The sequence below is a fragment of the Pleuronectes platessa genome, chromosome 2 (assembly GCF_947347685.1).
Source record: "Pleuronectes platessa chromosome 2, fPlePla1.1, whole genome shotgun sequence".
Classification (NCBI taxonomy): Eukaryota; Metazoa; Chordata; class Actinopteri; order Pleuronectiformes; family Pleuronectidae; genus Pleuronectes; species Pleuronectes platessa.
The window spans coordinates 6,757,133-6,828,739 of record NC_070627.1 but is presented as its reverse complement, the minus strand read 5'-3'; the positions used below and the strand labels follow the sequence as shown (position 1 = coordinate 6,828,739).

General features: G+C 40.9%; 4 protein-coding genes across 5 annotated transcripts; 1 reads left to right on the top strand and 3 right to left on the bottom strand.

Moving 5' to 3' along the window:
• Window positions 1–19,205: 19,205 nt before the first annotated feature.
• On the top strand, window positions 19,206–27,277 carry LOC128425533 (synaptotagmin-2). Its single transcript, XM_053412168.1, has 8 exons — window positions 19,206–19,413; window positions 19,541–19,701; window positions 21,756–21,887; window positions 23,113–23,280; window positions 24,351–24,518; window positions 24,943–25,060; window positions 26,765–26,898; window positions 27,062–27,277. The coding sequence occupies exons 1-8, from the start codon at window positions 19,206–19,208 to the stop codon at window positions 27,275–27,277; spliced, it is 1,305 nt and encodes a 434-aa protein (XP_053268143.1).
• A 5,065-nt stretch (window positions 27,278–32,342) lies between these two features.
• On the bottom strand, window positions 32,343–39,292 carry LOC128425555 (protein phosphatase 1 regulatory subunit 12B). 2 transcript variants are annotated; one of them, XM_053412206.1, is made up of 7 exons: window positions 38,890–39,291; window positions 35,649–35,665; window positions 35,414–35,552; window positions 34,694–34,795; window positions 34,221–34,271; window positions 34,050–34,100; window positions 32,343–32,681 (listed from the first exon to the last, which is right to left on the bottom strand). In XM_053412206.1, the coding sequence occupies exons 1-7, from the start codon at window positions 38,989–38,991 to the stop codon at window positions 32,595–32,597; spliced, it is 549 nt and encodes a 182-aa protein (XP_053268181.1). In that variant the 5' UTR covers window positions 38,992–39,291; the 3' UTR covers window positions 32,343–32,594. The 2 variants fall into 2 exon arrangements, with proteins under 2 accessions (XP_053268181.1, XP_053268187.1); XM_053412212.1 differs by lacking the exon at window positions 34,050–34,100 and having other exon boundaries at window positions 38,890–39,292.
• Window positions 39,293–41,713: 2,421 nt separating this feature from the next.
• LOC128460117 (immunoglobulin-like and fibronectin type III domain-containing protein 1) lies at window positions 41,714–54,077 on the bottom strand. The gene is made up of 23 exons (XM_053445162.1): window positions 54,044–54,077; window positions 50,970–51,128; window positions 50,742–50,881; window positions 50,433–50,532; window positions 50,306–50,329; window positions 49,914–49,959; window positions 49,639–49,834; window positions 49,129–49,242; window positions 48,872–49,034; window positions 48,517–48,789; window positions 48,114–48,431; window positions 47,699–47,850; window positions 47,395–47,536; window positions 46,997–47,290; window positions 46,613–46,912; window positions 46,111–46,287; window positions 45,058–45,186; window positions 44,638–44,946; window positions 43,925–44,010; window positions 43,606–43,798; window positions 43,063–43,359; window positions 42,200–42,520; window positions 41,714–41,721 (listed from the first exon to the last, which is right to left on the bottom strand). The coding sequence occupies exons 1-23, from the start codon at window positions 54,075–54,077 to the stop codon at window positions 41,714–41,716; spliced, it is 3,975 nt and encodes a 1,324-aa protein (XP_053301137.1).
• Window positions 54,078–59,570: 5,493 nt separating this feature from the next.
• igfn1.4 (immunoglobulin like and fibronectin type III domain containing 1, tandem duplicate 4) lies at window positions 59,571–69,715 on the bottom strand. The gene is given in 21 exon segments (XM_053445151.1): window positions 59,571–59,575; window positions 59,665–59,972; window positions 60,083–60,386; window positions 60,645–60,837; window positions 61,040–61,119; window positions 61,240–61,368; window positions 61,463–61,642; window positions 61,912–62,214; window positions 62,309–62,602; window positions 62,693–62,834; window positions 63,090–63,259; window positions 65,240–65,488; window positions 65,627–65,899; window positions 66,022–66,190; window positions 66,345–66,458; window positions 66,592–66,784; window positions 66,880–66,961; window positions 67,140–67,239; window positions 67,573–67,712; window positions 68,024–68,146; window positions 69,670–69,715. Coding segments are annotated over 21 exon segments (3,597 nt in total).
• Window positions 69,716–71,607: the final 1,892 nt, after the last annotated feature.

The window sequence follows — 71,607 nt, the reverse complement described above, 5'->3', positions numbered from 1 at the left end:
TTGTGTTTGAGGCTCATTAGACTCCGAGCTTCACCTTTATGGAACCGTACAGCTGCCTCAGGCTCACACTCCGCCTCTCATCCCCATGAATGAATCACCTCGGCGTCTCTGCTCCGTCTATTATGATTTATTGCTGCGAAGTCCACAACAGGGTGATCATCACAAAATATCCTCCGGCTGAATAATTGGGTCCTATAAAAAGTAGTTCTCTCTGTTGCACCCTCCCCCCTGCAGGGGAACAGAACCGGATGGAACAGAACAGGGTGGAAAGTTCATTTATACAGAAACCTCAACGTGCTGTGGTGATGCAGCATCTCTGCCTCGTGGTGCTGGTGCTGCTTTAATCGTTGGTAATGCACTGAGTGTGATGTGGTGGCTGCTCCGTCAAGGGTAACGCCAAAGGTAATGAAATGGTGCGTCCTTCTCGAAGGGAGCTGAGGTTTTGGCAACGTTCCCTGGAGGTTTTAATAAGTGTAATGGTGGAACTGGCACTGTTGAGGCTTTTCATTAATGCAAATGTTGCACTGCTAAATCAGCTGGGTGGACGCTCTGAAGGCTCTTTTTCATTCGTTGCAAGTTACGGTGGAGATTGGGGCGTTTTTCTTGTGTTTTGTAACCATTCAGATGCTTTAGATATTTGTTAAATCTCACATATCCCACACATCCACCCTCACACTATGGTTCTGTGTGTTTCATGCTGCCTCACAGTGGCTGTATGGGATTCTCACAAAGCAACACAACCTGTGTGTGGATTTCCCAGGAGGAGCCTGCAGCAGCAGCAGCAGAGTGAGGCAGCTCTGCTCAGCTGCCCACTGGAGGAAGTCAGCTCCTCCATTGATTCCACAATGAGATGCTGGGAAGTCTATTTAATAAAAAATGAGGCACTGGATTAATGTGATGGTGGGAAAAGAACATGTGTGTCTAAAACTCTGCTCAGATAACATCTTTATTCTTCTCATGCATCATCGCACGTGAAGAATCCTTCAAAGAAACATGAGGTATCAACTCGCTGAACTGAATCCTCTCTCCGCTCCATTAAACACATTGCACATCTTACTACCGCACACAGTGACTCTTTGACTTTTACACCTCACGGTTAATTAGGTGACTTTATAATCTGCGTGTCCCCTGATGATGCAGGAGCAGTGATCCGAGTCGCTCCTGCAGCTCCTCTTTTAGATCATTCACCACTCACACGTTTAAAGAGAGGAACGGGTGCTAGTTTCTTTCTTTTTGTGTTGGTTGATACTGTTGAGTCGGCTGCCGGAGCTTGACATATTACTGCTGCTGGAGAAAAGCACCGACAACTTCCCATCTGCTTTCTGCCTGCTCCTGTACTGCAGCAAAACCAGCCCGAGCAGACCAGTACCAACCCTCCTCTGCTCTCCTCTCCTCTCCTCTCCTCTTCCTCCTCCTCCTCCTATCCTCCTATCCTCCTATCTTCTCTGGTCCTTACACCTCATTGCACTCAGGTCCCTGCACAGCTCCCTGCAGCAGACGAGAGGCACAGGGACCTCAAATCTAAAAAATCTGTGAGAGCTGCTGCAGCCTGCTTGTTGCCATCTGTACCTTTTCCTCTCACCACTCATCGATTCCCCCCCCCCCTCCCCTTCCCCTTGCACTTCTCTCCATCCCCTCACTCCCTCTCTCTTTTTTCCTCCCTTTCCTTTCCTCCTGCGTCTCTTTCTCAAAGCTCAGCACTCCCTGCATGTGTGCCGGTGCTGGGGGTGAAAAACTGATGGAGCAAAGAAGAGGAGAGGAGGAGCAGCGTTGTTAGTGCGCCACAGAAAACCTACCCCCCCCCCCCCCCCCCCCCCCCACACACTCCTCCTCCTCCTCTGCCCAATTGATGACAAGGAGGGTTTTTATTGAGCTGCTCCTCAGCCAATAAGGGAACAGTGCCGGGAAATACAGCAGTGGAAGTGCACTGGCTCTGATGCTTGTGCTGATTTCAGTGGCAGAACAATGTTAATCTGTGTGAGTGTGTCTTGATTTCTCGTCCGTGCCCGGTGTGAATGCACCTCAGCCGCAGCCTGATCCCAGAGCAGCCCTGTGTGTGAGTGTCAGAGGAGGGGAGGGGGCCTCACGGACAGAAACAGACCCACAGGAGGGAGTTTTGCGATGTCTTTTGAGAGTGGGATCAACCAAAGTGCAGCTTGTTGAGATTCTCCCTTTGCTCGTTCCTCCTGTCAAGAATCTCTCCTGCCCCCTGTCCTCTGCTTCCAGGGCAGGCAGCTCATCTCTGTTCAAGGTAAGATGCATCCTTTTTCTTTCTCCTCCTCTCTCCTCCTCCTCTTCTTTTCCAGAACAGCTCCATCAGTAACTCAGGCGTTGCTGTGTGCCAGGTTGTCACAGAGGCACCTAGCCTCATTACACACATGCTGCTCTGCAGAAAGCTCTGCAGAGAAAGAGAGAGAGGGAGAGAGAGAGAGAGAGAGAGAGAGAGAGAGAGAGAGAGAGAGAGAGAGAGAGAGAGAGAGAGAGAGAGAATAAATGGCTCAGGGGTTAATTAGAGCAGACGCTGTGTGAGCGTTCTGCCAGTCGCCTTCTCATTTTAATGCAGAGAGTGGAACTTTTACATCATGCCGGTAAGTCCTCATGCTGCGTAGCATCATGTAGTGCTGCAGTATCATGTTACATAATAAAACAAACGTGTGTGTGTTTGTGTGTGTGTGTGTGTGTGTGTAGGTAGAACTTAAAACTGGCAATTTATTAGTAAAACTATTTCCATTGGTTTATTAAGGGTGATTACATGTTCCGATCTTTTTCTTCTAACATAGAGCTAAATGTGTTCATGAATAGAAAAATAAACTAAGATGGAAGATAAGCTCCCTGATATTGGCACGTTATCATTTTTCTTCCAGTCTTTCTTTACTGTTCCCTCTCCAGTGTGTCAGTGTGCAGATGGATGAGGAGAGTGGGCTCACCGCTCCACACTAACAGCTCTGAGGGAGTGTGTTGCAAACTAAAAATGTGCTGAGCCAGCGGGAGTGAAGGGCCCACGTTAAAGATCCTGCAGAGCTCGCTGTGCTCTCATTGGTCTGTGATGTCTCATCAGCAGTTAACCGCTCGATTAATGCTGGTTCCTTATCTCTAAATGCTTTGAGAGCAAATATTCCTGTAGTTCACCACGATGGAAGATGTTTGCAGAGGGCTTTTAATAACGTGCATGGAGATTTGGCGCATTACGGCCTCTGATGGACACTGATTACCTACTTGGTCTTTGTCGTGTTTGAAAAGCACGTCGTCCTCGTCTCCTTCTGTTTTGTCCTGTTGATGAAGAAATGTTACCACAGATACAGATGTGCATGTTGGTACATGAGGTTACCGGGCTGATTATGATGCAGTGGTGAGAAGAGATCAGGTGATGCAGTGGTTTCCTGTCCCTGGGGATGTAATGAGTACATGCCTGGGATACTCCTAACTGTGTGGGTGCGTGAGTGCGTGCGTGTGTGTGCGTGCGTGCGTGCGTGCGTGTGTGTGTGTGCGAGTGCATGCACCAAATGAGGACTTCCTTTTGGCTTCAGCAGAGGTGAAACAAGGCATGTGTGTGTGTGTGTGTGTTGCTGCATTATGCCTCACACACTCCTCTTTGCTGTAACGTGTGCACTTGCCTTGGTGCATTTTTTTATGCTGCAGTATATGTTTGTTTTTTTTCAGGTTAAAAGTGAGACACCTTCAAATAGCAGATAGTACAGTGAATATAAAGTGAACGTGTGACCTAGTAATGTAATGCGAGTGCAGGGTAAGGTGCATTAATCAATATGCTCTATAAATGTCAATTCTTTAATCACTTACCTCTTTTATTAAGTGTTAAGTAAGTCTGCTACTGATATGGCCAATCAAAAAAGACAGTGCAAGATATTAATTGCAAGAGTTCGAAGCAAAATCCCAGAGTGCAAAGAGTCAGATAGAGTATTTTTAAACTGTCTTTCTTATCGATATACATCAATATAAAGGGTAAATGTCATTTTGCATATTTCTTTGTGTTTTTCTGCCGAATTCTATCAATGAGACAGGATCTGATCAGTTTTACCGGCTGCGCCTCTGGAGTCACACAGAGCACAAGTCTTTTAATGCTTGCTGACGTCTGTGGAGATGTTGGTTTATTACCAGAGGCTGATATTCCCATTGGCCCCGGTCTCACTTACTGATCAGCAAAATGGTGGCCAGCTTATCAACAGAAATCAAAGTTCCTGGAAACATGACAGAAAAGTCACGAGTCTCACCGCTCCTCCTTTCTCTCAAACCCTTTTTCTTTTATTGTTGAACTAGGTGAATGTTAGCCTGAATGCTAACATCAGCATGTAAGCATTTCCATTGTAGGCTAAGGATGTTGACGTCAGCATTTAGCTTGATGCACCACTGTAGTTTACCGTAGACTGTAAATAAACATGGATGCCGTCACTGGCGTCTTGCTCCAGTGACGTCATTCAGAGCTCGTTCCTCTCATTTCCTGACAATACACCCACTCGATCAATCGGGAGTCAGTCTCAGCTGTCAATCATGACGCTTCAACCATTAAAACCAACCAAGAACACAATTTACTAGAAAAACTTGAACATGCATCATTATGATAGGAACTACCTAAAATTACAAAGATCATCCCAAAGAAAATTCTATTTGACCTCTTCTACTTTGACATTTTAAGTTGGCCCGTGTCTCTTTAATTAACATATAGAAAGCTGGGTTTATAACCTGTACTGCAGCCAGCCACCAGGGGGCAATCGAGATGCTTTGGCTTCACTTTTGGGGAGCTGTCATGTCGTCCATCTTTACATACAGCGTACAGAACTTTATCAAGTTATTGATCCAATTTTTAATTGCTAAAATCTTTATTTTATTACTTTTTTTGCCCACTAATCTACACTCAATAACCAGTAGTGGCAAAGTGAACACATGTTTGTAGATTCTTAATTTTGTATTCTTATTTATTGAAATGAGTGTGTTCAGACCCTCTTTATATCTCAAAACGAGATCAGGTGCATTTGATCCTTTTACAAATAAATGTACAAGTAATGAAATGGAAAAGCAAAGGGCTGAACCCTTTCTGAAGCCAGAGTGGTCTATCGTGTCAATTTATTATATTTGTCATTCAGTCAAATGTATTAGTTTCTTTATATCAGCACACGACACGTCCATGTTGGATAAAATACATGTTTGTTTGGTAACATCCTCCTAAACCCTCCAGGGTCCACATCGGTCCATTCACTGTACATACTGTATCCCTGATCGTCCCAGTCTGTTCACCGAATCTGCATCAATAATGTTTTCCCCGCTGTTGTCGGTTGTTGCAGTCGTCAGGACGCCTCGCTCCAGCCCCTTTGAGTTTCCACATTACAGCTGATGAGAGGTGTGCCCCCCCCCCCCCCCCCCCCCCCCGAGCTCTTCTGATGCTCGATGGCTCATGAAATGGGATTCAGCAACTGCAGCCTATAATCCTGTTCATTCACTGGCCGTCAGGTGCATCATCATACACGATGCATGCTGAAGTTGTTTTTCATTCAGACTGTACACACGACGTCCGGATCATCACTGGTAGTACTACAGTGGGATGAATGGGATTTTGTTTTTGTGATGGGAGACATTGTGGCTGGCTGTGATGTTATAGGAGAGTAATATGGAGTTTAATAGGCCGAGCGAGTTGCTGGACCGATATATTGTGCTAGTGCTGCAGTGCATTTTCTATCCGTTGAACGCCATTAGCACAGCACCTCTCCGCCCGAGGGTCCGGTGGAACAGAGGCGATTTGAGGCTCGACCTTCGGTGAAAAGAGAAGCGTATCCACCTCTGTCCCTCTCGGTGTAACTTGCATTCAGACTGAGGTTTTTGTGGTGAGCCAGTGTCTCAAAAAGCTGATGAATGAGTGGAGAAGATGCAGCAGGACACATCCAACAACAGAGAGAGAGAGAGAGGGTGGTAACACAAGGGACAGAATCAGTTTGACTTATATAAACTGTTGAGGTAAAATATATGAGCAGTCAAAGATGAGGAGAGAAAGACTGGAGATATAGAGGGACATGGAGAAAAGCTTTTTGAATTGAAGCTGCACTATAACAATATTTTGGATCATGTCCTCTCGTTTTACGTCTTCGGGTTCATTGTTTTGTTTGCACAGCTCACATATTTATCTTCTTACACACTGTATTTAAAGATGGACAATGTGATGGCTCCCCAACAGTGAAGCCAAAACATCTCAAACGCCATCTGGTGGCTGCATATAAAATGTTGTCATTATCCCTGCGTCTGCAAAATTAGTGGATGGGACCTGAACTAAAAAGTCAAAATACATGTGTGATACATTCTTAGTAATTCTTGTTCAACTGATGTATGTTCAAGTTTTCAGGTTAGTTCAGCATTAATAAAAAGAAATGTGTTGAAACGTCATGATTGACAGCTGACATTGTCTTAGTACCTCGGCTCCACCCCCTGATCGCCACTGTACAGGCTCAAGATGGCAGCTTTTGTATCTAGACTATTTAAGCTAATTCCTGGGTTGTTGGAGGAGGTGGAGACACAGTGTTGGCAAAAAAAACTCTGAAAAACTTATTGTTAACAATTTAAAGTTTGCAGCTAGCTGGTGAAGAATATTAATTTTCCATTATATTGAGAAAAAGATAAATGATTACATAAATTTCCACAATTTCAAAATCCAATATTATATGACATAGTACCTTTTGTACATTGGTTTGTCTTCCGCTTAATTTACTTAATATGTTTCCAGTTGCCTCGGTGGAGACGATGCTTGTGTCTCTGGTGCCTTTTTCAGTCCAACCACTGCAGAGGTTGATCAATACTCCTCAGCAGATCAATGCTGAGTGCTTCAGGGGCAAATTAATATTTTTAAGTACTATTTCCACCAGAGAGTGAGTCTGTATGTAAAAGGTTGAAGCTTAGGCAACAGTGTTTTAAGAAAAATATCAATATTATAACAATTTCATAGTACTCTATAGTTACGGAGTGATAAAAGTACATTGTTATTGCCAACAAATCTACTTAAATGATCAAAAGTAATATTACTACAAGTAATTTTTGACAGCACTATCTAGATTCTATGTGTCGCTGTAAATTAAAGGGTTTATGAACAGTGCTCCCTACTGGTCATTACGAGTCCTGCACTCTGAGCTGTCTGAATTCAGAGGCTTGTTGACCGGGGAATTATAACAACATTAAAGTAACATAATCTCCATGTACTTGTGAAATAGACAAAATTCTAAATAAAGTTTCTTATCAATTATAACAACAGCAAGAAAAAAATGACACAGCCAGCTCTTGTATTCACGCAAAGTAATAAGAAAATGAAGATAACCAATTAATTAACAAAAGTCTTGTAATAAAACCTGATTGGAAAAGCGTCCAATCTCACAAGAGAAGAAGAGGAAATGTAGGAAGTCGGGACCGAAGGATCAGATAATTACTGACTGAACTTACGGCCCCTCTGGCTTCTCTTCACCCAGAACCACTCCGTCATGTTGCCCTAGATCTGTGCCACTGGGCAACACATCGTCCATTAGTGGGGAGATGTATCCGCTCCCTCTTCTTTACCTCCTTCTCCGTCTCTAAATGTCTCTCTCTCTCCCTCTCTCTCTCCCTCCCTTCTGCTCCTCCGCCTAAATGCACCAAAATATCCAGCGCTAGTGAGTCCGGCTATTTTCAGCACCAGCAGGAAGAAAAATGTGTGTGTAGACAAACATATCTTGTGTACTTTGTTTATTTGTCTTAATACTAATACTATCCAATGTATTAAAAGGTAGTCGAAGCGTATCCTCCCACAATTAGGCCTAAATATCTTGTACTTGAACACCGCTATCTTGTGCATGTGGGGCTAGAATCTGCGTAGTGTCATCCATGGATGGAAAACCCACCGATGCACGTCCTTGACCAATCGCAAGTCAGTCTCAGCTGTCAATCATGAGGTTTTCACACTGTTTTTACAGCATCAAATACGTAATTAAAACCAAACTTATGAAACCATAAATACCTGAAGATACATCAGTGTGATAAGAACTACTTAAAGGGACAGGTACCATCTTTGAGGAAAATATAAAATTTGACGTGTACTTTGTCTTTTTATTTTAGCCCATGTCCCATCCACTAACATGGAGGAGGTGGAGTTTGTACTGCAGCCAGCCCCCAGGTGGCATGTTATACGTTTTGGATTCACTTTTGAGAGCTTTCATGTCGTCCATCTTTATTTATAGTTATTGAAATGACAGCTAAGTAACAAGGAACAATCATTGTGGGTTTTTGTAACATCAAAGACACTTTGTCAGATTGTGTAGTGAACTTTCCAACTCTCTGTCCAGTGAAACTCTTTGATGTGATTGTCACAGCTATAGTTTTCTTCATGCACCGAAGGGAAAATAGCCGTGGGCGTCATATTCTGCTTTTTAGCAAACGCATGTTGAGGAACTCGCAGGGGAAATTAAGAGGAAAGACATTAAGCAGTTAATTACAGTTGTTAGTTTTACTCCTGTGATCAGAACCGTTTTCCTCTTCCTTCATCAGGAAAATCAGCGGTGATAAACCTAAATGGTTACGTCCTGCTGAGGGACCCAGGAGAGTGTTCTGATTGAACGTTTAACTTTTTAACACTTTAAGTTGTTTTTGGTCATAATCTCACAACCAGTTTGAAAAGCTGACATTAGGGCGACACATCTCCTGCTGTGCTCCACCTCGTCACCCTGGTGAGGTTCAGCTCTCACGTCTGACTCAGGCGACTCGCCCGCTGAGGTAGCACCTGGTCAGCCTCGGCCCCGAGGATGGACCTTCGGCTCACACAGCAGCTTCTCCCACACAGGTCTGGTTCTTCCGATGCTGATGCTGCTAATTCACACACTGAGTTGTTGAGCTGTGTTTAAAGATAAATGTGTTTGTGTGTGGGTGTCTCAGTACCTCATTAACGAGTCCTTATTCTGTGGGTGGCGTTCAGACACAAACAAATTCGCTTTCACAAAAAGTGTCAAATATATTGATTCATTATTAAAAAATCTGTATTTGTTGGAGACTATTTTCAGTCATGTATTTTTTACATATTTCGTGTTCCAGTGTGTGTTATTGCGCCAGGATGAGTCAGAGCCGGGGTGTGGATCATTCATGTTTTGTAAATCCTGGTTGGAGCAGCAGGTAGAGCTCCACATCACAAATGGATCAACTCTGGATCACAAATCATACGCTGATTGTGAGTGGGAAGAATTTGTTGTAGGTTTTGGCCTTTTAATTAGATTTTTCTGAATTTCATCAGCCTCATCCTTCAAGTTCAGCTTGAATAAATCAACACGTTGGCTTTGTTAGACCTTATCTATGGCAGACAGCAGGTGAGATCGATTCCATCAATGAAGGCTGCATTTCAATGGATTTGTGGGATTTCAGGGACCTGGGAGAGTGTATGATTTCATTAGATTTATCCTCTATTTAAACAGGAAGTCCCCAGAGTTAGACCTGGCCCACATTTCAAGTTTACAAAATTAAAGAAGTAAAGAATATAAAAACTAGAGTTAAGGGATATAGAGCTTGTTAAAAACGGATAAGAGACAACAGATTCATGTGGCACAATGTGGTTTACGAGTAGCAACTGCAAAATCTTTATTTTGAAATCGCCCCAGAGAGATAAAATCCCAGTGAAACTTAACCAATGACCATTTTCTGAAGGTTACTAAACCAGGGCGAAAAATAGGAGAAAGCTGTTCTACCATGTTCCAAGTGGTCGAGAGACATCGAGTGGAGCAAATATAATCAAGATATGAAGGAAGTCTGCTGCCCAATATGGTTTTATTAATAAAAGTACAAGAGGCCGTCTCATTAGGTTTTAATGGGAAACCAGATCACGAAGTGGACAGTGATATAACGGGACAATGAGATATGATGATGGTCCAGTTGATCACTTATAGATTCTATTTCCCCGTCCTTCACTGAGGAGACTGACTTTGTGGTATCGTCTTATCAGTAACTCGGTTACAGTGAAAAGCTGCTTTCAAAGCACAACCGTTAGATCTGACAGCCATCTATCCACTCACACACGCACACACAAACACAAACACGCAACACGCACAAACACACTCTTACTTCCTTAACACCCAGTCACTGCTGCAACAGAGCCAACTCTGACCATATGCTGCTCTCTGTTTACCACTGTTTATGCTGCAGTAAGATCTGGCCAGTGTGTGTGTGTCTCTCTGTTTGTTTGTTTGTGTGTGTGTGTGTATTGTTGCGGATATCTTTGTGAAGCCTTTTGAGCCTACAACGTACAAAGTGAGGACATTTCGGGAAAGTAGGGACATTTTAGCTCTGACCTGCTTTTAATGGCTGTTTCCGGGTTAAGACTTGGTTTTAGGGTTAGAATGAGGTTTGGGTGAGGGTTAGGCATTTAGTTTTGATGGCTTAGGTTAGGGTAAGGGGCTAAGAAATGCATTATGCCAATGAATGACCTCATGTACGGGTGTGTGTGTGTGCATGTGTTTGGATAGAGGAACGGGATGAGAGTCCAGAGAGAATAGAATAATAAAGAATAATAAAAGAAACAGAAAGGATGAAAGCATGGCAGGAGAGGGAGGAAGAGTATGAGTGAGGCTGACTGTTGGACGAACTGCCTTCCAGCTTTGCATTTCTCCGTGACACCCCTGCATTGCAGCACTCCCTGCAGGAGCTCGCAGGGTGCAGTCTTTTCCACATCCTCCGTGCTGCCTCACAGGAGACAAATCACTCTGGCCAAGTCGTCCCAGCACAACTCGGCAGCGGCGCACGTCGGGACCAGCTGTCGTCTTCGTGCCTGTCGGTAATCAGGGGCTTTGATAGTTGTGCTGTTGCTCTGATCGACGTCCCAGTGCAGCACTGTCCTGACTCATCCTCTGCGTGAAGAGAATGACTATTTGAGCGGAAGGGAGAGGTTTAGTCATTCAAATGCACTGGAGCATCCCACAATGCACTGGGTATCTAAGAGTTAGTGCCTTTGGTTGATGCTGAAACTGCGTTGTGACCTTGCACTAAACTCTTAAAGCTGCTGAGTCAGGCAGTCAGGTGGTGAATTATCAAACCAGGTCAGGGACATAAACTGATCCACTGAGAAAATACAAGAGAATGAAATACCATAACTGAAACAAACTTATTATCCGGATGCTATTAAATATTGTTTCCATTGATAATGATCCTTTTATCCTTATCTTGTTCATGACCAGTTTGGATCCTGTATGGAGTTTGCAGATTCTCCCTGTGTGGGTTTTCCCCAGGTACTCCAGCTTGAGTGTAGGTGTGAATGGTTTGCCTCTATATGTTGATCCTGTGCTACACTGGCCATCAGTCCAGGGTGTATCCCACCTCTCACCAAACGCCAGCTGGAGATTGGCTCCAGCCCCATAATGACCCTCAGAGGAAAAGCAGTATGGATAATGTATGTGTGGATGGATATTGACGTCATCACCAAGATAAATTGTGAACTCATCAGCAAATGGGAGGTAATTCACTGATTCAATAGTTCCCAAGCCACATCGTTCAGTCTGTTTGGCATCTGGTTGGGATCACGTCAAGCCCAGTGGCTTTCCAGAGATTTCTTATTGACAACAGTTCATTTCTTTATATGATAACACCTATATGAGAGCAATGAGTGAACTAAAACAAGTTAAGGTGCAGATGGTTAAATACAGTATTTTTCTCAAATTTTGCTGTCATTTACTACGTTAAAGAAATATAAATTATAGCAGATTAAAAGCGATAAAAATTGTTGTTTTTAAGATACTAAGGTTTCTCAGATTCAGCCCAGTTTTATGCATCTTTATATTTTTAAGGTGTGACACCCTAGTGTGGAAAATTGCATCATTGCCCGAGGTAGTAACACCGATCAGTAGAATATCAAATCTAATATACTGATGTGAAGGTTCTGTGAAGACAAAAAACTGACAGTTATTTCACTGGAACATTCAACATTTCAGGGTTTTTACACATTTGGTTTATTCCCTGATTAAATATTGTAGTTTCGCTATTACATGAGGGTTAAGATTAATTAAAGTAATTAGTTTAGCTTAATTGAACTGAAACCTCAGAATTTAAATTATATTTAGATTTATTTTTGGACCAAAAAATGTATATTCATTGTAAACCAGCAATTATGCAGCCTTGGTAAAATTTAATTTTACTTAGAATGACGCGGTTATTCATCTCATATCTGATATGAATTGGATTTCTGTGCCCATTGAAGAATGGCTGCTTGGTTTGGCTGTCCGCCATCTACATTTTATTCATTTTCCCTGTTTGCAATTTATTTCACAATCCACCTTTGAGGGAATTAAGTTATTGCTGTTGCCAAGTAGAATTCTCTGACAATGCAGATTTAAAGTGAGTGCTGCTGTATACATTAGAATTAAATACCACTTTATAATTACCGACTGTACGTTTCCATTGAGGCAGCACAATGAACGGTGAGCACTGCACGAGTTCTAGCCACTTCATCTCTTCTTGTGTTTTACTGTCTCTCTCTCTCTCTCTCTGTTAAATAATGTAGAACCAATTAAAAGAAAAGTCAGACGGAAAGTAAAATACTACAAATCCATCAGGGAAATGGAGTTTCTTTTTGAAGCTGCTGTCAGACATGCCCTGCACTCCCTGGATCCTCCATGTTGTGTGAACATGTGTGAAAGCAAAAGGTCAGAGCGAGAGGCTCCGGGTTCATCTGCAGTCTTTCTCCGCCTGGCTTACTAGTAATAAGTTTGTAGAAAACCAGGAGAAATCTATGAGAGAACACAGGGGATCCCGGTGGGGGGGCGTTGATGACCCTTCTAACATGCACAAGATTTTTACAGAGTTTGTTGTGATAAGAATTTAGTGACGAGAGCTATAAAATTAATATATCACTATTCTGGCCTCCAACTCTCGTCTGAATAACGCAGAGGATTTGTTGCTGTTTATAGATTTTGTAGTCGTTGGACAAACCAGGCTTTTGTTTCCCCCTTTCTGAAGTCTGTATATTAGGCAATGGTGACTGTTTTAAGCCTCATCTTCAAATAAATATAGACTGGATATGAGGATGGACGAAATGACAACTCCCAAGAGTGAAGCCAAATCATCTTGATCATCCCCTGGTGGCTGGCTGCAGAATAGGTCATAAACACCGCCCCCTCCATGTTGGCAGACGAAACTTGGACCAAATTTAAAAAGTCAAAGTACATGTTTAATTTTTTCCGTAGATGGTTTCTACCTTTTTAGGTGTTTGTGTTTCTGATAAATGTCGGCAGCCATATCCAGGATGTTTTTGCTTACTTTTTTCTTCAATGGGAGGAGGTGGAGATCCGTCATAAATCTGTGATTCAAACAACGAAGGGTTGCACCACTATTTCATTAAATGTCGAACTGTTTTAAATTAAGTTTTCAATTCACTTTTACTGATATAACAAATCCTAATTCCAGCTCACCTTCATCTTTAACTTCAGGTATCTATCTCCTGGGGTCATAAATTCTCCTCACCTCGCTACCGCAATTTTTCCACACGTCATCTTTTTCATTGTTATGTGTTGTCTCCTCACTCCTACCTCAGCCCACGAATCCACTTTAAAGTTTTCACTTCTGCAATTTCGTTTTCACATAGATGGTAAGGTCATTTCACTTCTGTCTCAGAAAAGAGAATGTGATAAAGGAAAAATCACTTAAGAGGTGAAAAGATCCCGTTCAATTAAAGCAGAAGACCTTGGTGATTCTTTCTGTCAAATGCATGAGTCACTTTCACTGTTGCAAAATTCTTTTCAATAGATGAAGCCAGGTTTGGTTAAATCATTCAATACAAATATCTCTGGGCAAACGTTTGCAGTAGAGTACACTGGTGGAAAGAGAGAAAGAGAGAGAGAGAGAGGGGGGAAAGGATGCTGCTCTGTGATGCAGCAGTTTCGTATGAGATTCCTGCCCCCCTCTGGCCGGAGCAGCTCATTGCAGGGTATAGTGCAGCGAGAGGAGCTACCTCTCACAGCGGCTCCTGACAGCTGCTGGATGAAAATGAGCACACAGAAAGGTATTTCCCCAAGGAGAGTGCAGAGGAAAGGAGGGTTTCAGGAGAAAGCCAGGGGAAAAGAGTGAACGCCAGGATTGAAAACCGGTTTAAATATGTACAGAAGTAACAACCTGAGGGGCATTTTAGGGCATTTGTAGATTTTAGAGCAGTGTGTCATGCAGAGGTAAAGAAAGGCCGGGCTGCAAGGACTTCCATTCTAGTACCCAGAGTTTCATTTTCAAAGCCTTCACACACACACACACACTGTGTTTGCATTGATTCTTTGTCCACACATCAGTTGTTTCCATGATGTAATGGTTTTAAGCTCAATGTTGTGGGGTCGCATTTGTTGCTTTGCAATCTGCTCAATTCCAATCATGCCTGACGAGCCCTTTGGGAGATCGGTTGAAAGGCAGACAAGTTGACCTAATCATCCTCGGGTTCACTTGTTCGTTTTCTGAAAAGGCTTTAACCAGCGAGGATCCCTCCAGAGCGTTACACCGCACTTCTGAGATCAATTGTTGCAATCCAATTAATTGCGCGGGCTCGGCGTGATGGCATCTGTGGAGCCAGCACACCCCGAAGAGTTTCTCAGCTGTCCTACTATATCTCTCCTACATAACGCAGCTCTGATCTGGGCATACTATGATTTTATTCAAATGTACCCCCCCACCCCACACACACAAACACACCCCTACCCCAAGGATTGTGCATATTGATCTTTTACAACTGCCCCTCTGATGCTCGACCAAAGGGTGGCATGCTGCAATCAGTTGTGTGAGCAGCATCATAAATGAGGTTTGGGAGGTGGGGGGGGGGGTGCTTGGGGAGAAATGGGTTGAGAAGCTGCATACATTACATTGAGGGAGAGACAGAGGGGGAGTAGGGAGGTGTGTGACGGGGGAGAGTGGGTGGGGGGGAGATGGTGTGCGTTGGAGGAGGAGGAGGCGGAGGAGGAGGAGGGGTGTAGTGCTGCAGTGGAGAGAAGTGAGAGGAGACTGCAGTCTCTGTTTATGGGAGAGATCAGACTATGTTGCCACAGCTCTGAAGAGCCGGAGCCCGAGCAGTGACTGATATTGGATGGGCCGCCTGGTGAAGGGGAACACCTCATCTGACTGGTGAGCTTCTGCTTTAGGGGGAATATTATTAACATTTGATATTTGACATGCAGGGATTCAAAACCGCCCAGCAGGTGTAGAACATATGGCTGTGAGAGATGATCGGCTCTACACCTTCAAAACTAAGTCAGTGATGATCAACTGTAGCATTGTGACCGCACGGCTCTGTATCTGAACATCGTGTCTGAGCCTCGTTTTGATGCTACAGGGATGAGCTGCAGAAATCAAAGACAGATAGTGACAGAGCGCTAATGGCACAGAGCTAAACGCTCAGGCACAAACATATGACTGTGTTTCAGTGTCTTTGCATTCAGCCTCTGTCCACCTCACAGGGAGAACATGCCGAGCCATGGAAGTTAGGGACTCGAGTTATTTCTCTCTGTGTTTCTCACGGCTGCTGACATGTTTCATCAGGGCTGATTGTAGTTGATGGTTACAGTCACGAAACCACGTCACATTTCTAGGAGGGACCCCTGCTGCAGCTCAAACTTTAATCATAATCATCACACATCACAGCAGGGCGGCGCTCACATCGTGAGGGTGTACCCAGCTGCTCAGGCAATGACTTGACACTGGCCTTGAGCCAATTGGTTATTTGATTGGCTGGTCACCTCGGCTATAGGCAGGTTTATGCGGGCAGTTCTGTAGCTGATAGACACTATCAAGATTGCTTAGCAACAAAGACGTGCTGGCCCGCAGCACACGGGCCTCTACTGTGCCGAGAGTGAACAGCAGGCGTCTGACCACAAAACCCAACCTTTTAGAATGAGAGAATCACGGAAATACACATGTTTGAATCTAATAATTATTGATCTGTGGCCTGTGAGTCGATGGAGACAATGTTACATTTAGAATGTTTGGCCACAAAGTCAGAACGCTTTTGGCTCGCTGTCATGTTATGATACAGACATCCTCACACACACACACACACTGTAAACGTATAAGGACACACATGTTTTCTCTATTGCTAAAGATTCATTATGTATTATTTTAATTTGAAACATAAACTTTTGTGTTTGGATCTGGGAATTATTTATCGTCCTTGTTTGTACATCTGTCTTAGTGAGGACACTTATCGACATAATGCGTTCCCTAGCCCGCCGCCCTAACCTTAACCATCACAACTAAATGCCTAACCCTTACGTATATCTTATTCTAACCTAAAACCAAGTCCTAACTCTCAAACAGCCCATTGAAAGTGGTTCACAAAGCGAGGACCAAAATGTCCTCTTGTAGGTGGTGGGTTTAGCATGGTCCTCACATAGATATCTGTACAAGTACACACACACTCACACAACCTTGTCTTAGTGAGGACACTCATAAGGCATTCCCTTATCCCTTATCTTAATCTTAACCATGATTACTAAATGCCTAACCCCAACCCAGACCCCATCCCTAACCTTAACCTAATTGTAACCCTAAAGCCAAATCTTGACCCTTTATCAAGCCTTTGACGATGTGAGGACCAACATAAATGTCCTCGCAATGTGAAAATGTCCTCACAATGATGGTATTGAACCAAAATTGGAAGTCATAACTATTGATAGACATGTGCAAACACACACACACACACACACACACACACACACACACACACACACACAATGTTATCTACACTTTCAAGTTGTCTTTTACTTTCTCTTTTTGTTTCCATCTACCTCCACATTGTACTTGAACTAGTCACGGTGATGATTTATACAAGTGAGACTGAATCACTTACTTTTCTCTGGTTGCAATAAATAAATAAAAAAGCCTAACCTTTTCCATTAAAACACTTTTCTCCTTTGGGCTTTTCACTCTGACGCAAACGTAAATGAACTCTGAAACGCTAGAGCTGAAAGTTCCCAGTTATTCTTTAGCGCTATGTTGAGGTGGGGGGGCTGTGGGGGAGCATGACAGCATCACAATGTTCAGTCAGACTAGAATTTCCCGGAAATGCATCACACTGCAATAAAAAGTATTCTTGCTCATAGACTTTAAACAGATGAACTGTGCTTTAAATATCCCCATTACTGTCTATTTTCAGTAATTGAATAACTGAGCATTCAAAGAAAATAATTCCACACAAACAAAGCAGTCAATCCAATCAATCCAAAGTAAATTGATTTAAAGTCATCAATTGCTTCCAGTTATCAGAAGCATATGATTTATTTTATGTTTTGAGGGTTAAGAAAAAGAGAAGCAGGCCTTATTTGGATCCAGTGTAATGAGACCTCGGCGCTCGGCAGTAAATGCTAATAGTGTGCTGGTGTCACTCGTCTTAATGCAAAGAGCAGACGGAGAATAAATTGTAATGCTCACTCGAGGCTGAGAGGTAAATTGATTTGGTCGGCTGTTTGCGGTGGATTCAATTTCCGGAGGCAAAAAAACACAAAGCGTTATGAGGAAACACTTGTTGTATTAGTCTCTGATTTGTTGTGAGAAGGATTCATGCTGCAGCTTTAATTTGTGCATGGATTTGAGTTTATTCCACCTCTTCCACCTCAACTAGAGTATTTCTATTATTGATTGACCTGCCATTCGTTTTCTCCACTAATGACTTCACCATCTGGGCTATAAAATGATAACCTATTACGGAGGTAGATGAGCATCCCAGTTTCCTTTATATTACACGGTAACAACCTCAAAATGCTTACAACTGCTATGATGACAAAAAACGCATTAAAGACAAATAGATTTTTCTGATTCAGGTAGTCCAATATTTTTGGGTAAAATAATTGATTTCTTTTCAAGCAGCTCTAAAAAATGTGATTTATAACCAAGTTACCCACAAGGGAGAACATGTTAACTCCACAATGACAGGAATCCAAGGAAAGGTTTGACAGTTGCTCCTTCTCGCTGGGAGTTGGATAAGAAAATCTTACCTCCGTCATGTCGCTATGTTAAATATGGAGCTATGGCTCGGTGCCATTCAATTTAGCTTTTTAAGTATCATCTGCCAACCAGAACCTCTATAGCTCGATAATAAACAGGCTAAATATGTTTGTGCATTTTATCATCCTTTGACCAGGCTAACTAACTGGCTAACCAAGCTAACAGCTAACTGTCAGCAAGAGAGGGGATAGCATATTTCCCAAGATGTCAAACTTTACCTTTAACATTTGAATCACAATCAGTTTCTTTCAAGATGAACATCCTTAGTCTTGTGGGCTTTTATGTCCTGTAATATTTTCTCAGTTGAGTTGATGTGTGTTCATTCACATGACTCATGACTTTGCTTGTGGCTTATTGTGACGGCGGAATGATTTAAAATCCAGTCCTGTGTTTCACAGTAGCTTCTTTGCTGCTGTTGATCTAAACATCGCTCAAGAAAATGGGATCATTGTTATCCATTAGTGTCTTTGTGGAGGAGCTATGATGTATTAAGACTGAATGTGAGGAGCTGAGACAACAATATCCGCACAAGAACCAGTTATTATCTGTTCTGGAGCCTCACACGATCTTCATTGTTAGTTTGAGTCTGCAGAGTTGTGGGTATTCAGATTTCCCCTGTTTCTCTGCAAGGTTTTTCATTCATTCAGTGGTTAAAAAGCTGCAGGTTCATATGAAAAGCATTTATGTTGGACTGGAACTGGAGTTTACATCTAGCCTTTCCTTTTATCGGTTGATAAATTACTGATTTAAATAAAAATATAATAAAAACTGCTGAAAAATACAATGATTTTAAAGTATTGAATTGCAGCTAATCGTATCTTATATAATCTAATTGTATTGTGTCGTATCAGCATTTATCGTGACATATCGTAATGTATCGTTTTGTATTGTATCATATTGTATCTACTCTAATTGTATTGTATCATAATTGATTGTAATTCTACATAAGTATTGAAATTTTAATGTTACAAATCAGAAACAAATAAAACAATCTAGTTTTCTGTGCGTCTACTAATATTAAGTTTTTCAATGAATAATTGTTTCTGTGGTAGAGAATTAGTTTAGTCTTAAGGTTTGAGCTATATTCAGTAAATTTCTGTTCAATAATCTTTCTCTGAGACTTCTTTCCAGTCTTCACCTCTGTTCTTATAAACTAAACCAAGCTGTCAAACTGTTTTTGAGATTGTGTACTGACTTTTCATTCTCCCTGTCTGTCTCAGGGACGCTGCACCTAGTCTTTGACAATGAAGTTTAACTTGTTCAGAAGGCCACAGGCCGTGGCGGCCGAGGAGCCCACCGGTGCCACCACCACCGTGACCATGGCCCCCAGCCCGGCGGTTATCTCCACCACCGCCCTGGACATGTCTGGCTCCAACAACACAGAGATCAGCAAGAATGACATGTTTGAGGAAATCAAGAGTAAATTCTTGAATGAAATTGATAAAATCCCATGTAAGCAATCTCGCCTTGACTTCACAATTCCTTCTCAGGTGCAAAAGTTACAGTTTTCTTTGGAAGCAAAAAATACAAAAGCTACCATTTCATTTAAACTGTCCCTCTGTTGTTCTGACACCGGCAGTGCCTCCGTGGGCACTGATTGCCATCGCTGTGGTGGCCGCGTTGCTTCTCCTCACCTGCTGCTTCTGCATAATCAAAAAATGCTGCTGCAAGAAGAAGAAGAACAAGAAAGGCAAGAAGGGAAAGGACGGCTTCAACATGAAGAACATGCAGGACGGCGAGGTATGTCGCCTCGTGCTGAAATGTCCGCTTAACGGGAATCTGATTGGATGATGCTTTGCCTCTTCTCTTCCACGTTGCTAAACTCAATTATCTACTCAAAAGTTTATCATCATTTATGACACTTATTGATCATTTTCTTTCATTAACCAAATTTGATCTTTCACCAGCAGCTCTTTTAGGCCAGGCTGTAGAGGACACAAGGAGAGCTCCCTTCCCCTACTTTCATTTGATGTTGCTGTGGTCGTTTAATTGTGTGATGTATTCCATTGTGGCCCCTTGGTGAAAAATGACACGCTTTGTTACCAGGTGGCAAAGAATAATGAGAACCTTGAGGGGGGGAAGTTTCATTTGACCAGTCGCCAAGCACAAAATGCTGAATTTCACAGCGGTTGAAAGCACGAGACCTGCAGGAAGTTTTTTTTTTAAAAGTGCCGAAAATGTTAGGAAATGAACAAATGATAGAAAATCCAATGATAAATTTAGGGTCAAAGCGGCTGAAATCACCACAGATTGCCTCTTCCTCTGGTGACGGCTAATTAAGACAATCAACAACTTGTGTCCACGATGTTAAAGTAAAAAAACAATACTCGAGTGTCATTTCTCATCATAGCTGTGTTGGTGGTGTTGTTGACTGCCTCTCTTTTTGTATTGTGTTTGGTGTCTTGTGAGTTGAATCTCTTCCTTTCTCTGCCCTCCTCCTTTCTTTTTTCCGCTTTGTGTCCGTCTTGTGTGTGCCTCGTGTTTCTTGACTGTGGTGGACTCCCGCTCTACGGTAGGTGGATAGCTCACGTTGATGCTCTCTGGCCCCTCCCCCGGGGCGGAGGCGGGTTTCATGGAATGAAAGTCGTAGCTTCCTTTTGCATTTTTCACTTTATTTTGAGTCTGATTTTCACTTTTTTGAATTGAGACAGCTTGAGAATGTAACAATGGAAAGCTATGATGTGCTCCATAAACCCCAAAGAGAAGAGTCTAACACATTGTTCCTGGGACAATGTAACTGTAACTCATGCCAATATGGAAAGTATTGGACTAAGAGATGATATGCAAGACACTTTTAACACTGTTAATCTGTGCATGTGATAAAGGGCATGGTTGGTTGTTTGGGAGACATGGAAACGATGATAAAACTGCATGAAGAGCCCCAAAAAAACTTTGATTGTAAAACTCAAGGAGGAGGCAGAACGTGGAGACACTGGATGGCCTGAATAAAAAAGAGGAAAAACACTGTAAAGTCAAGGTCGCCTCGGCAGTGACGCTTTTACTTAACTGCAGGAGCTAGGGACGAAACAACAATAAGACTCTTCATTATTCAAATAGCTGTCTGTGCCCTCTGATCCTGATGGGACATTTATTGTAATGATGTTGAGCTGAGAAGACATTTCTTGAGTGCCTCCTACATTTAGAGGTGAAACAAGGCATGCAAATTAAAAAACTTCAGGATTATATTGCTGAAGTATGATAGTAGTGAAGGTAGGTTTAATAAAACAGCTAATTTCATCCAGCTAAAAGTTTGAAAAGGATAAAGCTACTCCAAAGTCATCTCCTTTCACGGAATAATATTTTACCATTTAATATGCATTGTCATTTGCTGTTGTGAGCTAGTTCGTTAGGGGTTTTCAGCCACACATTTATCGCCTTGCTCATTTGAAGTTAAAGCTCTTGAAAATGAGCCATTTGAAAAAAATATCCGATATCATGGAAAAAAAACTCCTAGTGGAACTAGCATGCAATGCCTCCACTGACTCTGAACTGCACAAGCATGTCAAAGGAAATACCCAGTGATCCCAAAAATGCTGAAGACAGAGGGGTGCACAGTTATCCCCAAGTTTAAACATGTATGTGTTACCAGCAGGGATTTCTCCAGTTGTAAATGTTATTATCATCAGGTGCTGTGCAGGTAAGCAGTGACCAAAACATGTATCTCCCATGTAAAAAATAAAAACTCCTGGACTTCCAGTGTCTGTGGCATGCTGGCTGCTATAGGAAGCCCTCTATCGAATCCTGAGTCCCTGACCTTTAACATTGGGTCTTGTTTTGCTACCTTCAAACCACAGATACACCAGGACGATGACGATGACGAGGGTGAGACCGGATTGACGGAGGAGGACAAAGAGGAAGAGGAGAAAGAACCAGAGAAACTGGGGAAGCTGCAGTACTCTATAGATTATGACTTTGAGAACACAAAGGTTTGTGTTGTCACATGTACACGCTTTAAAAAAACGTTAGACATTTAAAGAGGAGTAGTTGGTTGTTTCGTAAGTAAAAAATCTGGTATAACTGCATATGTTATAGTATTGCATATATGTCATCGTATAGATTGTATTCAGCAATAGTTTGACATTCTGTGAAACACACCGATTTGTTTTCTTGCCAGGAGTTAAATTAAAAGATCGCTGTCTATCATGTGTGTTGGATAAAATACCATGTGAGGGAAACCAGCAGTTAGGTTAGCTTAGCATAAAGACTGACTCGTAGATTGTCAGTAAAAATGGATGACACAACAGAGCCTGTGGTTTAGCAATCACAGTGCGGAGCCACGGTATAGAAGTACAGTGGATACATGTGCTCGACCAATCACAGCTCAGTCTCAGCTGTCAATCATGACTTTTAACAAATAACTTTACCAAAGTTTCCGGAAAAGTTTATCGCACAGGTGTCAACATGCACCTCTGTGATAAGAGCTAGCTAAAAGGACAGAAACCATCTTTGAGACCATTGTATTTAGCGTACACCATGACTCTTAAGTCCGTGTCCCATCCATCAACATGGGGGAGGCGGGGGTCCGCGACCTGTACTGCAGCCAACCACTAGGGGCCGATCAAGATGCTACAGTATATGGTCAATCTGCGTATGAGCTAAATCAGGCTTTCTATAACTTAACAAGGTGAACAGATTGTGTTTTCTTCTGACAGAGTTTAGGCTCGGTGTTTCCCCCTGTTTCCAGTCTGTATGCAAAGCTAAGCTAAGCTAAACGGCTGCCGGCTCTAGCTTTATATTGACCAGACAGACATTAGAGAAGTATTGATCCTGCCTTCTAACTCACAGCGGGAAAAAAAAAAGCAAATCGGTGTGTTTCCCAAAATGTCGCCCTATTCCTGTAAGAGCTGATCCTGGCAACAGCTGCTTTGTAAAACCTCAGCCGAGCAAGACAATGATCCTTTTTCACAGCGAGACTGAATTATAGTAAGAGGATTAGATATGCAACAATTCCAGGTACAGAAAAAATAACTGAAAACAGATGTAATGGTCTCAGCAGTGTTTAGGCACAGAGGCAATGAATAAATTCCTAAATGCTTTGAAAAAAGAGCAGAGACTAGAGGTGAAGTTAACGGATTTAATTTTTGTCTGGTGAAATGTACGCCTGTGACGATTCCCTACTACTCCACGCCCCACTCTCTCCTCCGCATGCAGGTCACGGTCGGCATCCTCCAAGCTGCGGACCTCTTGTCCATGGACTCGGGAGGAACCTCAGATCCGTACGTTCGAGTCCTGCTCTTCCCCGACAAGACCAAAGTGCACAAGACCAAAGTGCACAAGAAGACGCTGAACCCCGTCTTCAATGAGACGTTTGTATTCAAGGCGAGTTTTCCTCCCGACACATTAAAACTACAAGACACGAGGAGAAACATTGATGAAACATTTATGTGATTGTGAGCACACATTTTAACCCCCTGACTCCTTGTCCCTAATGCTGTGTCAGTGTAATAGCTGTGACACTGTGTCTTGTCAGCTTTATGTGGATGTGAGTGTGTTCTCAGTGGCCTGTGCAGCCGACACGCTGCTCTCTCCTGTCCTGGCTAATAAGGTCCGCAGAGACCTCACTTGAGGCTCTGAGCCGCGCTGGAAGCTCTGCCTGTCTGCAGAAAAACAAATCCTCTCTCTCCCCTCAGGCGCAGACACGTTCACAGTCACGGTTATTGTTTCACTGTGAGATTTATTTCCCTCAGCTTTATTTGAGAGAGTTTCAGTCAGCCGGAGCATGTCATCTTTTCTAATATCTTCAATATCTTTTTCAAGATGATTGACTCAGAGTGATTTGATTTGTATTGTAATAAATACAACTTGACTCTACAGAGGAGTAGGTTATAAACACCACAAGCACATATTAACATTTTGGTCGATTAAACTTCTGGTTTTTACCCATTTTTTTAAAAGAAAACTGGACCAACCAGAAAAAAAATCATGTGAAAATGTGATGAATATATAAAGTGCATTTGAAATAATTTAAATTAACTTTTTGAAACTAATATTCACAATTTAGATTGTATATATACTCATTATTTTTTACTCATCATATTTGAAATCTATAATTCCCTGTTACACACAATAAAGATATGTGGCTCAATATGGCACCTGTTAGGTATATAGTACCCATGGGTAAAACCCCACCTAAGACAAAGCGTAACTGTAGATAATGGTCCACACAGTTAAAATCTTTTTAGTTTCTCAACAATGAAACAAATAATACCAACTCTAGGTTTTAAAACCTGCTAGTACTAAGTAAAGTTAAGTTCATGCTATATTTACCCAAACCGGGTCAGTTTTTTGACATTTTAACTTTTAACCTTTAGTCAAACTGTATTATCGCTAATCTAGAAAATAAGGCATCAAGTTCTAAAACAGTCTGTAAATCTGTATTTGTGGATCAGGTGCCCTACGAGGAACTCGGTGGGAAGACACTGACGCTGTCGGTTTTCGACTACGACCGATTCTCCAAACATGACGTCATCGGGGAGGTGAAGATTCCCATGAACACCATCGACCTTGGACGGCCGATCGAGGAGTGGAAGGATCTGGAGAGCGCCGACCAGGAGGAGGTGAAGCGAAGAGCCACACTGACTGAAAATGAGTCTGTGGATGTCCTTCATGCTTTTCTCTGTCAACAAATCCTAAGAAAAGATCGACGTGAACAGAACAAACCCACTTACACATTGTTGGATTCAGTCTTTTCATGGGATTTGTTGCCAAGAAAATTATAAGGAGCAACTACATCTTTAATAGCTTTGGGATAATTTGGTCAATTAATCAATTAACAGAGATTTTTGTCTTACAGTAGTAAAATAGTAGTATTTTTTGCTCATATTTGTGTAATATAAAGTAGTTTAATTTCTCCAAATAACTTTGTTAATTTTATCACACTCATCTAAGTGAATGCTGGGATTTTCAGAACTATCCTACTAGTGTAGTTTAAGATTTCAATTCAACATGTACCTGTCATTTCTGTCTCTTCTCTCGGCTCAGCCTGAGAAACTCGGAGACATCTGCATCTCCCTGCGTTACGTCCCCACCGCAGGAAAACTCACCGTCTGCATCCTGGAGGCAAAGAACCTGAAGAAGATGGACGCCTGCGGATTATCTGGTAGAGAAATGTCACATTCACTGCAGATGCTGTGGACAGAATTTACATTATGCTAGTGAGAGGATTTTAGTCTTTAGTTTTTGTTTATTGAAAAGAGTTGTGTTGAACTAAATATTTATAATCACAAAACAAAGCTGAAAAATCCAGTTTAGATTACAAATCAAGCATCAAATGAAATATGACTTTCCTTTGTCAAAGTCACAATCGCAATCTCCCCTGTCCAAACGTAGAGAAAACTTTAATTAATACCAAAAGCAATCAGGTTAAACAAGTGCTACTGTGAATCTCAACATGAGTGAAAGATAAACTGATCTGGAGAAGACCTGAAATTACAGATTGAAACATATCCCTCAGCTTTTTAAGCAAAATGAGTCTACAAGGTCGGGGGTTTAAGATTTCTTCTTCTACTGACATCTCGGGGCTTATTTGGCTTCTTAGGGCTACGACTTGTTCACGATCAATATTACCAAAGGTCGAGCGATGCATATTTTAAACATTAATAAACTCCTTACAACTTGAAACAATAAGTAGCCATGAGCTCTCATGAGCAGCTGCCAAACACAGAAACTGTATTAAAATAATCTCAATAATCTCAATAATGACAGTTATTGATTCCCAGAAAGCAGGAGGATGTTTTCCGCAGATAGCAGAGTGTTTTCAGGTGGCATACCGGGCATCATAATAAAGAAGGTCAAGTTGAAGAGAGATCTATTCATGACGGCTCAGATTCAGCAGAAGATTCCCTGTTCCATGGTGCAGTGACACCTCCACAAACAAAATGACCTTCACGGAGGAAAAAGCTTTCCCGCAACCTCTCCACAAAATTCATCGTTGGAGGTTTTAATCTCATAACAAGCCTGATCGATTTTAGAAATAAGTCCAACAGTCTGATTCAGTTAAAATTGAACTGCTCAGCTGCAATGAGCAAAGGCGTGTGGGTAAAAAAATAAAAGGTGTAGAATTACAATTGCTGAGGTGGATCGATCAAGCTTTGGGTTTCTGTTCCAGCCAAAGGCCACGAGAAGATTTCACTGTTAGAGTTTGTCTGTAAAAAACAGGATAATGATCTGAGACACAACTCAAGATCCACAACGGACGACCTCCAGAGACACGAGCTGAAGGTTTTGCTTTGGCCCTCACAGCCCATCGACCTTAACATCATGAAGAATCTGTTGAGCCTAACCCTAACCCAAGTACCTAACAGAATTTAAGACTTTTTACAAAAAAGAATGAAAAAATATCCCTCAAACACAAACTAGGACTTTTCGTTGATAGCTTTAACTTAAACTTTAATGTTTCAAATGATTGAATACTTGAAATATTAAAGAAATGTGTGATCTTTGACTTTATCCCTTTTAGAAGTCAGCTCATCTTTTAATCTGTTGGACATTCCTGCGCTAAGTTTGCTCAGGGGAAGCCCAAATACTTTCTTGTCGCTTTGCATATCATTTCTATCTCAGGAACCATCCATCCTGGTGCAATTTGGACATGCAGTATTGTAAATCTTGATAAAATTATGATAAGCAGGCGTTGAGCAATCTGTAGCAGAGGGGACTGGGACCCATCAACGTCCCAGTCCCATCAAAGTAAGTGACGTTGTCTATTTTAGAACTGACACTGCACTAGTAAGTAATAAAGTCAAGGCAAAAATGAAAGTGTTGCCTTGATGGTCTCTGTTGTTGATGTTTTCGATGCCCTTTGCAGATCCTTATGTGAAGATCCAGCTGCTGCAGGGCGGTAAGCGTCTGAAGAAGAAGAAGACCACGGTGAAGAAGAACACCTTGAACCCGTATTACAATGAATCCTTCAGCTTTGAAATCCCTCTAGAACAGATGCAGGTACAGAATAAGTCAAATCTCCTCTTTTGGACTCCACTGATATGTAACAGAATACAGCTGATCTGATTCAGAAATATCTTTACAATCAATCCGCGCTCATATTTTAATAATGTGATGACTCGGTAACGGAGAAATCACAGAGTCTCTCTCATGTCCTACTCAGAAAATCTTGGTGGCGGTCACGGTGTTCGATTATGACAAGATCGGTAAGAACGACGCCATCGGGAAGGTCTTCATGGGCAGCAAGGCGACCAGCTTGGGCCTGAAGCACTGGTCCGACATGCTGACCAACCCCCGCCGCCCCATCGCCCAGTGGCACCCATTGCAACCCGAGGAGGATATCGACGGTCAGCTGGCATCTCTGGCGGCCAAGAAGTAACGTGCTCCACCGACCAGCTCATGCACTAACTCAGAAATCCCCCCCCCCCCCCCCCCCCCGCCCCCATTTTGCATGAAACCCATGACTTTAACACACGGTCATGAAACCTGCTCAGCAAAAAAGAGACGTCGTAGAATCCCCCCCCCAAACCCTGCTCATTTATGGTTAAGTCGGTAAAAAATAAAACAGTTTTTAAAAATGAATCATCATCACATCTCACACATTTAGCTGAGAAGAGTTGCCGTTGAGTTACGGGGGGGGGGGGGACCAGCTCCTGAATCATCGAAGAAACATAGAAACTGATTCTTACGGTGCTGTTCACTGATCGAGAGTCTCGGTGGAGACGATACTGGAAATAAAGCTTTAGTTTAGTTGAGCATGCTTTACCTACCCCGCCCGCCCGCCCACTGCTCTGCATACACCACACCCAGTATTGTATCCTGCTAATAAGTGTGCTATAACTTGCAATAGAGAGTACTGTAGTATTGGGCTATTTTTCCGCACAGAGTGTGTTTAAGTAATGCAACCAAAAAAAAAAAAAAAGAGTTAATTGAGAATGGAGGAGGTCATTGAAGGCATTTACTGTGAATTCCATCGACACGGTGGAGAAGTGCACAGCGTGGCCCCGGGGATCTGATCCCTGTGGCTTGCCCAGTGTCTCCATGGAGGCCTCGTCTATGCATTTAGCTTCGACACGCGTCTCTGCGTCTTCAGACAGATGTAATGTAGGACGGGAGTACAAGGGTGCCTTTCCATGTGACACTTTGAGAAATGCGGCGTTCAGTGGAGAAGGGGGCTGGGGGGGGGGCACTTTTATTGTTCAAAAGTCGCCAGGGACCCCGTGAATGTGCCATCGGAAATGTGCGTAGACCAGTTGGATGTAAAAACCTGCTCTTACCCGCAGGAGAGGTCAGGACAGGAGGATGACCAATGACGTTCAAAACAGTTGTGACTTTGCTTCTGCATTCTGCCGACGCTTCTGAAACACGCCTCTCGCTTTTATTATTTTCACATCCATTCAGCGCTCCGTGACGGACGTGGTAGTTTACTCACAAACTCAAATAACTGGTGAAACCAAGGGAGCGTTTCCAGATGTTTTTCTAGTGAACTGAGTGTGAAACGTAAGATGTGACTGCACTTTTTAAGAGAACGGGAATTCAACCACAAAGCGATTGTCAGCGCGGCTCAAAGTGCTGCATCGAACCCATTAAACAATAAACACGTCCAGGAGGATTCGCTTGAACCAAATAGATCCGCAGTATCGCGCAGGATTCTCTCACACCTCACAGTAGTCGTTTAAATCCCATTGATCAGACCCGAGCTTTGTAAACCTGGAGCCAGAGTGCTACTCTCACTTCATCATAGATTTAATATGTTAGTGTGATGTGCAGGTGCAGGGAGGCAAAAAGGCTCTAGAGCAACTGAACACCGGGTTTGAATTAAAAGGGGAAAATACAAATCTCACTACTGCATAAGACATTTAAATGATCTTATTTGGAGCCATCTGTCTAAACTTATGTGGAAAATTTCTACTAGACAATTTCAATATAAATACCACCCCTGCAGTTGGAGGCCTCGACTAACCAGTGATGTCATATGATGTCACTGTGACCTTTGACCTTTGAACCAATGAAATCCAAGGATTTTATTTTTAAGTCCAAGTGATTCACATCTGATCAAGATGTGAAGAAATCGTACAAACTACTTCAATTGAGAGTTTGCGCAAAACAATTTTCATAAAAAAAATGAAAAGAATATATTTCAGCCACATCTAATTTGATATTGAAGAGTGTTTTAAATCATAAACAAGCCATTTGACCATGAGATCAAAATGTTGGGGATCCTCCGTCCAATAGAGGATGTGTTTTATCATCATATGATCCACGTGAGATAAGATGTGAGATTAGAAACTCAGCAAAACTACACAATGTGTTTAAATGAGAAATAAAAAGGAGGTGTTCAGCTGCTGTCTTTGCCTCCGTATCACCACCAGATATGAAAGTGTAAAGGAAGGGAAACAGCAGCACACTGACCGGTCCGCCCACAGTACTTCTGCTATATTACTATCAGCCCCATGCATCGCTGCAGATTTGTGAATAGGCTACAGCATGAATTTACAAGATGATGTAAATAGCAGCATGTTTTAAAGAGGAACCATTATTATATTGTGTACGTGTGTTTGTGTTCTATGTCATTTTTGATAATAAAACAGAGTAAAAAAAACCTGTATGCACTGACTGCAAAGTGTATGTATTTTTGCTAAATGGGACTGAATGTACATGTCTGGATAATTCATGTGATGTGTGGTTCACGGGCTCCTTTGAAGCCTGGAGTTATAGCAGGGTTGCTTTATGTGTCATATGTGAAGATCTGTTTCATTTTGCCATAAAACTGCACGAGTGTGTAACTTCCTGTCATTGCTTGTATGTGTCCCCTCTGTGCTGAACCCAGTGTGTCCGTGTGCTCGGGGTACAGGTCATGTGATTACTGTTCATCCCTGCTTGCACTTGTTGTTCAGTCTGTCTCGGTCCTCTGACCAACAAACTGTATAGATTTCAAAAAGAACAAAAAAAAAAGAGGAGAATATTTGCTGGCTCCTTGATTTTCTATCTCAGTGTACTGTAAGTGTTTCCTTCGTTTCCTACTCCTGCCAGATGAGTGTCGAGTCCCAGTTAACCTAATGTAGACACAGTCCACGACTTCACTGACCTGTGGTCTGTTCTCTTTCCTTTTATATCACTCTTTATTAAATTGTACCTTTTTCATCATGTCACCACTCGAATAAACCTGCTCCCAGCTGTCGGATCACACATTAGAAGTGAGTGAAATCAGTAATTTGCATCTGAAATGAACCAAATCTTACTTTTCTTTTTTTATTTGTGTCAAATATCATTACTGGATATTATCGATGTCGCTCTCTGACGTAGCTCCAGTCTGATAATTAAGCAATCAATAATCCTTTTCATTACAGATGCCACTGTATGAGTGAACACACATTTTAAACATGAAGATGAATAATCACAGTGACAGTCCATCTCTTAGAGTAGAAGGTGTCATGTGTCTTTATAGTTTGGAGGAGGAATACACCAGGCAGACACATTTACATTTTTAGTATCGAGAAGAAGATTCATTTTCCCATTTGAGTTCATGACATTACTTTTCTACAGTGTGTGTAATGTCTTAAATCCTTTTCTCGGGATCATCCAATATACTCACTCTCATCCCGTCTATCTACCCATAATCTATAACCTCCATTTTGTGTATTTTGTGTATTTGCAATAAGAACCCACTTGACCTTGTGTTTGTTGGTTTGGTGTAATTGTTTGGGATTTAGTGAATGGACTGTATGAGTTTATCCATTTTCTGCAGTGCAGGCAACAAAATCCCAGTCTTCCCGGTCTCACGCGCTCTCTCCCGAGCGCCGAGCCGACCCATCCAGTGCAGAACCACATTCGCAACGCAATACTGCCGACCTGCTGCTTCCTCTCTATTCCCTCTCCTCTGAGCGCACAGTAGCCATGATGCAGAACATCCAAAGAGACGACTGTCATCACTCACTTACTGAGCAACACAGACATGCTTGAACTCGACTCCCCGCCTTTTTGTCTTGTTGTAGACGTGTGTGTCAGTAGCTGTACCCTTTTTGTGAACTGCATGATTTATTTCCTTATAAAAATCCATGTTTTCCAGCAAAGGAGGGAAACAAAAAAAGACGACAAAAAAATAAATAACTGTACTCATATATCACTCTGTAGAGCTGAAGGGAACCAAAACATGGGAAGTGGTCAGGGCTTATCTGTGTTGTAAAAAATGTAATCATAGGAAATAAAGGCATTTTAAGTAGCCTTGTCCTGTGTGGTGTGTAAATGGAATCAGAGGCTGCTTTTCCACCTATGGCCAGTGGGGGGCATCATACACAGCAAATGTGATCACGAAAGGAGGAAGACAAAGTAAAAAACACAACATGTCTGCAGGAGCTCCGATGTTAAACTGAAATGTGTTTTATTGTGAGTTCAGGTGAAGAATATGTATTTAAATAGATGTTCTCTATCTCAAAAAATATCATAATGTTTGATGGAGTTGAGGTAAATTAGTCTTGTTATACATACAATATTTTACTATCTATAAATAATCCAAATTAAATAGAAACAACAAAAATACGTATCTGGTAGACATCCAATGATCAAGTTTACGCATTAAATTGAATGAACAAAAATCGACCTGCAAGTTGCTCATTTTAAATTGCCTCGGTCTATTTTTGAATATTATTCTTGGAGCCCTCTCCGCGGGTGTTTGCCCAGTTGTCATGGAAATATGGATCTGCAGATTCCCTCTAGTTACATTTGAATCGATGTTTGTTTAACCTCAGAAGTTGAGCTTCGAACTCTTGAACTTGGAAAACAGCAGAACAATCTCACATCATCCTTCTACAGCTAAAGATCATGTGATGTTTAAAAGCGCCAATTGCCCCTTAAAGGGATAATTCACCCAAAAATAAAATTCCATTATCTACTCACCACAATGTCGTAGATAATGAGTGAAATTTCATTTTTGGGTGAACTATCCCCTTTAAGGTCAGTTCTTTTCATCAATTATTATCTTTATGTTTCAAAAAGTACAAAAAAATACAACGATCGTGACTTCACAACAGATTGGTATTTAACACGTGAGTCGGATTCTGTCTTAGTGCTCAGTAGCTCAAACACAAAGCATATCTTTTGTAGTGCTACCAATTGCTTCACTGATTGTTTTGACGTTGCAGGTTGAGGGAAGAGAAAGTCTGAATCAGAAACGACGCTCTCCCACGTTTCAGAGAACCACAGCTCATCCATCATTCACTGCACCTGATAGCGCTGAGCCCGGGTTTAGGGTCTGCATATGGTAGCGGGGGGGGGGGGGGGGGGGGGGGGATATTGCAGTTTCCATGGCAATACCTACGTGGCCATACCTGCAGTATTTTGTCTTTATAAGCAGGAATATTCTTGATAGGACTGTGGAGATTTACCACTTGTCCTGTGGGTAATTTGTTCTTGTAAACACAGAGGAAAAAGAAACAAAAGACGTGTTCATGCTACATTTGTCTTTATGTAGAAATATTTAAAGAATATACAGTATAAAATGCAATTTAATGTATTATCCTTCAGGCAGTCTAACTTCTTTAAATACAGTACATTTGGATGAAGGTGAAGAATGGACTAACATTTACAAAATGACTCATAAATATAGACAATCATTCTTCCGGGGGGATTCTCCTTATTGATACACATTTAAATATAGCTTCTGGTGTCGTGGTCCTCTCTTGCATCTTCTCCGGGTCTCACTTGGACAGTTTAGTGATGACACGGATTAAAGCTCCATTTTCATCCTTAAGCCTCTGGTTCTCCATCTTAAGTTCTGTTTTAACCTGAAGAGAGACAATAATGATTATAACAATAAATGAAGCCAAAATATCTCCTATACTGGTACAGCCATCTTGTCCTGGTGACATCATTTGGAGTCGGCAGTGGAGCGATCGGCTACTTATTAAAACCAAACTTACTGGAAAAATAAACTCTTGAATATACATCAGTGTGATAAGAACTACTGCAAATGACACAAACCATATTTCAAAAGCATGTTTTTGACGTGAACTTTGACTTTTTTAATTTGGCCAATGTCCCATCCGCTAACTTAGAGGAAGCAAGGTTAATGACCTGTTCTACCGCCAGCCAGCAGGTGGCGATCAGGATGTTTTGGCTTCACTTTTAGGGATCTGTCATGTCGTCCATCTTTATGCACAGTCATCTCAAGTAACTTTAAACTCTAAATTAACTAAACACCAGTCCGGGCCTATATGAAATGTGTAAATCTTTGCCTTATGATAACATTACAAGTGATTTTATGGGTTGTCCTTGCTTGTATTTTGGTGAATTCTTATTTTGGTTTTGAATAAGTACTGAAGGGTTGATGGTAAAACATGTTGCCACCTATCTAACATCTTAATATCAAGTTCATGATGTGTTACACTGCTGCTTTAATACAATGCTTTCTCTTGCATTAACTATGTAGTAGATACACTCAAATTTCTGCTTTGAATTGATAAAAGATGTTGCTCAGTTCAACTTTAATGTTACACCGAAATATTATTAGACGAATTTGATTTGGTTAACAGCCTTTAAAGTATTTCATAGGCAACGATAGAAATGTTTATTTATTCAAAATGTAATAAATTTAACTTTTTAAAGGTTTTGAGGCCTCCACCAAATCATCTACTGCAGCCTCAACTGTGGGTTTTATTATAATAAAAGAAATAAACAACACACACACACACACGTTCGCCTTCACTGACGCACAGACCCAATTGGACCACAGTGGCTCATTTGAATACACATCACAGTGCTGCTCTGTTGTGAACGTCAATTTCCAGACCATGTTTGTTTAGAGCTCTCATTCACAGATAACAAGAGGGGGTTTTGTTTGCGTCCTCTTGGGCATGACACAGCAGACATTCGTGAACGTTAGACTGCAGATGAACACTGATGGCTCGCTCGCCGCGTCGCGTCAAAGTGCTCAAACATTCCACAGCCAACGGGGCATGATGTTAACGAATGAAAACCGCTGCAGACAGAGCCGCTGACACCCTGGCACCGAGTCCCACAGACACTGATTTGATTGTTTGTTGTTTCTCTCATCACAAACGAGCTTCGCTTTCTCCCCGGGTGAAAGAATCGGACATAATTCTTAATCGCTGCCATTTCAAAATGAAAGTACTTTTTTGAAAACACTGCTTTACCTTCAACTGGTCTTCCATATCTGATATTCTCTTTTTAAGAATCCAGCTTTCCTATGAAGAACAACATTTAATATAAAGACGATTCAGATGAATAAATGAAGACACGGAAAAACTGACAACACTTTGCTACGACTACACTCGTAGAGTTTGGGTATAATGCTGAGTTCATACCTTCTTTTCTGCCTCGAGCACAGTGGAGCCACAATCTCCTGCTCTTCCCTTCTGCAGCAATGAGACATGATTAAAAGAAAATATTATTGCACAAAGTGTTCAAGCTGATGTGTCATTTTAAATCTCACATGTGTCTGGCATAAAATAATCCAATCAAATATCCAATATACTTACAGTCACACACAGAGAAACTATTATGAGTGCGGTGATTATTCCCAAATTCAGTCCTGACAGTAATAACACTGCAGCTTCATTGTGGAACTGATTTCTTACATTCTCATTCCTTTCTTATCGGATTTCTCATTAGAACATGTGGAATATATTTCTTTAATCACTGATGATTTAATTTATGACTCACAGAAAACGACTTTCTCAGTCGTCTGCCTTCAGCAAACTTTCCCTTTAGCTCTTCCCAGACCCATGAATCTGAAAGGAGCAGATTAACTGTTGACAGCAGCAGATATGTGCAGTACCTGAACTTTCTGCAGCTGGTCCTGAATCAGGACCAGTTCCTCTTTACTGGTTTCCAACTTGGATTTGAGCCTCTGATTTGTGGACAGGGCCTTTTCATACATCTACAAAAGACACACTTGTTAGAATTCGATTGTTTAAAGAGGAGAGAAGAGAAGAGAAGAGAAGAGAGGGTAAGATAACATAAGATACGATTAGAGAAGAAAAGATAAGATCAGATAAGATAAGAAAAGAGAAGAGAAGAGCAGAGAAAAGAAGAGAAGACAAGGGAAGACAAGACAAGACAAGAAAAAAAGAAGAGAAGAGAAGAGAAGAGAAGATTAAAGAAGATCAGATAAAATAAACTTTATCGATCCCACAATATCAATACATTTCACAGAACGTGAATAAAATAAATAAGTATAAAATACTATATAATATTTCACTACAGTACACAGCTAAACAAGCATGGACATCAACACTATGACTGTTTGTGTGGAGGTGCTCACTGGTTTAATGGTTAGTTTCATCATTCCTCATGAAGGTGAGCGTTTTGGTTGCTAATACACAATCCTAACAACAATTTAATGGATTGCCCTGATATCTGCTACACAGCTGGATTGAAATCCACGGTGCCCTCGTGAATCATACTGGCTCTAGTCGTCTTTTTTTAATCCAGCACCAGTGTGAGGATCATGTTTGTGTTTCTGAGTGTCCATCAACATTCCAGCTGCAGCACCTGCCTTTTTATAGTCATTGTTTTCTGTCTCTTCCACGGCCTTTTTCCTCGCGGACAGCCGGTTCTCCCTGCGCTGGAAGTAGGACTCGGCCGGGTTTGTTGTCGAGTCGTTGGAAACATCCGAGGACCCAGACGAGCTCAATCTGAAAACACAAGACAGGTTTAAAGCATTCGACACACACACTACCACATTCTCTTTACATGTAATAATTGTGTGAATTAGATTAGAGGAAACTTACCTTGACAGTCTTTCATGCTGAAATAGAGGATACACACATTAGAAATATAGGTTTTTCGCACCAAAAATGCAAATAAACAATGATAAAGTAGGTTTTGTAATGATATTCCTGATTAGTTTTAACAAAAGTACTTTTAGACAACACCAGCATGGCCCCATCCTGGATTCCAGTACATGCCCATTAGTGCATAAGTGTTTGTGTCTCACACAGTTTGACGTCATCATTTGTTTGACAGGCTGTTTGGTTGTCACTTGAGATTTCTTAAACGATGTGGAATCAAATCCACAAACTAGTTTTCTTTTTCTGTCCTGCTGAACAAACACATACCGCAAGCGTACACTCACTTGCCCTCAGGATATATATTTTAATACATGAACAATATCAGTATTTAGGCGACAAACTGTGCAGTAGTGATACCAGGAATCGGCGTATTCCAAGTTTTCCTAGAAAAGGTTTATGGAGCACACAGAGTCCAGTTATAGGGGAGAGGAAATGATTCCTTAAATAAACCGACGAGCACAGATAACCAAACACATCCAAAAAAGGTAAAAGCTCTGGCAGTGGCATTCGCAATTTGCTCATTATTGCCTTTTAAAGTTAAAGGTATGTGTGCTGACAGATTCTCAAACATCATCTCAGGTCGGTGAACTCAGCCGGCTGATACTTTGCTCCGAAGACTTTTGAAGTGCATTTAAATTCAATTAGAACGAGTGCTGTCCTCAGAAGAACAACGCTGTCAGTTGTTTTGGCAGCTGTCCCCAAATGACATGTTCTTTTTAAAAAATACGATCTTGTCTGTGATTTCCAAACATTAACCTACTTATTATAACCACCATAACAACTTAAAGTCTTCTACCCTCACCTAACCTGTTTGTCTGTTAGTTAGCGACAGAACTGACAGATTTCTTTGACATGTTTTTGTGTTTGATTTTTTAATGGAGAATCTTTTCTTCCTTCTGTTTAGGAGCTAATCAGATGTTTCTTAGTTCAATGTCCCACTGAGAAAAAGGGTTGCAAACTCAGATTAAAAACACTGTGAAATCTTAAACACATGCTTTTCGGTTCTCAGCCTTCATAACAGTCTATCAGTCCTCCACCCTCCGCTCCTCCACTTTTTCCCAGGTTAAAATTACTTAAATGAACTTAAGACCGAGTTAAAGCTCGCGAGGCATAAACACATTCTTCAAGGCCATCATCACCCTGTCGTCTGTTTTCAGTAGATGCTCATTACTGCACAAATGTTGACTTCACACAGCCTGGCCTCGTCGTTTGTTTGACAGGCCGTCGGGGCGTGATGGGAATAACTCTCTGCTACAATGCAAGTGTTTAGGTTTTCAGCCGGGCAGGCAAAGTGTTGATGGAAAGGATTTGTCCTTCTGTCAGTTCATGTGTCCACCACTTTGGGCCAGAAATTAATATATACAAATATTTGAACACATCTGCTGCCATTGTCAGCTATCCATCCATCTAACTATCTATCTATCTATCCCTCTATCCATCTATCTATCAATCTTTTCTTCCTTCCTTTCTGCCGTTACATACTAAGTCGGTATAGAGAACATGCTAATTATTAACTGCTTTAACATCTGTATGCTAGTATTGTCATGTTGATGTTAGCATTAAGCACTGAGCCTAACCACAGCCTCACAGCACCACTAGCATAGCTGTGTACCCAGTGTTCCTTTCAACACTTTTTATAAAAGACACAAAACTGACAATGAGACCAGATTCAAAAAACAAACACATCGCAAATTAGTGTGTTGGAATCTATTGTCTCTTGAACCTGCTCAGCACATCATCTTTTTCCTTGACTATAATATATTTTCATTTTACTAATCAAACTAATATGACTCACTCTTCGCGTCTTATTGCATCCACCACTACAAACAATCAACATCTAAACCTATAAGAAGTATTTATCTTCCCTGTAACATTAGAATTGCCAGATTATAACAAAGCAGACTGGTGACAACGACTTGAAGATTTACATGCTGGACAAAATCTCAGAGACAAGTGGATTCCTGCAAAGAAGAAGCAGGGATTAAAGTTTCAGGCACACAGTGTAAACAGCAGTGATGTGCCTCTGCTCAGACATTTACAGATCTCTGGATCTTCCCCAGACTCTGATGTCAGCTCCTTTGAGTCCCTCTCACTTTGGACACTTGGATGTGCTGGGTAAACGGTCACTAATGATATACAGCACGCACTCTTTGAAGAAGCTCTGGTTTAGATTAAGGGACATCACATATAAACAGATGCTAATGGAAAAGCAAGGGGGTTTCTATAAGCGTTGTCCAATGTATGTGAATGTGTCTCCGTCGCTAAGCTGTGCTCCAGCCTGTCTATATCCCATAGGGAACTTGTGGTCCTCTGACCAGCCATTCCCGAGTGGAAAATTTGAGCTTCCCGTAGGACTAGCAGAGATAAACATCCATAAATACTGCGTCTGAGTTCCCAGCCAGTCCTGAGCACTCTATCCCTCCTTCCCTCTGTTCTATGTCATCCTGTCTTTCGCCCCTGCTTTCTTTCTCTCACTCTTTCTACTCCCTCTCTTCCTGTTCGCCCCCTCTCTCACACGCTGACGTCGATGCCTCCCCATTTATCTTTCCCCAGTGGATTCTATAGTTTACATAAACAGATATGGCTAACTGCAACTTTGCCTAGATTACATTTTCTAAGTTTTGAACAACATCATGCAGTTTGATTTCAGTATGTGAGTATAAACAGGCCTTTAGTACCATATGGAAACTTCTGGGATTTGTCTCTGTGAATAAGTTTGAAAAGTTTAAAGTTGTTGAAAACCCCTGTTTCATCTGATCAGCATGAACAGTGAATGATTTGATAAATAATCCACTGATTCATGTGATGAACAAAATCATCTGCAATTATTTCTATGTGATTATCAAGTACAAAAGTAACTCCTGCTGTTAAACGTTACCTCTAGAACTGATAATATCATTAATACTGTAAAGTGTATTATAAGAGAACATTAGTCGATTAGTCTCTAAAGGTCATGACTTCACATTGATCCTATTGGCCAAACAATCCGCCTACGTGAAGACAAATGAAAGTAATATCTCGTAAGACATGTCCTAAGCCGCTCTGGCACAGAACCAGCCTTGTGGCTTGTTACGTAGCCATTTGTCTGATAGTACTGAAACTTTAATGCTGCTGTTTGCATTATGTCAGCTTTGGCATTTCCGCTCAATAAACAAGGAGATGAAAGACGATCAGGCCTTACCCTCAGGCTCCTGGTGGTGGCAGCGGAGGAAGTCGGGGAAGAGTCAGAGAGCGACTTTCTAATGTGCGGCCGATCTTTGTTGTGGGAAAGTAGAGATGACATCGCTCCCGAGCTGCTGAAGCCACATGCAGCTCTAATGTAACGTGCTCCAAACTACAAGAACTTCAAAAAAAAAAAAAAGTTAAACACTTCTTCTTAAACTAAAAGAAGAAGAAGAAAAACAAAATGTAAATAAAAAGTTGATGAATTCATTAATCATCAACGGATATGAAAGTCAGATGTTTCCTGATAGTCAAATTGAGCAGCTCGAGTGTGATCTTCATGTGATGGTGAGACATTGCATATCTGATGAGAGTGAAAGAGCAGCACAAGTGTGAGAGCTCTGGAGGAAGTGGTGGGACTGAGCAGGAGGCGGGCTGTGGTGCATGTGTGTGTGTGTGTGTGTGTGTGTGTGTGTGAACACAAGGATTTGACAGCAGCATTGTTCATATAGGCTCTCAAGGGATTTGGTAATTTCACCAAAAATAGGAAAAGAAAAGCATTGTTAGACACTCTAATCAAGATGTTAGGCTTCTATTCAAGTAAATATGAAGATCTTGATGTTATTAGTGTATGAACATGTCTCTAGGTAATGCAAAGGGAAGTAGATTAATTATTTCAATGCTAAGGAAGTGTTGTAACTTGTCATTAGGTAACAAAATGTTTCAACAAAAAGGAACAAAGACTGTTCGACAGGTTCAAGCAAGTGGCTGAAACTGCACCTGAAAGTAGAAGTAAGATTAAGAATACAAGCAAAGGTGGGTTCATGTTGCGGAAGAGTGTACAAAACAATATGACAATTCTTAACTTTCTTCTATTATTCTATTCAATTCTAAACTAAAGTTAGCTGCATCCTTGTAACTTGATAGTTTTTAAAACTAACAATCATGAAATAATCCTAAACCAGATCCCTCACCCCCACTGTCACATTTGTTGCTTGTGCTACATTATTGTGGCAGCAAACATGCACCACCTGCTGGCAGATACTAGCACTTTTACCTTTTCACAAAAAAAGTAAATGAGAGGAGAACAGTATGTACTCAAACTATAAGCTCTAAATAACTATGCAGGTGATATACATGTACTTTTTACTGCAAGCTTTAAGAACAGTTTAATTTCCTTTCACAGCTGTCATTTGATACTTTAGCCTATTATTTATTATGTACCTTAATATTATAAAATAAATCTTAAATCATGTATAGCTATAATTCATTTTTCACATGATCTAAATGCTGTGGTCGATTCAGGACCATTAAGTTAGTTTGTTGAAATAGCTTTACATAAAATAAAAGGTTATTTGTTGCATGAACAATGGTTCCAGTGATTCTATATGGGACTTTAAAGTCACAGTCACATTTACAAATCTTGGTGGACTGCATGAGTTTACAGGTTCCAATATTGGACTTTCCAAAATAAATCACTAGCCAAAATAAATGTAGTTACAAATGGACATGAATAAGGAGGTGAATTTGCCTTGTATATTCTACCCATAGACTGTATATGGTTCTACCGTTATAATTAATGCCAGTTGATGTTAGTGACATATCTTCAGTTGTGTATAATTATTAGTAATAAAGACAATTAGTAACATTATTAGATACTATAATCACCTTTTGGGCTCATCGATAATGTAACATGATAATCAGATTGTGATTTGGGACATAATAAAAACAACAGGCTTCATCACTAGTGTTAAATTACCTAGAGTAATATTTCGCTACTACTATAAATAGGCTACAATCTGCTAGTGAATAAAAAGATTTTAATCTCTTCTCATTTTTTTACGAACCTTATTTTGAAAACAAATTACAACGGCCGTGCTCTTATTTTGAAAGGAAAGGACGTTACCTCCTTTTTTACCCCCTTCTTTCTAAGAAAGCCCCGCCCACTCTTAATTATCTGCGTAGAAGTCTCCTTTACAGAAGCTGGTGTTTCATTTAAATTCGTGTTTTTTACAAGAAAATAGAAACAAAATCCGTTATTTGCAGTTTCGTATCGTTAAGAATACAAGTCTGGTGGAAAACAGGTGATTGTAAATTAGCTTATTTACCTGCTGAGTCACCTGCTGAGGTTTAATGGAGACTGCGGAACAGCACCGTCACCGAGGTGGACAAACACCGGAGTTTCCATCCTTCTTCTGGACTGTGGTCCTGAAAACTCCCAACAACGACACGGAGGTGTCATGGCAGCAGCAGCATTAGCAGCAGCAGAGGAAGTGGACGCACCTGCAGATCTGAGTCTTCTTCACTGGATTAACTCAGGTGTCTACTTTTCTGAACCCTCTGACCTCCAGTCATTTAGTGGATCTCTTACTGCTCGCTTGTGAGGGGCCATCAGAGCAATTCAGGTAAAGAGTGATACTAAGGTGCACAACAATATGGCAGCAGTTAAAGATATTCTCATTGTGTGTGTAAAATAGTTAAAGACACCAAATAATTAGATTAGATTAGATTGGATCACACTTTATTGTCAGAATCTCTTCTGAAATTTGTCTTATACACAAACAGACAACATTGGACATTTAAAAGCAAGTAGCTGAAGTGCGATTCCTTTAACACTCTACTGCCCGGCCCTAAATGTCACATAGTATATTGCAAATAAAAGCATAAAATGTTAAGACTGGGTAAACTTGAACCATCACAATTTAGATATATTTCATTGATTCATTTCCCCCTTGAAAGTTGACTTAATTTTGCCGTTGTCATGCTGCAGACATTTTTTTTCCAAGCAGGAACAGGATCATAATTCATTCTCACCACAGTTCTCATCTTACTAAAAAAATTTTTTACCAATCTACATGAACACAAGTTTATAAGTGTTAAATTCACAGTGTGATGTAAAGGCATGCATACAATGCAAAGAAAGCAGGGGCCCTCTCATGAAAGCATTACTCAATAGTGCAACTAGAAGTCATTACCTCCAAATGATACCATCAAGGATAAATAATTGTAACTTTAAGTTTGTCTATGCTAAAGAGTTGAGATGTTTTAAGTAGTTTTTAAAATATCTTATATGCTTTTATAAAGATTAAGGTGCGCGGATAATGAAACAACTAAACTATGTGTTTTCTTGTTTTTGTTCTACGCTATTTCAAATATAAGAGAAGACTATAACAGATGTAATCTAATTAATTCAAAACACGTTGGGAGTCTTTCCGGTCAAGTCTCTGTTCAGCAGGTTGAGGTCGTCACTCTGTAAAGAAACATATTTTTAGCTTGTTTCATCTTCACCCTGTTATAATTAATTTTAACATTAGTAATGTAAACATTACCTCTGACACTCAGGTTCATTGAGCACTCGGCGGACCCCAGTTTGTTCTCAATAACCACTTTGTATTCACCGTTGTCCTTGACCCTCAATATGAGCAGGGAGCAGACACCGCACACGTTGGTGATGTGGTAGTTGGTGTCTGTGTTCAGACTGATGTTGTTGCGGTACCACGTCACACGAGGAGCCGGATCGCCCTTAACGGCACAACTCATGTGACACTCGTAGCCTTGAGGAGCCGTACGCATCTTCAGGGGCACGATGAAGGCTGGAGCTGCCTGGAAGTCCAGGTTTTTCTTCTTTGGCATGTTCACAATGAACTTTTCTGAAATGCAAAGTAATGCATAAAAGCTTCACAGAATTGTGTTAGTTGAATAACGAGTAAAGTGTCCCTGAGACATTTCCCCTATCAAGATGGAAAACTATTTAGTTCTGGCAACATCCACTCGAGCCTCAGTTCTTCTAACCTCAATAATTCAAGGAAATATCTGCTTAAATGTTTCTTACCTCCACCAAGGAGGTTATTCAACGCTGTGCTTTTTTTTATTATTATTATTTGTCTGGAGGATTAAGCAAAAATTACTGAAAGCATTTCCATGAATCTTGGTGGAAAAAGGGGACACGGGCCAACAAAGAACCCATTCAGCCTTGGCAGAGATATATGCTCTATTGAGTGCTATGCCACTTGTTCTCTTGTCTTTCTGGAAAAAAGGTTTTTATCAGCCGTTTTCTATTGAAATGAAAAATCACAATATTTTGGCCTGTGTTGATTTCCGTACGTCTATATAACTGATTTCAGAACTACTTTTCTAAGTAGAATAGAAAACATGATTTAGCATCTCTCTGATTGAAGTGGTGGACACAAACCTTTGTCCTTTCTGGTCTCAAACACAGGGGGTTCAGAAGGTGTTGAAAGGCCCATGTCGTTTTTAGCAAACACCCTGAAGTGGTAATCCCACCCGGGCAAAATGTTGACAACTGTGAACTTGTTGTTGAAGAGGTTGTCAGCCACGGTCCTCCACGTCTGCTTGAAGGAGTCCCGTTGGGAAACCAGGTAGTGTAGTCTGTCGTCCCTCTTCTCATCTGGAGAGGGACACCAGGACAGAGTCACTGTCCCTGGGATGTTTTGTTCCAGCTCCACTGGTCCTGGAGGCCTTGGATCATCTACAATCAGATATAGAGCCACAGTCATACATTTGTTTCAATGTAAAATATACACTATACTTTAGTATTTTCATATATTTGGTCTTCTTTTTACAAATTTAACTGTCTCATCTGACTCTACAGACCATATTTGAACACCGAACAATTATAACGGCAAATTCTACTGTGGATAAACTGATGGGATCATAGTCAAGTCACATTATTAATCTTGATTGGAGACAGAATTGTAAAAATGGCTCCATTTACCTGTTACTCTGATTTCAACATCGAAGCTCTCCTGGCCGACCAGGTTCTTGACGGTTATGGTGTAGACGCCGCTGTCGGAGCGCTCTGAGGTGGGGATCAGCAGCTGAGAGCCTTTGTCAGAGCTGCTAATTGTCACATGTTTAGCCACTGGAATACCATCTTTTAACCAAATGATCTCTGGCAGCGGGGAGGCCTGTAGACATTGAAATAATATTACAGTAATACATTGATAAAGATTAACATGATTTTAATAAAACATTCAGACACTACAATATATTCTCCACTGAGCCTGTTTGGAGGGAAAACTGAAGCAAAGTACCTCAAAGTTGATGTTCAGACGGACTGTGTTTCCAGATCGCTCCACCACAAAGGTTTTCATGTTCCTGTCTTTAAATTTGGGACGTACTGCAACAATAAAATACAATATTTAATGTATAGATCCTTCTTGTGTTTATACAATTCAGCAGAAAGTATAAATGTAGTTTTTCATTGTGCTTGAAATAATTTTTTAGGCGAGGGAAGAAGAGGAAGTTATTACAGATGACATTTACCACCTTTATAAATTTAGACCAGTTTCCGATCATGTGCTTGTTGTGATGTATTTTGCTCATGAGTATAACAGCTGCCAAAAAGGTCACATCGCTCTGTGTTACTGGAACCTATGTGTTTTCCACAGTGATGCTAGTTTCCCTCAATTGTCATGGTGCCATGATGCTTTACAATGTGTTTAAATGACTACGCTTGTTGAAAGCTGCATTTGAACTTCATTGTTGTATTTGTGCTGAAATGTCCAAAGTCCTGTTCTTTCCTGTCTTTTCACAATCCCACTGTTTAACTAAGTAAATATTGTACCTTGCTAAGAAGAATGAAGAGTAGCTGTTATACAAACTATTGTCTTGGTGCAGAGCTCTCCTGTATTTTTGACAGTTTTAGTGTGTAGATGTATTTTGGAAGGAAAAACACATTTTCCCACAAAAAACCTAAACTCTAAGAAAGTGTAACAGTCTTGATTTGAACTTCACATCCTCTTACCGGGAGGGGGCATGGCAATGACGTAATTGTCAAAGCCCTGAGGTTCTCCATCACCTCCGTAATTGGTGGCAATTACTCTCACCCAGTATGTGGCCATCGCCTTCAAGCCAAGCACAGTGTAGGAAGTTCGAGTAATTGGGACGGCGTTGCAGCGGCTCCATTCGAGGCATTCTATCAGTCTAATCTCCACATAGTATCCCTGGGCTTCATCCTCAACCCCTTTCACTTCTCTAGGTTTAGTCCAAGCCAGTGAAAACGTGGTGTAGTTGGAGGAAGTTAATTTCAGGTCTGTGACTCTGCCTGGAGGTTCTGGAATGATAGTAAAGTCAGGTTTTATGGCACAAATAGCTACAGACATTCGATTTTCATTGTAGACAACCACAGTGAAATATTTATAAGATCTCAATATGACTGACTTACTCATTGGATCTCTTGCAATGACTGTGTCACAGGGAAAACTAGGATCTCCAGCACCAGACAGGTTGATAGCAGACACTCTGAATTCATACGCTGCCCCTTCAAAGACGTCTTTCACGGCAAACTTTGTATCTGGAGAAAAAAGAAGATATGGTTATCCTGTCTCTAGAAATATCAATTTATTTGCGTTGATTCTCACAAAGTGAAACCAGTGGAAAGAAATTTAAAAAAAAAACATTTAAGAAATACTTTGAGCATTCTCCTCATGAATGCAGTATTCACTTGTAGTCCTAGTTGGACTGGATGAGGAGGTTGATCTTCTCATAAGATCATAATTTAGTATCAATCTCTGGATCTCTGGAAAGATGGATTTCTACATCTGTTCATCCTTTATTCTGTATAAGAGTAGTTGCATGCGTGCATGTAAATCCTCCTGCACACTAGGGACGGGAATCGGCAGGGACCTCCCGATACGATACTATCACGATACTTAGGTGGCGATACAATATGTATTGCGATTCTGTGCCTATTGCGATTCTGTAAGTATTGTGATTCGATATTACGGTTTCTTGCGATTTCTTTTGGTTAACACAGTCAAATTCACTTAGAGCTTTACACGTTTTATTTCAAATATTAACATTAACTTAATGTAAGCCGGGCAGCCAATAGAGAATATAAATAAAAATGAGCACTATTATTGTATAGTCCCTGTCAACTGCACACAAACTGACAGATTAAGAAATGTATACCACTTAGGCTACTTTTAAACAATAAATAAAGGGAAATTAAATAGAATGAATACAAGTGTACTTAAAATATAGACTTTGAAATAAACCAAAAGTAGGCTATGCTTCACTGTTGTTTGCATGCATAAATATGTTTAAAAAAATATATAAATATTTTTTTTTTTTAAAGAAAAATCGATATGGAAGGCAGCATGGCGATTTAAAATCGTCATTCACAAGAATCGCGATTCGTAACTGAATCGATTTCCCCCCCCCCATCCCTACTGCCGGCGTACAGATTCAGGTCAGCCCCTCCCACTGATAATCTCACCTGTAATTGGCCCTCCTTGGTTTACCAGGCTCCAGTAATTGGTGCCTTTCTTGTTCCTTTCCAAATTGTATCCCACTATTTTGGTTCCTCCAGTGTCACAGGGAGGAATCCATGCCAGGTTGATGCACTCTTTAAAGGCACTGATTACTTTAGGTGCTGATGGGGCTCCTGGGTATCCTGTGGGGGGGAATTAGCTTTGATGAGGTTATCTATTGCTCTATACATCTGATATAATTTCTATACAGAAATCTGGGTCAACAGGCAAGGTGGTAAAACATTAGGATGCAAGATATCACGTGTTGACTTTACTGACTCCCATACTTAAGTGACAGTTGTTTTCTTTTGGTTATTTAATGGCTAAATGCAAATGTCAAAATGAGAATCATGAATTTTAAAGTTATGTATTATATAGTACATATTACATTTTCTAAAAAGCAAACAAAGTTACATTATTTGCTCGATTCCTCTACTTGCTAGAATTCGGCTATGATCTTATTCTTACGCAGAACTCCAGCAGCTATGACCTCTGTTTGCAGGTAATCACTGAGGCCTTCTGCCGTCTTGGCTCGAATCCGGTAGCAGTATCTTCTTCCGGGGTCCACGCCTGAATCCCTGTAACTTGCATCGCTGCCACAGATCTCGCCGAGATTCGTCCATTTACTCCGGCCCACTTGTTGGCGTTCTATGATGTAGCTGGTGATTGGGCACCCACCACTGTCTTTCGGTGGTTTCCATTTGAACTCCACAGATGTCACAGCACTTTCCACAATATCCACAGGTCCCTGGGGTGGTGTGGGTTTGTCTATTCACAAAATGATAAGGAATCATATTGTGCTAGAGGAAAACACTAGCATTATGTATTTACTAAGTCTCTTTATCAACTCACCAAGTACAATAAGTCTGGACGTTGCTTCGGTTGTGCCAAATTGGTTTTTGATTTTGATTTTGACTTCTCCACTGTTTTTCCTTTGGCACTTAGTGAGGCGTAGTTGGCTTTGAGTCGCTGATGTCTCAGTCTTCACATTGAGGCCAGGCAACAGCTCGTCATCATCCTTGTACCACTGTATATGCATCGGGTCTCCACCAGAGAACATCAGCTTCCATTCAGCGCTTTCACCTGCTTTTATAATAACTGGCTTTGTGAAATTAAGCAGAGCCTCGCCGTCTATTTGTGGCGGATCTGGTCAGAGAGTTAAAAAAAGAAATTGTCAAAACCCTGAACCCCTTTAATCTATTGCAAATCATAAGATTATATCAAATCAAGTGACTCCTTCTGATTCTGACCTTGAATATTAAGTTTCGCTTCTGATTTACGTCCCTCTGCCTCAAAGCGGTAAACTGCTGAGTCGTCCTTTTTACAGCAATCAATTATCAACCTGTGACAGACCCCATCTTTGATGATTCGTACACCGTCTCCATTGGTTAACTTGTCAGAAAGAAAAAGTTTTAATATTCACGACACAAATTTATGCAATGGATTTTATGTATTTTTACTAAAGTGTATTATATGTATATACTGTATGTAATCCACGGGTGTGCTTTGACTTGGTTCTGTACAAAGACAATCCCTCTGGAGCGGTTGACTCACCAGCTTTCCATTTTTATACCAGCGTCCCTCTGAGGCGTTAGTGCTTAGTTTGCAAGTCAGCTCGGCCCGTTCACCAATATTAGCAGCAGTATCTGACAGCCCACTCACAAACTGGACACCTCGATCTGCAACAGTAAGGGAGAAGTCGAATTACAGTGTTCTGTTGTTGAACTTCAGGTCATAGTGAACATTTAATTGGAGAGGAATTCGAAAATCATAAATAAAGATTGGAGCAGAGGGTCTTTCTATTATATCTGTGGAGGAATAAAGCCAGTGCTGCAGAAATCGGTCCAGAATGGTTTCTCTGACTCTCGATGATAACAGGCCCTTAGAGCAAAGCTGACAATATATGCAGTAGTAAGAGACCTTAAGGGCACTGGAATTAAAACTACCACAATGCATTGGAGGCTCTTACCTGAAACAGTGTCAGGAACCAAAGGACCAGTTCGTGATTGCTTCTTTTTCTGATCATCCCCGCCTCCCATATTGCTTTCATCGTCTCCATCTCCAAGGAGGTTCTCATCTCCTTTACCTCCATCAGTCTTAACTCCAGATGCATCTTTCGATCCATCACTAGACCTGTCACCAGAACCCGCTCCTCCAGCTCCTGAATCAGCCGAATCGTTTTCATCCTGTGCTCGTTTGTCTTTTCCTTGATCTGATGCTAGTTTAGTCAAATCACCCTTATCCCCAGATTTGATGCCCTTACGACCTTTACCGCCGTCTGGATCGGCTGAAACACAGACAGCATGAATTCTTTATTTCTTTATAACTGTTTTGAAGCCTTTAAGAATAATGTTCTAAGTAGTTATACTCACCTTCCACTATGAGAGAGGCACCGCTGGAAGTTATCCCAGCGATGGCATAATACGCTCCAGTATCTGCCATAGCACAGTCTTTGACTCTTAAAGTGTGAGTGAGTTTGTCCTCTGAGACGGTGATTTCATACTTGTCCCCATGTTCCAGTGCCTCGTCCTGTTTTGACCAAGTGATTCTGTTGAGTGGTGTGGACAAGACACACTGAAAGACGGCATCCTCGCTTTCAACGGCCTTTGCGTCCTTGAGCTTGTCTACGAACTTCACATCAGGCACTAAAAGAGGAGTAGAAAGTTCGTATCACCGCCTGCTAGTACAAATATCCTGTTTTATTTAAAGTAGAACAGTGAGCTTTACCTTGAAAGTCAGTTGTCAGGACATTTGCTTCCTCAACGTCAACCTGGTATAATCCAGCATCTTCTGGTTGAGGGTCTTTGATGCTGAAAACATACTGTGTCCCAATTTTCTTAAGGCGAGGGTTTGAATTTTCCTCATCACCATATGCCACCGATTTCCCATCCTTTCGAGAGACAGGAAGTCACATTTGTTTAGTTTTAGAGCTGTTATTAATCTTTAAAAAGGGCACTTTTGAATATCGTGGAATTTTAACGCACCTTGTATACATGAATTACACTGTTGGGGTCCAAAAGTTTCATGTTGAAGCCGAATTCCGCTCTCCCACCAGGTTTCACTTCTATCTGTTTCACATCCTCCAGCTTCTCTATAACCTGCAACAAATATAAAGCATCCATCCTCAGATCTGGCTCCATAAAGTTAAAATGCAAGCAGCCTTGAACAGAGCCTTGGATATTTACGATGTAAAGATGCACTCGGCTGTAGCCTCAGGGCAAATCTAACATCCATGAAAATCATAAACTTAAAAACTTTCAGAGATTAACTTGTCACTTCGTGAAAATAAAGTTTTATTATGAGTGAAACACTTTTTTACAGACTGGTCTTAAAAGAATCCAGATTTTCTCTATTCCAGCTCTTATTAAATCAAGGCAAAAGTTATAAACCCTCACTTCAAAATATGTGCAAGTTTTTACACATTGCTCGAAACCTCACTAAGAAGTATATGAATTCATGTGCAGTTGTTATAGTTGTTCTTCTTCACGCAGTACCTTTGCCTGTTCGTCCTCCCTCTCTTTTTTCATCTGGTTGAGTCTCTTCAGCATACAGCGGAAGTCGGTCACTCCAAAGTCCAAACAGATTTTCTCGTAGTCTTTTCTTTTTGCACTGAGAAGCAGCTCCCAGAGCTTCGGATCAATTTCTCCCTCTTTCTTTGGTGGCACTTGTTTTTTTCTGGTGACAACAACACTGGGGAAGAGAAGAGTTAAATGTTTTACTCTGTTTACAGCATTAAACGTTTATCAACCAAATTTTGACTGGAACTCACGTTTTCTTGAGCATTGATCTGAAATCCAGTGGTGCTTGTCCATTACCTGAAAAATATAAAATGCAACCATTGTATTTTTTGATCAACTCTGTTCAGTAGAGTTTTTCTGAAACCTTAAAATGTAAGAAAGGCAAACAAACAATTCATTTTTTTAATACTTTTTAAATAATTCTTTGAAACCATAAAGGTATTTTCAACCAAAGCAGAATATTTAATTGTTACACACTGAATTGCTCATCTGGTTTTTATTGTTACGCTCGAAACTAATTAATTTCTTCCCTGCAGGAATCAAAATTAGTAATAAGTAAGTAAGAAAATAATAATCTTGGACTGGAAACCAGGCACAGTTACCAACACAACATTCTGCATAGTTCTGTTTATAAATATCTTACCTGCCTGACCCTTCTTCTTGCCAACTAGAAGAAAACAAAGGGAATAGTCATACCCACAGTATGTAATATTGTAGTTTAATTGAAATAACCATTCCTATTGATGGTAACTAGTAAATTTGTCGTGTACCTTCAGTAACTTTGAGTGTTGTGGCACAGACAGCGTTTCCATACTCATTGGTGACGAAGCACCGGTAGGTGTCAGCCTGGTCTAGTTTGACATTGGGTATCTGATGAAACAGAAAAAAATCATTTGAAGAAACATCTGTCCCACTGACGGGAAGAATTACATCATCTGTCTGATTTGATTTTCTCAATAATAGCAGTTAAATAAAATCCTTAACGTAAAAACAGCAATATACCTCTTATTTTGAAAGTAATAGTTTAAGTTTGTGTTTTATACGATGGGGAGAATTTTGTTTGAGTACTCTTGTCTCACCTCTAAATAGTGCTCTCGAGCTCTTTCATCATATCGGGTCTTGTACTTCTCTGGGTCATCAACTTTCCCGTTGTTTCGCTCCCAGGTGACCGTTGGTGCTGGCTCTCCGCTCACCATAGCTTTTAAAACAGCTTTCTTACCTAAAAAGAATAAAATACAGTGAGCCGCATTAATCCTAATCCAGCTGTAAATAGTAGCTGATCATTTTATTAGAATCATTTTTGTTACCCTCTTGTACAGTCGTGGCCAGTGGCTTCCGGGTGAAGTCCGGTGTTGTCTTCCCCAGAGGAACTCGCTCAACACATTGAGTGATTATAACCCCAGGGATTCTGGACTGTTTCCTGATGGCCACTGTTAAGACCAGATATTGATAGTTTGATAAATCAACTGTGAGGTCGTGAAAGTATGACCAGTCAACAATCGTGTGATAAACAGAAAACATATGCTTCATGTGTTAAACAGGCTATACATTATTCACCGTGTACAATGTCCCTGAACCGAAGCATTGGATTGAATATAGTTCAAAATGTCTTCAAAGTCAAATCCCACCAATCAAGTCTCTATTTTCCAAATAAATTTAAATTATTTGATAGAAATTATATCCAAGATTTGCAAGAATAAATGACTTGATATGATTTCTTGGTAACTTCTTTACCATGCAACTGCAGTTACAACTGTGTCTCACCAGAGGGCAATATTTCCTTTCTGTTCATCTCACTCATCAGCCACGACATCATGAGAACTTTACATTTTGTGAACTGCTTTGATTAAGTTGATTTTAGGATTAAATTATGTATTTATCTCCATTGACCTGTGTTTTTCTTAAAGATGCCAAAGTGAGAGAGAGCGAGGGAGAGAGCTGAAGTGTCACCAACCGGCTGTTGTGTAATTGTGCAGCTGCGCCTAACACAACAATACATCTCTGACTCAGCTCCGGCCCGCGCTGCAAAATGTAAATGTAATATGCTGAATTAAAGTAACATGAGTGTTGCACACTCCAGCTCTGTAGGTGGCGGTAATGAGACTAAAAGTTGTTTGCCAAACGCCATAAAGAAGCTGGAAAATAAGAAGATATCGCAAGATTCTGTGAGATTTCAAGTTTTTCGGAATACAAATTGTATGTGTGTGTAGTGACGCTCTAGCCAAATGGTCCAGTGTGTGTGTTCTGAAGATTATGAGATTAAAAATGGGTTAAATCTGTCATTACGTCTGTGGAATCACAGTTTTATGATTGGTCAAAAGTTGTAAATCCTCTAGTGTGCCGCAGCACTCAGGCTTTAGCGTTAGTTGCCATTAACACTTCTTCTCTGTGGTTGGGCGGACGGGCGAAACAGAGGAAGGTGTCAAATTGTTCAGCCCTCTAACGTTTCAACTGTAGGATGAGTCACAGCTCAACACTAAGCTCATCCAACAGCTGCTAAAATCACAAAAACTCCGACTGACCATCTGTTACTTTTTTCAGCTCGAGCATCATACCTCATTATGACTCAGAGCCGCTGCTGGAGTCACCTCGGGGCCGGAAGATTTCAACACACAGCCGCGGCTCTTAAATAGGTCAAACAACTAATTACCAGGCGGCTATTTGCAGAATCGAGTGCATCCTGTAATCATGATAGTTTACCGTTTTTTTTAAAACCCATATGCATTATTCATTTGTAGGATTAGGATGTTTGTATTGCAGCACTCGTTTCCAGGATCTGGTGAATCAAGGCAGTGACACAACTCAACCACACTCACACAACTGCTCGACAAGTTCGTCCACATCTGCGCACGTTTGAACTATGAGTGATGTCCTGAAATCACGTATGGGACTTTAAACTTTTAAAGGTTTCATAGCTCCTTTAAAAAAATAAATAAAAATAGAAGTGAATGTTCACAGTCCTTTTAAGTTTTAAATTAGACGACAAAAAACGAAAGAAATGGAAATCTGATCCTCTCTGAAGTGAAAGATTTGCTCGGACAAATATTAAACTCCAGCGTTGGCTTTGTATTTCACTTTCTGTGTGAGCAGAATTCAGATAAGTCTCCGTCACTTCTTTTTTTCAGGAGGATTGAATATTCATCAAAATACCATGTGTCATTTCTCAAGGGGCCGGTTTAACACTGGTATATCGTCTGAATGCAGGCAGGATTATCGTAACCTTGTTCCTCGAGCATTTGATTCCCGTATAATCCAAGTGTGTCGGGACAGCAGTGGCTTGTTTGCTTCTGAATACCAATCGCTCGTGGAAGAAGTGGAGGCTGGAGCACACCTTCACTGAGATCGTGTGGGCTGTATAAAAACTGACACCTTTTTTCATGAAACCACTCTGAGCCACCAGCACGAGGCCTCTTGAACAAGTGTGAATGGTTTTCAGAAACACTGGTAAAGTGCTTCTTAGAGGAAGCAAATGAGAGGTGTTCACTCCTTGTCCTTCATATGTCTCCACAGGAAACTTCCCTCCAGTCAAGTGCTACTTTTGACTTTAAATAAGTTCCAACGTTTTGGAGTTGGTGCGGTAATAGTTTCTTTCAATCTTTCTGTGTTGCATTCATAATTCAGCCTCTCTCTCCCGAAAGCCTTTTCATGTATTAAAGGGTGATTTCACGCCTGATGGTCTGAACCAAGGCTCATGTCTTTGCTGCATCATTTGATCTGATTAGTTAAGTTTTCACACAGAAATTTAGAGAGTGGACTTAAGACTTTTGCATAATATACAAACTTTCTATCATCAGCACCTAGATGTTCTGCGTCTACCTTTCTTGACATTGATTGGTTTTGAGTCAGGCTGTGTGTCAGACATTGGCGCGTTATCAATCAGGATATTGTATTCACTAATGTTTTTGAATAACGTGCATATAAAATAATTAAGAATTAACCCTACCTGTCCTCATCCTTCAATCTTTGTATCATCAGAGGCGCAGACTTAAAGAAATCCTATGAGCTGCTTCTTTTTCTTCTTCTATCGTTTAATGCCCTCTCAACTTCCTGCTATCGGTCCGAGATGTCTGAACTCTCCAAATTGACCTACTCCCAATAATCCAAATGGTGTTTCCTTGATCCAGATCATTCAAATTTGGTTCGTTGATTCGGATGGTGGAACTTTCCACACTTATTTTTTTACAATCGGACTAAACTGAAAAGTTTGAAGGTTCAGACCAAACAAGGTCGATGTGAGAGCCCCCCTAAGACTTTGTATTCACATGCGTAAAAGTTTAACCTTTGTGTAAATGTACATATATATGAGAGGAGGTCTTTGTTAGAACTGTTTATGTAATTAAAGATAACAGCAGTAAACAGTAACACATAAACAGCCACTTACCTACGGCCTTCGGGTCCCGCTTTTTATCCAACATTGCAGCGTTGTCAGTTATTTGTCATATAAAAGCCGTTATCGCTTCCCGGGCTGGAACACAAAGAAAAGCTGTCAGCGCTTTGTGCGTTGTGGTTGATGGTTGTTTGCACTTCTCCGTGGCAGGCGTTTGAACAATGAAAGGGTTCCCGTGAGAAACACAAACTTTATCATCAACCCATAAAGTACAACAAATCAAAATGGCTTTCAAATAAATGTTAAAAGAAGGAAAGACTTATGTGCTTCACTGTCCTCATATCCCTCTGTGGGCCCTTTAGAAGTGTTTCTCCACATTTTGGGTCACAGCCCTCAAGGCTCTCTTAATATTAGGTGTTATTGTTATTGGCATAGTTTTCATTTATATAGCAGAAGAGTGTGTTACTGTAAAACAACTAAGTGATATAGGAGGAACAAGGTGTAAGATAAAAAAATTGTCTGAGCAGATGATTTTCTGTATGATTAGCACCACTACTCTGCAAACTCACATGTTACAGCCGCAAAGGGATAGAAAAGTAGACACATCAGTAGAAAAGTAATTAAGTAATAAATGACTTAGCAAATATACAGACAGAATAAAGGATTGCACATAATTCTGTTCAAATAGGCATAGTTTCCCAAAAGGCTTAAATTTGAATTGATTATTTATGTATTTGTTTATCACTCAAATTTTACATAGCATTAACAAATGTAGTTGGTTATAATGGTGTGGCTAATTGGTATCCAAACATTTGAATATTTTACATTTTCAAATTTCGATTCTAGACCATTGAAGTGTCAGAACTGTTTTCTTTCTGGACCTGCATAATGGGTTTATTGGGACGTTAAGCTTGATATATTGATCTTCTGATGGTATTCTATAATTGTGTTCGGCCTGCCCATGCTTTGCATACAACTGATCCAGTTCCTGCAAAGTGTTTTAGGGTTTTAAATCCACTGCCTCCCCATCTGATTCTTGAGAAAGCCGCTCTTTGCTCAGAATAACAATTTGACTTCTGACACTTTCACTTAGTTCTGGTGCAGTTTTCTTTCTCACTATCACAACACTACTAAAAGCACAGGTGAACACTGGCTGCAGTTACTTGAACAAGGCTCTGATGAGTTAATACGATCCACATGAGTGTCATCTGGGTGCAGCGCTTCAATGGAGCTTGACCTTGTTTATCGACCACTGACTGTCCAGTTGAAAAAAACTATAATTTGACTGCTAGCACGACACAAACAGCAGAAAGTGTCCGGACCTCATTGTATGGTTTTCTTCCTGCTCAACACGCAAGAACCCTCAATGACAAAGGGAAAGTAAATCGTCAGAAATGTTAGAAAAACTAAAATATCAGATTTACTCTTTTGTATTATTTAGACCCTTAACACAGTAAGTAGCTGAAACTCCCTCTGCAGTGATTATTCTCTCAAGTCTTCTTTGATATAAAACCACAGGCTTTGCACACCTGGATTTAGGTGGATTATCTTCTGTCATTCAGATTCACTCACTTCAGATCAGCTTGAATGGTGTGTGTCCGTGTGCAGACTTTTTCAGGTCCCTCCAGAGATGAGTGATTGGGTTCAAGTCGGGGCTGTGCGGCCACTCAAGGACATTCACAGGTTGTCCTGACCACTTCTACATTATTTTGTAACATGTGAAATATTTTCACAGCCTTCCCCAGATCAGTTTATCGAGACAATTGTGCCTCTAAGCTCTGTACCCAGTTCCTAAATCATCATGTTATAGAAAACATCTCAAAGATGATCAATAGGTACAGAGGCACCTGAGCTACATCTCAAGCAACGGATGTGAATACAGAGATATTTCATCTAATATATGTACATATAGGTGACATCAGGAAAAGACCAGAATAGATGCAGAGGCCTCCACAAAGAACATGAATGGTTTGATGAGTATGGAAATGATGTGAATCCTATGCTCTGAGTTTCACTAGATGAGATAAAACTCTCTAAGCTTTTAGAAAGGCTGCTCCATTATTTCTGTAGCATTCCAGGGACTCGAGAAATCAAGGTCAAGGCAGATGAATTCTATTCTGATGGTAACCGTTCTTACATTTTTCTCACTGTCCCTATTTTTATGTATATTTATGCATATTTATGTATTATGTAAGATAGATATGACTAAATTTGATGTACTTTTGCTTCAAGATGACTCTTGAATAATGGATTATGCACAAGTATACATTATTAGTCTGTAGGCACCCACTTGCAAGTGTAGTCAAGGTTGCATGACTCAACTTCTGTAATGGAAACTCGACCATTCTTTTGCTGCTTGGGTCATGTGAACCTATAGGACACCCAAAAAGGGGTCATGGGCCGGGGATGGCTGGGCCGGATAGGACACACCCTGGATGTTCTCCTCATGTATCATACATGTCTGTGTATGACGTCAACCTGTCAAAGTGGGGATGACTGGACTCCCTGCGTGACCCGCGCAGACAGTTGGAGACGTGTTGGGAAACTGTAAATGGGGAATGTGAAATCCCACCTAGTGGCTGACTCTGCCCGACTGCCTGTGGAGTCATGTGGCTGTGCCAGCAGTTTAACAGCTCAAGATCCAAACATAGACGGGAGCAGAATGTCTTTGCATCAGTCTGTTAAGGCAATGCAAATATCTGTCAATTTTGTTGATACCACAAATTCTTAAAAATGGTTTTCCATGGGGATTCTAATTGGGAGCTACAAGCAAAGGAGTCCAACAATACACTTGAAACTCAAACTAATCTCTTGATAGAACGTATGGCTTCCGCTTGTGTTTAAATTGACAAAAACATTCATTGTTCACTCTATTTAAAAAGGTGACAAAAACCATTCCAGGGAGTTTTAGATAGAGAATTTAATTTAACCAAGCCCTCAGCTATAGGCAGTAAACTAGAGATTGGCGTTGACCTGCTTTTGTGTGTCAGGACTTGTAGGTCAGGTGCCAGTGGATGCTAATAACCCCAAAAGTGCTTGTGCAGAGTATTTTTAATCTCTGAGTTAGTTGGGTAATTATTTTTGTATCTGCAGAGCCGAGAGGTTAATTAGAGCAAAATGGGCTGAATATCAAGATCATGGCCATAAGGCTTTTTATGCGGTTTAATTTTTAAAACCTCAATAGGAAGAGAACATTTGGAAAAAAGTAATATTTGACCCAGAACTTTTACCCCAAAATGGTTTTGATGTATCACATTTTTGTCAAAACTGATCTTAGGCTCCTGCTAAATCTTGTGCTAGTCACAGTAACCCGGTATTAAGATGACACATAGTTGAGATCTTTAATGTCAGAATTACAGGATGATCTCAAAAGCTTCATCTAAACTTCTATTATCAAATCATTCAACAGTGAATTGAGATGATCTTGTAAGCGGCTTCTCTCTGCCTGCGATGGTTCATGTAGCCTACAGTAGATTCTCACTTTTTTTATAATGGTGGTTATAGCAATTATCATTTTGACCTAGGTATATAAAAAATAACAATATATGGTGATCATTAAAAAATTCAATCTTATGGTATTTTGCTTTTGTCTGTAGTCGAGCAGAATTAAATACTGACAACACATTTTAACCCCACTGTGCTAGAAAGTTCAGTAAATCAAAATTGATTAAACTGAAAACAAATAACTAAAACCTACCTGTACTGCTCCCTCGTTAGAATAATGCATTTGACTTGAACCATCCTGCATGAAGGTTCCAACGTCATCATTAAAATGTTCTCCTTGATCTCTATTTGCCTCATTCGATGAAAAGCATTCACACCGGTTGCTGAATATCAAAATCGGACTTACTTTCCGTTCTTCTACCTTCCGTTGTCCGTCTTCAGCTTCCACTCGCTCTCTCTCTTTATCCCGTATTTCAAAGTGGACACCCCCTTTTTGTCTGGTTGTTGGATGTGCATTGAAAACCCATAGATGGCTGAAATGTAGTTGGTAAAACCCATATTATGGCAACGATAAAAGGCGGAGGTTCATCTTTCTTATCCCAATGAAAGGGATCACTTTGCAGCTGGCACTGGAAATACACTGTGACTGTTCATTCAATCTGTCATCGGACACATCCCGTCGAGGTTTTTCCACTGTGACTGTTGACAATATAAAAACACCCGCAGCATCATATATTAATAGTTGTATATATCAGTGTCCCCACCTGTCAGAAAGGGATGGTATCTAGCAAAGTATCACTAATGTCAATCTCATTACTGATGGATATATCTGCACTTGACCTTCACGGTCTAGACTTCGAGGATGGTGGATCCAGAACAACCGTGGAAATCTCCCTGATGCGAGAGGTAAAGCATCCCACCGACCGCCTCTGACTGGCAGCTTAACAAGGTCTCCGGTAATACGATCGATTCCCAGCGGTCTTCATTGGCCGGTTCACATCAACACGAGACATTTTATTTGGTAAAATAATCTGCAGTTGATGTGAATGAAATCGTCCGATCCAATTAGCCTCTGATCGCATCAACCGAAACTCTCGCAGCACCCGTTTGGTATTTAGAGAGTCACATTGTGGTGGCATTATAAAAAGATGATTACTCATGATGATGGTGTTGTTGTGTTGTACTCAATGTTCTGAGCAGGATTTCAAGGTTCATCATTGTTAAAGGTTAAACAAGCACAACTTATGGACACAGGTTGAACAGTCACCTCGACCTCATTAAAGGGAAGGAACTGCAAGAAAAGCCTGATGACACCAGAGGAGAATAAACACGGAGATCACCCCTGACCTGGCCAAGGAAATGAGGCAAGTTCTCAGAGATAAAGCAACAACTGTGCTAAATATCCTCAACATGGCTGCTTTACTCCACTCTTAATTGTGAATATAAAGTCATTAGTAGGTTTTAGATATATGTTTAGGGTTAAAGGTTATTTCTGAGCAGACATTTTGACCCAACTCCCAACTGTTTATATATATGAGTATTTTATAGAAGCAGTTAAAGATGTTGGTGAGATGCTTTTTTTTTATGGTTATTTGACTGTTCATATGATGAATAACTAGCAGTCAAGGATCCTCTTATAGATAAGTGTACTGGGCAGCTCAGGTGGATATGAATGGAAGAGAGAGAGTGAACCTGGATCCTTAGGTGTAAATGCAGTTACTGCCATGTGCATGGTGTCATGGGCTCAGAGACCTGCTGCTGGAAACGTGTTGCTTTAACGATGGCTACTGCGATTTTAACTGTCTGTGAATTTGGTGAAAGATGTTTGCAAAGTAAAGCGTCTTTAGAAAAAATCACAGGAAACCAATCAGTCAGTTTGTTTGATTTATTGTTGTTAGAAGCTCATATATTTGACGGATGTCTCAATCCTTTACTAAACAATTAACTACAGTTACAATTATGATTCATTTGCATTTCAAAAAAATAAATAAATTCAGCTTTTAAATAATTTAATCAGATTTTACCGGCTCAATATGTATCACAGGCTTTCAATGCAATCTGTTCAATAAAACTTTAAATTTTCGTACTTTCCGGAATCTCGGTCAGAGGAAAAGTTGCATCAAACTTTTTGGCCATTTTATTCTGTGGAGAAATGGCAGAAGTAAGGATTAGAACAATAATCATATCAGGAACTTCTGAATATAGAAATCAACTCTTAAGTCAAACCTTACCTCTAACAACAAGCTTAGTGGAACACTCTGCCTTTCCAAAAGAGTTGACCGCGACCACCTTATATTCACCGCTGTCCATTGTCCGAACTCGGAGAATAAACATGGAGCACACTCCGTACGAGTTGGTGATGTAGTAGTTGTTGTCTGAGTTGATGCACACGTCGTTCAGGAACCAGGATACCGAGGGTGTCGGAGTTCCCCGGACAGCGCATGTCATGTACAGCTGATAACCTTTAGGTGGAGCGTGGACTTTGAGAGGGACCAGGATGGACGGGGGCCTCTCAAAGGAAATGTCCGTTGAATTACCTCTTTTCGAACTTGCATGAACTTTAAGGGGGAGAAAAAAAAACAAAAACATTTTTATTTAGAAATTGACTCACTTAAAATGAAAGATGTTACTGTGACTACGTGATGAAACATCCCACCTCTGTTGCTGTTGGCGCCCCATGTCGGCGACTGAGACGGATCTGAGAGGCCCACGTCGTTCTTGGCGTAGATCTTGAAGTGATACTCTATCCCGGGAAGGATGTTGTTGGCTGTGTATGTGTGAGCGGTGAGACGGTCTGCCACAGTCTTCCACACTCGGCTGTTGGAGTCATGTTGAGATACCGCGTAGAACAGGCGGTCGTCGTGCTCCTCGTCAGGAGAGGGCGCCCACGAGATCACCACTTTGCCCTCGACCGTCTGCTCCAACTCCACTGGCCCTGGAGTCTTGGGTTCATCTAGCAACAAGTACGATAGGAAGAAAGTTGTACTACTGAGAGAGGAAAGAATCGTAATCTTTATTTGAGTTCTTTTTCCCTGTGTTTTTACTTTCCAATTGACACCGGGTTGCTGTTTTTAGCATTTAATTGAAAAAGTATTCTAATTTCTAAAAGATACGATCTTCCTTTTTAAAGACCTGAGGGTTGTGATAGTTTCATATCGTTCATTTCAGCACAAACAAACTTCCACCAGTAGCTTCAGCACATTGTCCTCACCTGCGACTCTAACCTCAACGTCAAACGAAGCCTCGCCCACAGAGTTTTTGGCGGTAATAGTGTAGATGGCCGAATCTGTTCTCTTCGATGAGGGGATAACAAGCTGAGACATCCCCTCGGTATTGGTGATATTGATCCACTGGGATAGTGGCTCATCCTCCTTCAGCCAACTGATCTCGGGCGGAGGCTCGGCCTGGAGATATCAACGTCAGATAAATGAGATAAAGTGTGAGACATAAGCTGTCACATCACAATGTGGTAAACGCTTCACTCAAGACATGACACAGCTGGATTGCTGCATAAAATCCAACAACCGGAACCGACTGATGGATTTTAGATTTACACCGAGCAGCAAGGACACTGTATGCAAACCAGATTTCGGATTTTATTCATACCTCATAGCAGATTTTGACCCGAGCAGAATTCCCGGCTCTGACGACAATGAAGTCCTCTGGATCTTTGAAGCAAGGTCTCACTGAAAGGAAAAAACGCAAGCTCACAGATTAGGAAACGCAGACAAGGCAGCAGACAATATGTGGTGGGACAACAAGGTTGAAACCATTGATATGCACTGTGAAGATGCTTCTGTACGTACTGTTGGGATTCTTTGCGCACACCATGGCAGAAGGAGGGCTTAGATCTCCAGATCCTGACTCGTTGATTGCCGCAACCCTGAACTCGTACTCCGCTCCCTCCATAACATCTTTAACAGCAAACTTAGCCTCTAGATATAAGATGAAAAGCACAGCAAGGACAAAAGTCAGGAAAAAGGAGCATTTTTCGCTGTCATATGTGATATGTATGGTTTTATTTCTGACCTATGATAGGTTCGTTGAGTGCATTCAGGGCAATCCACTCATTTGTGTCTTTCTTTCGCTTCTCTACTTGATAACCGATGATCGGTACTCCTCTGTCATCCTCCGGAGGGGTCCACGTCAGTTTGATACACGTCTTAGAGGCACTCACCACGTTGGGAGCGCCAGGTGGACCAGCGAGTACTAGGAAATGACGAGTAGTCTTGTTAATCATGTAAGCGCATTAAAACATGGAATAAAACAAGTACATCTGCATGTTGCTACTGCAGGTTCCTCTTTGAGATAAACCTCTTTTTATTGTGGGATTTCTACAACAGCTGAGTTGTGTGACAGACAATCTGAAGCCATCACAAAACCTATCTAAAGACATTTTCATTTATTACAACCTGAGGCAGATTATCACGGGATTTGCTGAGGAAAGCTAAATGAGACTTTCTCTTTCCTGCACTCACTCATTATGCCAGCCATAATGCTGTCAGCTGTCTCCAGGGCGTCACTGAGGCCCTCGGGGTTCTCAGCGTAGATGCGGTAGTTGTATTTCTTTCCATGAGTCACGTTCCTGTCTCTGAAGGACGTCCTGTCAGCTAAAACATCGCCAAGCTTCATCCACAGACTCTGTCCCGCCTGCTGTCGTTCTATGATATAGTTGGTGACAGCCGAGCCGCCGTCATCCTTTGGAGGGTTCCATTTGATCTCGATCACAGACGAGGTGGTTTCAACGGTCTCCACTGGACCCTCCGGTGGGCCTGGGCGATCTGTTAGATGGACACAGTGCAACACTTTATATGCAGCTCACACACTGGTTCCCAGTAAGGTACACGGTTTGTATTGGATTTCTTGATTTTGTACCAATCACGATAAGCTGAGATGTGGCCTCTACGACACCAAATGGGTTTTTGAGCTGTATTTTTATTTCGCCTGCATCTGTCCGCAGGCAGTCTCTGAGCAGCAGGCGGCTGTGATTGGGCTCCTTCACGATCTTGACTCCTCCCCCATCTTTGATCTCGGTGCCATCCTTGAACCAACTGACCGTCAGAGATTCCTGAGGAGTGTAGGGCATCTTGAAAGCAGCATTCTGCCCCACTCTTACTATCACAGGTTTGGCGAACTTGTGAAGGTCGTCCGGGTCAAATTCCGGTACATCTATAAAGCAGAGAGTAATTCATTTTAATGCCTTTTGCAGAAGCCATTTCCTGCATGTTCTGCAAATTAAGGGAGGAAAGTGAATCATACCTCCTACAGTAACCTTTCCCTGTGTACTCTGCTCCCCTGACACAAAGCGATAAAGTCCGGAGTCGTCATCTGTGCAGCTTTTAATCGTCAGCTTGTGAGAGGTTCCTTCTTTGGTTATGGTGACCCCGGCACCTGAGTTTAACTAGCAAATTAAAAGGAAAAGGGAGACCTTGAAACTTTTTTGTAATGCATAATTTAATTGAATGAAATACTCAAAAACACCATCCCAGACACCATTTGTTAATTTGCAGTTTATACTGTGGGACGTTGGTGATGAATTATATCACGGTTTAAAGATTGTCTTAGACTTACACTTACTCTAAATGAAAGTGTGAGATTGCAAATTGTAATGTAAGAATGAAGTAATAGGATAATAACAGATATTCATGGACCTGACCTGCTCTCCATCTTTGAACCAGGAACCATCACACTCCAGGTTCATCTTCACAGGTAATTCCGCTGTCTTTCCACGAAGAGCGTAGTTATCCGAGAGGGCACAGGTGATAACGGGCTCTGGACAACGTGAAACAAAGTTACCCTTCTCTTTCCGGGGAGATCATGCAGGAGCTACACAATTAGGTTAAAGTAATCAACCTTTTATAGTGATTCGTTTTTCCCTTGACAAAAGTAATCACTATAAGTGGTTTCCACTGTATTGGCACGGAGGTCAATATCAGTCGGGGTCTAAATGTCATTGTTGTTTTGCACAAAGAAAAAGGTTAATGATATTGTATGCAGTGCTAATATAGTGCATGGTTTACATATTAGATCAGGCTGCTCTGTTCATAAAGTTGATGTTAAATACAAATGGCCGTAAGAGGCAAGTTAATGATTTGAAAATCAAGCATAATTATTAGGAGACGCAAATATCAAGTTTTTGCAAACCTTTACAGAAATCCAGTGGCCTAAGCAAATCTTTTAGTCTTTGATTAGTCTTTTAATATCGGCGTTCTTGTTTGTTGTTCAGTGGTAAATATCGGGCATACCACCTCCTGCAGCTGCCTGTGGTGGATCACCACCCACGGCTTCCTCAGCTGAGTGGATCACAGCAACAACAAGAGTAAGTCACGTGACCGAGCTTTACTAAGTCACTTCCTCAGTTCTGTTTGCACCACTGTCTCTCTTACCTTCTACCAAATCTTTCACCACTGTCGGTGGTTCACCTGAAAGACAGACAGTTTGTAAACACATCTATTTATCTTGGTTTTAAGTATTAATAAATAATAACTTCTACAAATCCCTCGCACTACACGTTTTTAGGACCATTTTCCAAAGTATGCCATTATGTCATACATGTTATAGTGTGTATTTCAAGCTTTTGGAAAGTCCTTGAATATCTGAGTTGGTGAAATCAAGGTACAAACCATAGTGTTACATCTGCACTGCTTAATATTTGGATAATGAGAGTCCTCTCAGTCAAGGTTTTGGCAAACTGCTAATGTTAGTCTGGCATTGGGCTGTAACATTGCTTCCAGAATCACGTTTCATTGCCATGTCCAATATATATCTTTTGAATGTACAGAGTTATTTTAAAACTTCTTAATATGTCTTGGGAGGGGGGGGGGGGGGGGGGGGGGCAGGGGGTGTTTAGAAGTCAGCTGGCAATGAACTTACAGCCTTGAGATACAGGATCCATGTTGAGGTCATGTATGTTTTACTACTGTCCCGACCAGCCGGCACTTACACCGGCACTTGTGTGATAATGGCACCAACAACAAGACCAGACATGATGTAAAATGAGATGGATCACATCACTCGGGTATGATGCAGATCTAAAAGTAGTCTCAAGTGCTTTGCATAAAATATTTATACACATTTAAAAGCACTTGTAATCATATGTAATCAGTCTTTTCGCAATTATTCATTCATACATCTCATCTAGTAACTGTGATATAAGCTAGAATTAATATTAAAAGAATAAATTGTGAATGGAGATAATGAGTCTGCATTTATCAATTCCCTTCTTCCAATATTTTCATAAGCTAGAGCCTTGCTCAGTTTGAGTGAAATTCAAATCAGCACAATTAAATCTAAATTAGAAAAAAAGAAATGTCTTGTTTAAATTCGGTCATTCATCTTTAAATGCACGGAAAGCTTATCTACACAGTTTCTTACCTTGGATCACTTCCTCCACAACTGGTGGAGCCGCTGCCACTGCTGCCGGCTCGCTCACTGTTTCAATCAAACATTACAACTAGTTAGTGGTCACCATAATCAACAAATCCTCATATTAAGCATTGCAACTAAATTGATAAAACAAAGATTAAATCTCAATGAATTCTGTATTTAATTAATTTATTGTTTTGTGTTTAAAGTTAATGTATATAAATAATACATGTCTGTTATATTTTCTGATAGCCTAGGCTGACTTCTTTAAATAAGCTTATTTAGAAACACTGAAATACAACAATCTTGATGTTGCCCATGGTTTGTAAAGTTAAGAAAATATATAAAATAGTTACAAAAATCTGCTTAAAGAGAAAGGCAGGAACTAAAATACATTGAATAGGAATAAACACAATAACCATCCTGATTAAAACCCCTTACAGCCACTGTTCTTACCTGGTTTGGGATCTTTTTGTGCCTCAGGTGCAGCTGCAGGAGCTGGAGGGGCTTCAGGGGGGGGCGCAGCAGCCGCAGCTTCTTTAGCAGCTATAATCTGTTCCTTTCTTTCTTCCCTTTCTTTCACTAGTTTGACTTGTTGTTCTTGGGCCACCTTCTGCAGGTCGACTCCAGCTCCTCCAGCCCTCGTTGTTTTCCTCGCTGCTTTTTTCCCCTTTGGAGCTTCTTTGTCAGCTGATTTAGGAAAAACAAATGATTTGCCATGAGTGTGCATTTTAAAATGCCATAATATGACAGGAATCAGACACATTTTTCTCAATATTACAAACTGTTGATTATTATCAGTGAGTCTTTTAAGGGAGTGAATCTTACCTTCAACAACAAGCCATGCGTTACAGGATTTTATTCCTGCGCAGGCAGAGTAAATTCCTTTGTCCACCACCATGCAGTCTTTGACCACCAGTCTGTGAATGAGCTTGTCCTCTGAAACCTCGATATCGTGCTTGTCCCCTTGTTCCAGTGGCAAATTCTTGCCAAACCACAGAATCTTGGCGAAGGGATTTGACAGGACACACTCGAACACGGCATCTTCTCTCTCCGTTGCCTTCACCTCCTGAAGTTTCACCAGGAACTCCACCATGGGGACTTAAAAATAACAAGTTATTAGTTTTATATCAATAATATTATCAACATCTACATATAAAAACATGGTTTTCCTTTGCTTTAATTAAGGTTGATAATTAACTGTATGCAAGTATGAAACTTACTTTTAAATTCAGTAGTAAAGATATTCACATCCTCTACATCCAACTGGTACAGTCCAGCATCTTCTGGCATAAGGTCCCTCATACTGAAAGTATACTTTCTCCCCACTATCTTGAGGCTGTGCTTTATCTTGTCTCCCAACTCCTTTGTATATGGAACCATTACACCATCCTGAAGGGGAAATGTACAAGAAATATTAATTTCTGGATTCATGGTTGAAATTGAGGTCGACTGCTCCTGATTTCTTTGGGGTGACTCCCCCCAACCTGTTAGGCGGTGACATGTAGAAGGGCGGCTGGACGTATAATTGTGTTTCCACACTAACCTTGTAAAGGAAGATGTGGCTGCTTGGGTCATTAAGATCCATGTCAACCTCAAAGGAGGCGGAACCATCTGCATTGACCTGAATGGGCCTCAGGTTACTCAGCTCCTTGATGAACTGGGACAGAAGCGGAATAAGAAATAAGTATGAAGGGGGAAAGAGAACTGACTTTACCCTCTGTTATCGCAGCATGGGGAGTCGATATCACGTCTCATAGAAAAAAGCAAATCATCCTGCAAATGTCACAAACCTGAGCTTGTTCCTCCTCCCTCTCCTTCTTCATTTCATTCAGTTTTGTGAGCATACGTCGGAAGTCAGTGATTCCATGCTCTGCGCAGATTCTCTCGTACTCTTTCTTATCAGCGCTGAGTAGCAGCTCCCAAACCTCCGGATCAATCTCCCCGTCTTTTTTCACAGGTTTCTCAGACCTGGGACGGACCTTACTGGAAATTGAAAACAAGATGATTCGCTGGGACAGTCTTGTAAATCTGTAGAAGATTATTCTACAGTCTATTCTAATATAGTAGCTCAAACCCACCTTTTCCTTTTCAGCACATTCTTAAAGTTTTCTTCAGTAAGCTCTGCTGTCTGTTGCGGGTTCTTGTTCTTCTTGAAACCAACTAAAGGCAGAAAGGAGGAGAAATAAGTTCATCATACAGTGTTTTTGAGCAGCCTACTGAGTGTTGAGCACTGGAAAAGAGTGGCCTTACACCCAAGGGTTTTCAGTAGAGAAGTATCACATTGAGATAAAAGTGTAAATCACCTTCTATCATATTTCTTACATTGCTTTTTCCTTACCTTCAATAACATTCAGAACGACCGTGACTATGGCTTGTCCATACTCATTTTTGGCAAAGCATTTGTAGGTGTCCGCTTGATCCGGCATGACATTTGGCATCTGAAAGAACCAAGACATGCTAAATGTAATGGATATAATGATAACTACGTTAGTTGGTTTAATATAAATATAAATATTGAATAGCCCCGCTTCCACATTGTCTGTTGTAGGCTTAATGGTCAAAATGATGCAGGTTAAGTTGTCATTGGTCTGTGAGCAGTTAAATGTGTCCAGTGTGTGTTGATAGGACTGACTAAATGATGGTCCGAAGACAGGGTGACCTTGATGTTATCAAATCTCCCCTTTTTTCCTCCCTCTATTTTCTATTTATCTATAATTTTCTCCATGCTGCTGCACAGTATCAATGCGATTTGATATCCCCATATCACTTGCCTCAAATGTATGCTCATTGGAAATGGTATCGTGTTTGGTTTGGTATCTTGAAGTATCAGACACATCTCCGTTATTTCGGCCCCATGTTACAGTTGGCTCCGGGTCTCCGGTGACAATGGCTTTGAAAAAGGCAAATTTTCCTGTAAAGAAAGAGGAAAGGTCATTTCATGTTCTAAATCACCTGGAAAAACAGATGCACGTTTATTTAGTGTGATTCTTATTTATATACACACGTATGTAATATAGCCTTCACTTTAATAACATAGAACTCATGGTATGATAACACAACAAACTTTATCTGACTCTTTAATGCATTTAGGTTTTGAATGTTGCAAATCTGTGCTGCTAATGGCATTTCACAAAAATTCATGGATTAAAACCATTATGCAGAATCATGTAAATTCCACCAGTACTTTGTGTTAATAATGATTCTGTAGCAGTCAGTCCCTACCCTCTTGGATGGTCAAAGCAATTGGCTTGCGGGTGAAGTCCGGATGGTTCTTTCCCTCTGGCAGTGTCTCAATGAACTGTGTAATCATCACGCCGGGGACTCGAGATTTCTTCTTGAACCCCACTGTCAGTGGAAAATGAAGCGTCAGTGACACAATGGATTTGGCAGTCGAAACATCGAAAGTAATGACCAGATTATATCCAGCCATCAATGTGTTGTTGTTTTTTTGGTAAATCGGATCATCACTCGCATAAACAATGTGGAGACCCATTCTAATACATGACATATTAGAATGTTCCATGTTACTCAGTTAATCGTCACTTGGATCTAAACGGTACACACGGGACTCTGGTGCAGTAGATGAGTCTTGTGTCAGTCAACATTTACATTTCTACAACGTTTATCTGTTTAACCTTTTTTCTTGGGAATCCATGCCTGATATTCAACCTGAGAGCAGATATGTAGTGATGCATCCACATATCTATGCACAGAACATATGTTCACATAATGTGCAGCATACTGCAGATCAGCTTTTCATGCCTTCACTAGCAAAAAAAAGTACTGTTGATTACCATTGGAATGCTCTGCGTCTGGACCTGATAAGGCATATGGGAAAGAGCATGTACAGCACACGTCAACATGGTGTTAGCATTAGATTATTGATTGAAGGTAATTTAAACTGTGAGATGAGAAAACGCTGAAGAAGGATGGGTGAATACATTGATGTCTTTACTGTCATTTGACAATACACAAAAATGCATGTGCTTTTGAGTTCTGATGCTCATTTTGCTGATATGCACAAGGCTGTCAAGTATTACAGCTCCTCTGCTGTTCAGTGAGCACTCTTTTGATTGTTCTCCAATTAGTCTGCACCTACTTTAGAACCTCCCATTGGCTTTGAATACACAACGTGCAGTCAAATGGTTTCTGATGGAAAAATGTTGGACTTTCTGAAGAGTCTTATGTGAATGTTACTATAAATTCCGAAAGCAAATGCTTTGTGACAAAGGGGGAGCTTTGATAATGAACCCGAATCAACCGCTTGATGCATCAGACAGAAAAAGAATTCCACAAATTATGACAAGTCAATATTTCAAAGTTTTTTTGGATTTTTTCATTAAAGGTTCAGTGTGTAGAATTTAGTGACATCTAGTGGTGAAGTTTCATGTTGCAGCTTAATACCCCTCACCTTTTCCAAACATGGAAGAGAACATGTGGTAACTTCAGTTTCAGCCTTCTATCAAATCTGTTAGACTTTGACCAGAAAATGTGTCTTCTAATTTTAAGATGTGTTAATTGAAGATGTGAAATATGATTAACACATATTTTGCGTTCAGATACTATGGCTTTTCTAACTGCAACTGCATCCTAAGATCCTCATTAATAAACATGTTGGAAGTTAGTATAAACTATCTTTTTTTTATACTTATTATTACAAATGTTTCCTTTTAGATTGAAAGTTGTTGGATCCACTATTTATTTCAAAAGATTCTCTGTTTTTCCTGTCATGTTCAGATTAATGGTTTTATTTGGTTACCTGTCACCTTCGTGTTTGCTAATGGATAAAAGACCAAAAATGAACATCTCACAAGCTTGTTGTTCCTTAAACACTCCTGCAGAAAATAAGATTAGCACTCGATGCTTACCTTGGCCAGCTGCGGTCCCATCGATCAGCTTGTTTTTTCTTAACATCCCGGCTCCTTTGATTTCAAGATTGATTTAGAGATTTCTTCAGAGAGATTTCTCCAACTACAGAAATAGGATGGAGATAATAAAAGTACCTTAGCTGCAGCTCAATTGATCAAATCAAATAGCAGGAAATATGTTTTATCCTGAAAGGAACTACATTTATAGTTAGACTTCAAAGACACACACAATTTATTCAGGAGGAGATTCAGAGAACTCCACTTCACAACCATCTAAAACCAGTGATGACAGGTTGAATAATTAGAAGAAAATAAAATTTTGCTTCATCTGTCTTGAGTCAATGACTTTAAACCACAAATCATCTAATCATATTCTAAGTTATTCTTACGCAAGAATTTACTTCTCAATCACAGAGTGGGTTCAGATGTTATTCTGTGGTGAAGGTGAGTGTGAGAACATCAGGCAGGGAATCGCCTGGAGCTGGAATATATTGTCTGGCGGTTCCTTCCCTGTACTGTTTATTCTTCTCACAACTAAATGTTGCTGACGTGGTCTGATCTCTTTGCTCTGAATGAATTCCTCCTCCTACACGACCAGTTACAACCACAACTGAAAACCAGTGACAGGTGTTTGGGTTTGTTGGCGGTCGTGAATCACTGGATTGTGTATTTTACATGAGCGGCAGAGTTATGCGTCTCTGATCTAATAGGAGAGCAGGATGTTAAAGCAGTACAGCACCCACACTGTAATATATATACAGTAAAGCCTCAAGGTAAATAAGCAAACAAACAGACACATGCTCTCACAGGCTAACTGGCTGACTGACAGACCAACTGGCTGTATTGTCAGTACTGGAGTGTCTGTTGCTTCCCGCTGTAAGCTTCCAACATGAGTTCAAGCTAGAGAACGCGACTGTACTTCTTTCAAACATAGATTCTCCGGCACATTAGCTAAACCAGATTCTCGGACCAATTTATAGTTTTCAACAAATCAGTTGTTACAGTGTTGACACCATTCACACGTCGAAATTTCAATGTGTCGGCGGTTAAACACCTCGAACCTCTCGAGTGTCTGCACAAACCCAGCGGCTCCCAGTGCAGCCGCGTAACACTCTATAGAGTGTCGATGGCACACGGCTGTTGAAAGAGGAGAAAAGTGGATTGACATCTGATAGGTCACATGCCAGATAAAACTGTTGAGCATCTCGTCCCGAACATCTTAATAGGTTTGTAAATCACTTCTGACACGATTGGATCGTGCAGAGCTGACTCCTGCTCATTACATCATCATGTAATTGATATTAATTACACTCAAACTCTTGATAAGTCAGCATTAATTTAGCGTCTCACTCGGTTTGTCAATCCAGCAAAAAAATATCTGTCTTTAGATTTGTTTTATAATTTCAAGCGCTACAATGTGATGAAAACAGTTTTGTCCCAATTAGGCTGTAGCTCCACTTGGGGTTAATATGAGGAGCACTTTCCATGACTACAAATTGCATGCCTTTTAAAAAAGATATGGTTTAACAGAGGTCACAAACAGTTCAAACTCTAATGCTCATTAAACATTTGAGTTGCACTTTCAAGGTTCAGAACCTGCTCCATGTACTTGGCTTCTGACACGGTCCCACACTAGCGGCCTCCTTGTCGTGAGAGCGAATTTTTATGGGTTTCATGTGACCAGTGCTGAAATACAGCACGGGACGGTATGCGAGTGACTGAGAACATCGTAAAAGTGATTAAAAGGAACACACTGCTAAGGGCATGTTCCGAAAGTATGTGGCTATCTAGGGAGATGGCGCTGATGATGTGCAGACGCTGACATTGACATTCTTTCTTAATTTGGTTATGTTAAGGGCCCCTCTTGCCTTTTTTTGGTTTGTAATCAATATTTTTCAGTAGTAATACAGAATAATATAATATAGAATAGTAAAGAAA

Coding starts and splice junctions, on each gene's coding strand:
- LOC128425533 (XM_053412168.1), top strand. CDS start 19,206: ATGAAGTTTAACTTGTTCAGAAGGCCACAGGCCGTGGCGGCCGAGGAG. Junction 19,414..19,540: donor TGAAATTGATAAAATCCCAT/GTAAGCAATCTC, acceptor TGACACCGGCAG/TGCCTCCGTGGGCACTGATT. Junction 23,281..24,350: donor ATGAGACGTTTGTATTCAAG/GCGAGTTTTCCT, acceptor TTTGTGGATCAG/GTGCCCTACGAGGAACTCGG.
- LOC128425555 (XM_053412206.1), bottom strand. CDS start 38,991: ATGTCATCTCTACTTTCCCACAACAAAGATCGGCCGCACATTAGAAAG. Junction 34,796..35,413: donor AAAACAATGACTATAAAAAG/GCAGGTGCTGCA, acceptor TGTCTTTTGTAG/ATGTATGAAAAGGCCCTGTC. Junction 34,101..34,220: donor TGCTCGAGGCAGAAAAGAAG/GTATGAACTCAG, acceptor TGTTCTTCATAG/GAAAGCTGGATTCTTAAAAA.
- LOC128460117 (XM_053445162.1), bottom strand. CDS start 54,077: ATGTTGGATAAAAAGCGGGACCCGAAGGCCGTAG. Junction 50,533..50,741: donor CTCGAGAGCACTATTTAGAG/GTGAGACAAGAG, acceptor CTGTTTCATCAG/ATACCCAATGTCAAACTAGA. Junction 42,521..43,062: donor TGAGACCAGAAAGGACAAAG/GTTTGTGTCCAC, acceptor TTTGCATTTCAG/AAAAGTTCATTGTGAACATG.